Below are 72,089 nucleotides of genomic sequence, written 5' to 3'. Positions count from 1 at the left end.
CTGTGGATTGTGTCTTGGGTAATTGGAGCTTTTGGGCTAATATCCACTTATCAGTGAGTGCATACCATGTGTGGTTTTTTATGATTGGGTTACCTCACTCAGGGTGACATTTTCTAGTTCCATTTGCCTATGAATTTCATGAAGTCATTGTTTTTGATAGCTGAGTACTACTCCATTGTGTAAATGTACCACATTTTCTGTATTCATTCCTCTGTTGAAGGGCATCTGGGTTCTTTCCAGCTTCTGGCTATTATAAATAAGGCTGTTATGAACATAGTGGATCATGTGTCCTTGTTATATGTTGGAGCATCTTTTGGGTATACACCCAGGAGTGATATAGCTGGGTTTTCATGTAGTTCAATGTCCAATTTTCTGAGGAACCTCCAGACTATTTCTAGAGTGGTTGTACCAGCTTGCAGTCCCACCAACAATGGAGGAGTGTTCCTCTTTTTCCACATCCTTGCCAGCATCTGTTGTCACCTGAGTTTTTGATCTTAGAGGCTACACCTTCTTAAATGGCTTGCTTCTCTGGGCTTCTTATGGTACCAAGGCTCACCATCTGTCAATGATTCCTTTATGCCTTCATAACCAGCTCCTCCTGGGAAACTCTTCATCTGCCAGTACAGGGTACTGTTGTTGTGAGATTATAAAAAATGTGCCGTCTTTTACCCCCTCTAGATCCAGCACCACAGTGCCCCAAGATATCTGATAGATATCTTAACCTTAGCAAAGCCTCTCACCTGCTCTGCTCTATCTAGTTCCCAAGGCAGGCTTTACCATGCCAGAAATATTCATCCCAACTCTGTGGTGGCCCAGTGTCTCTGCCACTACACACTCTCCCAAATTCTCCACAAGAAAGAACACACAACACAATAACCTCTGATCCAATTGATAAGATATAATTGCCCCCCTAAACCTACAAAGCCCTGTACACATCCATCCCTTAAGAACATTCATAACAACCTGTAAATACACAGAGTGGAATCTTTACATCACCCTCCATGTTCTCTCGGTGGCACCTTCTCCTGCAGTCTTTTCCCGTCTCCAGTTCCAGTCTCCTCCTCTTCCCTCAAACTTTTCTCCCTCCCATCCTTCCTTCTCATTCAATGACAGGCCTCGCTCTAACCTGCTCCCGCCCTTACCTTTATGACATCCTACAGGGTACAGCCTTGGCCCCCTCAGGACCACAGATTCTATTCTCTGATCCTGAGAAATATTTTCAGATTTTGCCTCTAAGATGTTGTTCTATTCTTAATCACCACTTATTTCTTAGCTACAGCATTATTATATTATATTATTAAGTTTCCCTCATATTTTATTAAGTTCTGAACACTGAATGGCGTTTCTAACCCAAAGTACCAAAGTCTTTCCACAATCCTCCCTGAAACGTGGTCGGGTCTGTCATGTAACACTCTATTTCTGGTACCAATTTCTGTCGTAAGGTTTCTATTGCTCTGATAAAAGGTTATATCCAAAAACAACTTAGGGAGGTACAGGTTTATTTCAGCTTGCAACTCTCAGGTCATACACCATCACTGAAGGAAGTCAGGGCAAGAATCTAGAGGCAGACACAGAAGCAGAAACCATGAATGAATGTAGCTTATTGGCTTGCTTCTCCTGGATCACTCAATCTACTCTCTCTCATACCATCCAGGGCCATCTGCCCAGGTAGCACCACCCCTAGTAACCTAGGCCCATCTGCCACAATCATTAATCAAGAAAATGCTCACATAGGCCAATTTGGTGAGGTCATTTTCTCAATTGAGGGTCTTGCTTCCCAAATAATTCTAGCTAGTGTCAAACTGCGGGGAAAAAAGTAGCCAGAGTGCTTAACACATACTAATCAATAAGTGACATATACTACCGAACAAATGACAAATCATATGAACACTTAAAAGATGGAGAAAAATCATTTGATGAAATTTAACATTCTTTCATAATTGAAACTCTTGACAATTGGATCTAGAAGAACCGATTCTCAACACAACCAAGGCCATGACGAGCAAAACCACAGCTAACAGTACATCAATGGCGAGATGCTTGTAGACTTTCATTTGCAATCAGGATCAAATTAAATATGACCACAACCATGAGTTCAGTTCCACATAGTTCGGGGTGTCATAGCCAGAGCAACTAAATGAGAAAAAAAGAAATAACAGGGATTCCAAAAAGATAGGAAGAAGTCAAGTTGTCAATGGTTTTCTGGTTTGGTTTCATTTGGTTTTGTGGGTGTCATAATCTTATTTACTGAAGACCTTAAAGTCTCCAGTGAAACACTTAAAACTATTGCATAAATTCAGCAAAGTTGTATATCATGTATATAATGTATCAACACGTATATAATCAAATGTATATAAAAATCATTGGCATTATTGGTTATAAGTATGCAAAATAATAGCATTTTACACATGTATAAAATTGACCTTTCCACATATTTCATCTCTATGACCTGCTTTTAAAACACACACACACACACACACACACACACACACACACAGGTTCCCATCTGTCCCCAAGAGTATTCCTTTGCTTTTGTGCCATGTATCAATGCAAGTATGCATTTTATGAGTTTATGTGTTGTGTGTTCTGTATATGTGACAGACAATATGAAATTTGTCTTTTATTCACATATTAACCATGATTCTGTAAAGGAACAAATCCAACAGAATGACTGTCTATTACAAGGGGAGTTTATTAGATTGGACCAAACATTGTAAAAGTAGTGCCACAATGGTTGTCTGTACACTAGAGGCTGAGGACCCAGTGGGGCTGTCTGGGCTGGAGGCCTTACCAGTTCCAACCTGGTGGTGAATTCTGAAGGGTTCCTGTAAAGCTATTTCTCATCAGTCCATATTGGAGCTGAAGAAGCTGGTTTTTCAGGTCACAGAGTATGGCAGCAATAGCAGCAGAAAAGTAAAACCATTCACAAGGACAATGGAAAGGAAGAGAAGAGCAGCTCTGCTTTTCCCTCTTCACATCTGGTCATGTCAAGAAATCCAGCCCACTCTGAGGGAACGTCTTTCGCCACAGTTAATCATTTTCTCACAGGAAGTATGGAAGTATGTGTCTTAGTTGATCTTATATCCAATCAAGTTGAGTAGAGGTAAAGGGAATTGAATGAGATTGGCCCCCTATAGGCTCATATATTTGAATGTTTGTTCTGCAGCTAGCACACTGTTTAGGATTAGGAGGTATAGCCTTGTTGGAGAAAGTGTGCCGTCAAGGGTGAGATCTGAGGTTTCAGGGGCCATGTCATTCCAGTTAGGTCTTTGTCACCTGCCTGTGGATTAGATGAAAAGCTCTCAACTCCTGTTCAGCACCATGCCTGCCTGTTCCCTGCCATGATGATCGTGGACTAATCCTCTGAAAGTGTAATCAAGCCACCAGCTAAATACTCTGTTTCCTAAGTTTCTATAGTCATGGTGCTTTTTCACAGCAATAGAACAATAAAGAAGAGGATGTATATTATTAATTATTTATTAATTAAATATGTATATACACTTAAATACTTATTTCACACATAAGAGAAGTCATGCAAATAAGTAACATTCTATACCATCAAATTACTATCCCCTGAGAAAAAAGTTCCATCTATAATGGCACTAAAAATAAATTAACACTTAGAAATAATTAGGTACTTGACCAATGAGGTGAAAGATCCATATTCTGAACCGTAAAGCATATTAGTGAAGAAAAACAAGACACAAACCAAGAGAATGACATCCCACATTTACTGATTGTCTTAAGATGGTTAAAATGTCCATATTACCCAAACACTTCTCAAGATCCTATGCTATCAGAACCAAAATTTCAATAACAATTTTACAAAAATAGAACTCCGAAATGCTTCTGTGACTAGAAGAGATTCTGAACAGCTACAGCAACTTTAAAAAAACCCTCAACATTTCAGGCTGACACAGCTGGGCCCCTTCATCCATGTGTTCTACAAACAGACTCAACATTGGGGGAAATTTTCAGTTGTATGGAAGAATATAGATGAAATTTTATACTGTATTTAACAACACAGTATAAAATCTATGAGTGCAGCATTCATATTGTATTAGGTACTAGAAATAGCCTGGAGATCACTCAAAGCAGAGTTGCTTAAAACCTTTCACTTGTGACTCATTCGAGGCAAATTTTTTCTCCTTGTGTTTTATTAGCTCTTTGTATTTTGATCAATTTTCACTTTCTCTCCTCCTACTCCTCCCACCTTCAGACCCACTTCTCTAATCACCCCTCTTTGTGTTCTCATTTTTAAAAAATTAAATCAAATTTATGCTTCCCATGCACACCTGGTATTTAGCCACCACTGGGTTATAGTTTACAGACGAAGGGCCACACCTTCACAGAAAACTGGGAATTCCTCCCCCTGAAGCTGTTGAGTGCCAACAGCTTCTCAGCTGGGGTGAACTTTGTGCCCACCTCCTCTCTTCATACTGCGCTTTCCCTTGCCTGAGCTTGCACATGTCTTGTGCATGCTGTCACAACCTGTGGTTTCATATGTGCAGCTGCCTTTGTGATGCTGGTCTTTTCCTAATCACAGCTAATTATTCAGTCCCAGATGGCTACTGCCAATTGTCCTAACAAAGCAAAAAGTTCACTTTAGTGGCTCTAGTCTCTCATTAATCAGACGGTGCTTCAAGCCCGGATGACCAGAACCACAGATTCTTAATTTAAGATACCTCTCATATGACCCTATTAGAGTCTTTACTCCCCTCTGAGGTGTCCCAAGCTAGGCCTCCATCATCCATATTGCTCTCAACATTCTCCAGCTTTTTGCACTATTACAGATAGGACAGATACCTAAGAAGAAGCAGCTTAGGAGAAGTGCTCAGATCAGCTCACAGTCTCAGGGAGGGTTTCCTACTATTTAGGCAAAGAAGATTTATTGGTGCTCACAGTTTCAGGGTAGGAAGGATTCTAGCTGAATCCCCTTATTGCAGAATGTCATGGGTGAGAGGGAGCATAGAGAACTAAGTCTCCACTCCACTACCTCTGATGGTCAGGCCATGGTGCATAAAGGTGCCACAACCTTTCAAAACAGCGTCACCAGCCAGGGACCAAGTGCTTAAACACAGTGGTCTGTGGGTAACATTTTACATGCAGATGGTAGCGTATGTGAATAGGCATCCACGAAAGGAAAATAGAATGCCTGAAAGGTACAAGGAGAGTTGAAGATCAGCCTCAGTCATCAGAAAAGTCCAAATAAAGACACAAGGAGGTATCATGACAAACTTACTCCTAGAGTTATTTCCAAAAGACAAAGGGACTGCGTGTTAGCAAGGACGTAGGGAAGAGAACCTACGTGTGATATTGATGTGCAGCCCTCATTACGGTTCGCAGTCAGTGCCTCAAGTGTAGAATGGTCTTGTAACATAGCCACCTTCTGAACTTAGGTGCTGGCAATGGAGCAAGTGTGTCAAAGAGAACTGCATCTGTAGTCTCCTTGCTTAGCCCAGGTATGGAGAAAACCCAAGTGCTCATCAGAAAGTATATAGAACACATCATTTCTACTGAAAAACCTTTGCTTCTGAAAAGGTCATGGTTGCTAATATCTGTACTATACTTGCTATTACATTCATTTTAAATATACTGTCTATTTGAAAGCAATAAAAAGAAATCTTAGATTTAAGTACCAAAATGTATGGCTCTATGCTAACATGATGACGAATTTCCTATAAAATCCTTTTTAACAATGGCTTTCTGGACTTCAGAATAAGCCATAAAATAAGAATACAATTCTTTTAAAATAAATTAAGATATACGGCATGATGTTATAAGATACATATATAGTAAAATAGTTATTAAGGTAAAACAAATTAACATATCCATCATTTCATACAGCTGTGAAATTGTCCCCAATTTATGGTTAAAAAAGCAACTGAAACTACACATTTAGCACAGATCCTAAATATAAACCAGGCGTGGTAACACAAAATGGAATCCCAACATGTGGGAGGCTGAAGCAGGAGGATTAAGAATTGGGGCCTGCGGAGACAATAACCCTATTAAAAAATGGGGTTCAGAGCTAAACAAAGAATTCACAGCTGAGGAATGCCGAATGGCTGAGAAACACCTAAAGAAATGTTCAACATCTTTAGTCATAAGGGAAATGCAAATCAAAACAACCCTGAGATTTCACCTCACACCAGTGAGAATGGCTAAGATCAAAAACTCAGGGGACAGCAGATGCTGGGGAGGATGCAGAGAAAGAGGAACACTCCTCCATTGTTGGTGGGATTGCAGACTGATACAACCATTCTGGAAATCAGTCTGGAGGTTCCTCAGAAAATTGGACATTGAACTGCCTGAGGATCCAGCTATACCTCTCTTGGGCATATACCCAAAAGATGCCCCAACATATAAAAAAGACACGTGCTCCACTATGTTCATAGCAGCCTTATTTATAATAGCCAGAAGCTGGAAAGAACCCAGATGCCCTTCAACAGAGGAATGGATACAGACTACACAATGGAATATTACTCAGCTATCAAAAACAATGACTTTATGAAATTCATAGGCAAATGGTTGGAACTGGAAAATATCATCCTGAGTGAGCTAACCCAATCACAGAAAAATACACCTGGTGTGCACTCATTGATAAATGGCTATTAGCCCAAATGCTTGAATTACCCTAGATGCCTAGAACAAATGAAACTCAAGACGGATGATCAAAATGTGAATGCTTCACTCCTTCTTTAAAAGGGGAACAAGAATACCCTTGGCAGGGAATAGAGAGGAAAAGATTAAAACAGACACAGAAGGAACACCCATTCAGAGCCTGCCCCACATGTGGCCCATACATATACAGCCATCCAATTAGACAAGATGGATGAGGCAAAGAAGTGCAGGCCGACAGGAGCTGGATGCAGATAGCTCCTGAGAGACACAGCCAGAATACAGCAAATACAGAGGCGAATGCCAGCAGCAAACCACTGAACTGAGAATAGGACCCCGTTGAAGGAATCAGAGAAAGAACTCGAAGAGCTTGAAGGAGCTCGAGACCCCTTATGAACAACAATGCCAAGCAACCAGAGCTTCCAGGGACTAAGCCACTACCTAAAGACTATACATGGACTGACCCTGGACTCTGACCTCATAGGTAGCAATGAATATCCTAGTAAGATCACCAGTGGAAGGGGAAGCCCTTGGTCCTGCTAAGACTGAACCCCCAGTGAATGTGATTGTTGGGGGGAGGGCAGCAATGGGGGGAGGATGGGGAGGGAAACACCCATAAAGAAGGGGAGGGGGAGGGGTTAGAGGGATGTTTGCCCAGAAACCGGGAAAGGGAATAACACTCAAAATGTAAATAAGAAATACTCAAGTTAATAAAGAAAAAAAATAAAATAAATAAAAAATAAAAAAATAATTGGGGCCTGCCTGGGCTACACAGTGAGCTCAGAGTAGGCTCAGAGTAGTGAGACATAACATGACCTTGTCTTCAATGAAATCCTGAATATAATACACAATCATTAATGATTCCTTATCTTATTCTTAGGCCTTTCTAGGTGTCTTCATCACACCTCTCTGCTGCCATTCTGACTCTGATAGCTAATTAGTTTATTTTCATCTTTATATCTAGATATTTGGTTTCATCTTCTTCTTCCTCTTCTTTGTCTTCTTCCTCTTCCTCTTCTTCTTCCCCCCTCACCTCCCTCTCTCTCTCTCTCTCTCTCTCTCTCTCTCTCTCTCTCTCTCTCACACACACACACACACACACACACACACATGTGCCTGGATTATTTCACTTCAGATTTCACTTTCTTACTCCCACCCACTGAATTTACTCCTCAACATTATAAAGGGTGGGTGTTGGAACTAATTAAAACCTGGTAAAATCGGTCTTCTTATGTTCATTTTATTCTCTGGTCACCAAAGCAAGCTAATTTAGTAACTCTCTAGTACCAGAGACTCTCTTTGCTTTCTCATACAAGGACTAATAAATTCTCCAACTACATAAAAATCTTCCTTATTATAGTGAAGGCTATTTCGCAGGATGTCCTTCCTCAAGTTTATTCTCCCTGGCATAACTCTTCAGTATTCAGCTCTCCACTGTGCTTACAGGTACTATTGGCACTGGCTGAGCTGGACGGAGCCTCCATAGTGTCCCAGCCTCACTTAGCACACTTGACTTCTTAATCTAGAAGAAGTCTCGCAACTCCTAAACAACACCCTCCACTGCTTAAGCAACCTTTTCCCCACTTCTAACCTATTCTGTTGCTAATAGTCAACAACTTCACAACTTTACTGGAGCTCCCTTGGTTTCTTTTTTTTCCTCCTGATAAAGTGACAATTTAATAGCTGACTTATCCTAACTTGCCTAATGTTTTCTTAGAACCCTCAATGTATCCTTGGTTAATAATTCATGTCTTTAAGCCATATAATTGTTGTGCCACGTGCCTATTTTCTGTAAACCATCTTACAAAAGTTGGCATGACTTGAGGATTTATCATAGCAGTTTTGTTGTTGGGTCACCATGAGGCAGTGTCTAAGACAGAGTACTTTGTAAGGGATATTTATTGAGGTGTGCAATGGAGTACATCTGTAAAAGGAGAAAAATAAAGCAAGATTGTCGGAGTATGATACTGAACTGTGCCATGTCAGAAAACAGGACCTCAAACCAAACTGTGAGGAGCTCTGGAAGCTGGACTGGCCATTTCTCAATTCTCAAATTCTCAGTTCTTGGAGAATTGGGGCCCAGTTAGGTTCTGGGTATACGATTCCCAGGTGGGGGTGCAGAGGATGGCAAACTTTGGGCAAAAGAACTGGAGATGACTTTTAGAAGTACAGATAACCAGACACTGGATCCTTAATTCAGAAGGGAAATTCTGCATCCATATGGTTCTAAAGACAAAGCATACAAGCAAAGAGGTTGTCTACATTTTTAAAACTCTGTAATAAATTATGAAGAAAATGTAAATTTGATCTTATAACATGATAGAGGACTTTAAATAAGAAATGAATAAATTCCTTAAAGAAATACAGAAAATACAATCCAGCAGGTAAAGGCCTTAAAGAGGAAACAAACCTGTTAAAGAAATATAAGAAAATCCAATTAAACAGGTGAAGGATATAAATAAAACATTCCAAGACATGAAAGCAGAAATAGAAGCAACAAAGAAAGCACAAACCGAGGGAATCCTAGAGATGGAAAACCTAGGGAAGAGAACAGGAACAACAGATTCAAGCTTCACCAATAGAATACAAGATATGGAAGAGAAAACCTCAGGCATAGAAGATATAACAGAAGAAATTGATACATGAGTCAAAGAAAATGTTAGATCTAAAAAAAAATCCTGATACAAAACATCCAGGAAATCTGGGACAGCATGAAAAGACCAAACCTAAGAACAATAGGAATAAAAGATGGTGAAGAGTCCCAACTCCAAGGCCCAGAAAACATTTTTAACAAAATCAGAGGAAACATCCATAACTTAAAAGAAAGGTAGGGAAGGGCAGAGAGACAGGGAGACAGAGAGACAGGGAGACAGAGAGACAGGGAGACAGAGAGACAGGGAGACAGAGAGACAGGGAGACAGAGAGACAGGGAGACAGAGAGTCAGGGAGACAGAGAGACAGGGAGGCAGAGAGACAGGGAGGCAGAGAGAAATGAGATGCCTCTAAACATACAAGAAGATTATAAAACACCGGTTAGACTGGGAGTCAAGCTGCCTCTAGTTGGGGGTGGGATGGGGGGAGAATAAGAGCCCTAAGTCTGCTTCTGGCCACAGGATATGTTCCTGTCCAAACGAATGACAGGGACACAAAAAGGAACAGAGACTGAAGGAAAGGCCATCCCATTTGCAGACACTAAAAAAGTTTTCCAAGCAAACAGACCCAAGAAGCAAGGTCAGCTATGTTCATAAGAGCTTTCTTCATAACAGCCAGGAACTAGAAACCACTTAGATCTTCCTCAACTGAAGAATGGAATGGATAGAGAATATCTACACAATGGAATACCATTCAGCTATCAAAAATAAAGACATCGTGACATTCGCAAGCAAATGGATGGAACTTGAGAATATCATCCTGCATGAAGTAACACAGACGCAAAAGGACATGCATGGTATGTGCTCACTTATAAGTGGATATTAGCCATAAAATATAAGATACCCATGCTATATACCACAGATCCAAAGAAGCTAAACAAGGAGGAAGGTCCAAGTGAGGACACTTGATTCTCACTTAGAAGGGGAATAAAGTAGTCATGGGAGGCAGAGGGAGGGAAGGAGGGTATTGGATGGAAAAGAGGATGGGGAGGGGAACAGGGGTCAGAATCAGGTGTGGGGAGAGATAGGGGAGATGGCCAGAAGGCCATGAGAATGAATGGAATCTGCAGCTGGTGCAGGTGGGGGTGGGGTTTGGGGCATCTGGAGTTTGTGCCAGAGATCTACAATAGGGGAGGTTCCCAAGAATCAATGGGGGTGACCTTTGCTGATACTCACAGCAGTGGGGATATAGAATCCAAAGAGCCACCTTCTTAACCAGGCAAGAACCCCAGTGGAGCAATAGGAACACCAACCCACACACCAAATTTTCAACCCAAAATTTATCCTATCTATAAAAATGCAAGGACAGGGATGAAGCAGAGACTGAGGAAACGGCCAACCAACAAACTGCCCCACCAGGCACCCAGCCCCTGACAATATTAATAATACTCTTGTTATGCTTGCAGACAGGAGAGTAGCATAACTGCCCTCTGAGGGGCTCCTCCCAGCAGCTGACTCAGACTGATTCAGAGAACCACAGTCAAACACTGGATGAAGGTTGGAAACTCTTATGGAAGAAAGAGTTGGGTGAAGGATTAAAAGTCCTGAAGAGGACAGGAACTCCACAAAGACCAACAGAATCAACTGACCTAGACCCTTGGGCCTCTGAGAGATTGAAACCTCAACTAAAGAGCATACATGGGCTGGACCTAGGAACACCACACATATGTAGCAGATGTGCAGCTTGGTCTTCATCTGGGTCTTCATCCCAAACAATGGAAATGAAGTCAATCCATAAAGCTGTTGTCTGTCTGTGGAATCTGTTCCTGTAAGGCTGTCTTGTTTGGCCTCAGTGGGAGGAGAAGCTTCTAGCCCAACAGAGACTTGATGTGCCAGGATGGGGGGATATGGGAAGGGACTGGGGACACAGGGGACTGGGAGGTGGTACATCAATCAGGGTGTAAAGTGAATAAATAAATGTTTTTTTAAAGGATCTTACTGGATGAATATATGTCAGCACGGGAGATCTAAACATAAACTCGATTAAATACCTACAGAAGCAAGAAGTTGACAGAGATAAACAGCCAGGTGTTTAGCAGCCAACCTGTGGACTATGGATTTCTTATATGGCCCTTGTTCTTCTGAAAGCATTAAGCTCAGCACATCTAACTCATATACCGCAGGTGAATTCTAGCCTCACCCCAGAGTCACTAATATAATTTATTGATTAGGAGTCTCAAATGGAGCAGGATTCTGTCAGGGTACAGAAGGAAAAGGATGACTAATGCTGCAAGATGTGGTCACTGTATTCCCATCAATCAATCAGTTCAGAAGCATCACCTGATTCACTGGAGCTGACCTCGCTGCCTGTTCTTTGGAATTAGACCAAGATGCATTCAGTTAGCAACTGACACCAATGATGACCATCGTCACATTCTCTCAACACACACCCGAGCGATCACTTTTCCTGCATGATTAGATGTTCTTCTTAGGCTACTGTCATCAAAATGTGACCTATGCTTTGTCAAGATCACTCTGCCTTTGCAAGAATTGAAAATAAACCTTCTGTTTCTTGTATCTGGAGGAAGACTTGTGGTGATTTATCAGAAAGGATTCAAAATACCATATATCTTCTAGAATTCCTTCTTCGGACTGAAATATGTGGCCTACAATTTATTACAGACTATGACTAAAGACAAATAAAACAACCCAAGGTTTAGAAGTCCAGCCACATAAATGTATTGGTTAGGACAGTCTTACTTAATAAAATTGTCTCGGATTATTTATAGACCAGCAATACAATAACTAACACCTGTCTAAAAACTTCAAGGCAAGTAGAAACGTTAATTAGAAAGGGAAAAGTCACACGCTTATTCAAGGTTGGCCAGACTACTCTTTGCTCTCCTAGTTAGTTCTAGGTCAATTGAAAACTAGATACAAACTAGTATTACAAAGTATGTGTGTGTGTGTGTGTGTGTGTGTGTGTGTGTGTGTGTGTGTGTGTGTGTGTGTGTGTGTGTGTGTGTGTGTTTTGGACTGAGGGTTGAATTTAGAGTTTCATACTAGCTAAGGGCTCTAACATTGAACTATGCCCCTTAGTGTCTATTATAGTTTTTTGGTTCGTTTTGGTTTGGTTTTGTCTCTGTTCTTCTTTTTCTTTTTCTTTTTTTCTTTTTCTTTTTTTTTTTTTTTTGGTGTTTTGTAAGACAGGGTTTCTCTGTGTAGCCATGGCTCTCCTGAAAATCACTCTGAAGATCAGGCTGGCCTCAAACTCACAGGGACCTGCTTGCCTCTGCCTCCTGAGTGCTGGGCTTAAAGATACATGCCATCACCACCAGTGCATTTTTTGTATTAAAAGCTGTCACTAAGTTACCCAGGCTGGAGCTTGGTCTTCAATTTGCTTTCTAGCTCAGTCAGCTCTTGAACTTGGAAACCCTCCTGCAAGCCTCTCAAGTAGCTGAGATTGGAGGCTGCCACTGCCAGAGTCAGCTCAGATATGTCTTAATGTTCATGATTGCCCTCATACTTATTTTTCTACTAAAAATAAGATTCTGAAAATTGGTCCACTGCCATTATGCCATGCTGCCCACAACTTGGCCTCATTGTGCTGCTATAACAAGCATACTATAAACTGACTGTTCATGATCATTTAAAATTTGTTTACAACAGTTCTGAAAAGTAGGATTTTAAAGGCTATGTGCAGATTTCTAGCTGTAGCCTCACACATGAAGTAGCCAGGGAAATCTCCTGGGTCTCTTTTCAATCCCATTTACAAGAACCCTTTCTCATGACCCAGTCACTCTCTGGTGCTGTCATCTCCTAATTCTGTCATCGTGGGACTTGAGCACATGAATTTGAGATGTGTGTTAGCTTCATTATACAGACACTGCAAACATATTAAGACATCATGGCTCAACTTGCAAACTTTAACCCAAAAGGGACCAAAAATCATCATAATCCAGAAATAGTTGCCTTCAGAGAAGCCTAACAGCTTCTGATTCAACAACAGCCACATCTTGAAGTAATTCATTACTTTGAGCTGCTTCCAGTCATAATATTTTGCAGTAAACTCCCTGGTAAATGCCTCCACTCACATGTTTTAACTATCTTGCCCGTAAACAAAACTGCATTTTATCGTTCCTATGTCTGCAGTGAGTGCTGTGGTATAGTTCTTTCCTTGGTACCGTAACTGACCTTTGGTGCATGTGACTAAATCTTGCTGTGCTTTTAATTAAGACAATCCACCTGAGTCATTCTTTCATAAAATGATCTTGCATCTAAAACCTCAATGGTTGGCTCCCATTTATAGAAAGCCTTGGGACAAATTAAATGAGCATCACACTGGATGCAGACAGTCACATCCAAATTGTAAGAAGTTTCACTAAAACAATTAGCCTACTTTCTGTAATAAACAAATCTGGAAAAAGGAAAAGAGCTGTGTTACAGAATAAAATTATTTGAGATATGCCAAATGGGTGGTATTTGGATCTTAATTCAAAAAGGCTTCTATAGAATAACATTGTTGAGATAATCAGAAAATGGTGATTGTAGACTGGATATTAGATAGTATCAATAAATTATAATTTATTGATAAATTATAATTTATAGTTATTATATATAATCTATATGTTGTCATGTGTCATGGAGATCCTGAAGGACTGGTCCCTTCATGTGCTCCAGAAGTTTACAGATAGGGTAAATGTTGGGGTGGGGACAACTCAAAGCCCAGGATCTGTGCTCAGTTGGTAGATGAGTTGGTCAACCAGACAGCTCTCCCTCTCTCAGGCTATCAGGCCAGCTCTCCAGCAATATGCCAGTAAGGGATGGCTCTAACTTACTGGAGTGCCACCACTGGCAAAGGGTGGGGCCAGGTCAGCTGTGCCCCTGCCACCAGGACCAGCTCAACTGTGCTGCCTGGGTGAGGTACAGACTCCACTCTCATGAGTGTTGTAGCTGGCAAAGGGTGTGGCCAACTCTCACACACTGCCCAAGTTAGGGCTGGGGCTAGCTATCCTAGTGCTGCAGCCAGCTCTGCACAGCCCTTGGACATCAACATGACCCCAGGCAGCAGCCCAGACCAGGAACCTCTTCACAGCATTTGATGGTAACATCAAAAGAGACACATCCCCACCCACCCCTGATGCTGCAAGACCACAAACCTGACATGGTCCCTGGTGGCAAAATGGGACCTTACAATGATCTCAGGTGCAGCACAGGCTGTTCACATCAGGCTGTTCCTCACAACCCTTGCATCTCCACTGTGCACACAGCATTCCGCTCCTCTTTCTCTCCCACCCTCCACACTTACTTGCTCATTTAAGAGGCTGCTGGGAATCGAGGTGTCTCCTGCCCTACCCATGCCTTGTGGCTGTGGAAAGGAGTCATCTGGGTCACCTTGGCAACCGTTAAACTTTGCTGACACTGTGTTCTGCCCTTCTTCAGATCTGATCAAATAGACCATGATAAAATTGTAACTTTGATGTTTATATATTTTGATATAAATATTTGAGAGTTCACAGTTCTTGGAGTGTTCCTTCAGAAGAGAAACTTCCTTGTGCATTCTAAATAAAAAAAAACTCAACAACATATCTGATAAGACAGCAGCAATTCATTTTATGTTACAATAAGTGAGAAAATTGCACATCGCTCTGGTTTTGCTGAATAGAATCCTAAAAATTTTAGGAGTGGTTTCTCCACCTATAATTTATAATCAACCAACACACACTAAAAAAAATAGAAAATAGGGAAAGTTCTGCAAGATGTGAAAAGACAAGGAAGTTTAGATTAAGATTCTATGGTCATTCAAGATTCTGTTATTATTGAGTTGTTTTTTTTTTATCAAGAAGCTTTTCAAAATGCTACCTTTGTCTGCTAATGTGATTCTATTCTACAATAGACTAGGGAAGACAGGGCAGGGGAGTTCAGAAGGTCAAAGGATGAGTTAATAACAGACTCACAGGAAAATCTCTTTGGAAGCCAGTACTGTAGAACCCCTTTAGGGTTAGAGTTAAGGTCGTTTTTCTCTCTCAAGTTCTCCTTCCCCTCCTCTATGACACAGAGGAATTTTTAGGCAACTAATGACTAATGCCAGTTAAACCTCACCATGATCATAGAGTAGCTCAGCATTTTTATAACCATCACATTTGTGTCCTTACGCAAGGCTCATAAACTACAAAGCTGGGTGGAATCCCGAGGGAAACCTACTTCTTAGCTTAAATAATGGCCAACTAATATTCTCCCTCGGTTTTAAGCTGTAAAGAGACTCAAAAAGAGGAAGGAAATGTTGCAGCAATGGCTGCCAAGATGACAAATAATTTTTCAACATCACCAATTTAATGTAAAGATTAAGCTTCGTAGGTCTATACCAGTCCCTTATGATTAGAGCAAGTTCATCCCTAGAAGTTTAAATACAAAACCAGCAATAGGATTTGATAATTTCAGTAAGGCCCTTTGCCTCCGGGTGAATTATATTAATTACTAATATGCATAACCCTCACTGAGGCATAGAGTTTAAAAACCTTAGGTACAGAAAAGGAGATGTAAATTAACTAAACGTTCTTCAGATGATAACAGTTAATTTCTGAGGAAAACAATAAAATAGTGTTTATTCCTCATTTCAAAAATAGTGCTAATAACAACATGGAAAGGGTGTAAGCAAAAGCTGGAGAATGACTACACATGTTTCCTGGACACAACAGAGAAGTTGCATATATGAACTCACAGAGCAACTGCCAACACGCAGAGTACAAAAGCTCAGAGTAGACAAAAGTATCAGAGCAGAGAGAGGAGGTAGACATGGAGTCCCGCCCGAGGAGGAGAAGCTATTGGCAATTGATAGTCCTTGGAAAGGGAGTACCATTTTTCTTAGGGATATGGCTCCTGGCGGGTCAACCAAGGTTCAATGGTAGACAAACACCCAAGGGGTTATGAACATTACAATTGAACTTAATGAGTTAAGATATAAAGGGGGGGACAAAAAGTTGGGTGGGTAGGAAAGGAGTAGAGTGAGAGAAGTGGTAGAGTGGTGAATAGAATCAAAATACAATGTATTAAATTCTCAAAAAGCCATGAGAAGTATTATGAGAAAAATAATGCTACCATATTGAACCAAGAACACCAGACCTCTCTCCTTGAGTTGACACTCTTGTCAAATAAGTCATATTGTACATTTCCTTTTAAAGACACGCTTTTTATTCTCTTCTAATCTAGAAGGATATAAATATAGCAAAACAACAAAACTGGTAGCCAATTAACTAGTTTTCATGTGTTGTTTTGTAACTATAAAATATTCTAAATTTCTGAACACCCAGAAAAATATCTGTGGCTCTTTTCTTTCAGTTTCCCCTTGTAGTCACATAAGGTCAAATCAAAACAATTCAAGTGTAGCAATGACTTCTCATATCTTAATATCTCTTAGTAAGTACTATAGGATTCTTTCCCAGACATTTGATTTATTAATAGCAAGATCAGGTGGTCGTATTAGATCACTTCATCATCTACAGCAACTGTTTTTCTCCAGTTTGGAAGGAAACCAATCCCATTGGCCTCCTCTCAGAGACAATGTGCAATAGACTGATCTAGAAATTAAAAAGTGCCATTAATACAACTTTTAACTCCCCAACAGTTGGACTGAAGAGATGGCTCAGTGGTTAAAAGTACTGACTGCTCTTCCAGAGGTCCTGAATTCAATTCCCAGCAACCACATGGTGACCCACAACCATCTGTAATGGGATCTGATGCCCTCTTCTGATGAGTACAGCTACAGTGTACTCATACATAAGATAAATGAATCTTTTTTTTAAAAAGGAAATAAGGTAAATTTTAAAAGTGTTTAAATGTATTAGAAGCTGTAAACACAGTCACAAAACCTATAGTTAATTGTATATCTATGGTGATACAGGACACTTATATAGGATAACCTGCCAGTTCACCCAAATCCCTGTGTCACTGCACTTACTGTACAGTGGACTTTTGGGGTGCCCACTCTTTCCTCTGAGTGGTTACCAATAATCATGCAAGGCACTTGCTTTAGAAAGAGATGACTAGAATGAATGCATTCTGTTTTATAGTTACATGAGCCAAGAAATTCCACTTCATTTTCAGAGGCAATGTGAGGTTGTTTTGTTGTGTTTTTTTTTCTCTATTATTTGCAAGCAAGTGTGGCCTAATTGATTCAAAAGATAATCATCATCTTCCAAAGTTAATAGCATTTTATTTCAGGAAGAAGTCTATGTTTTCTTTATTTTATAGTTTTTAGGCAATGAAGAGCAGCTTAGCTAAGTTTGTAATATAAACATCATTAAATAAGTAGCTGTTGAATAGATGAACTAGCTGAAGAAGAAGGCGATGTACTGAATATGAATAATCTTCCGATTCCTGTTTTGCCATAATTTCCCAGAACAAGAAGCATGATAACACATTGCAGTGTCAAAAAAAATAAAAGGCATCAGTCAAGATAGATATGAATCTTTTAATCCATCTCACTCTCTTATCCAATCAACAATAACTCACTATCTGTTTTACAGTAATTTATACTAACCTATCCCCTCTTTGGAAAATCATACAGAGCTGTGGTGAAGTGGATGGAACTCCAAAAAAGCCACAATTGTTTTTAAAAGCCACTCATATGGTAGCTGCCCCTGCACACACTGACCTCCTTCTCACGTTCCTGTCTGTCAGGGAGGAATACTCACTAGAGAGTAAAAAATGAGGACAGTGGAAGTTGTGTTGCATTTTGTGCTCGCAAGTGCAACAGATCTCATTGAATCGCCAATTGTTGTTAAAGACATTCTGTCATTGTGTTTGAAGGACCGGTCCTCTGAGGAAGTTGAAGAATGTATTTGGATGACACAAGCCTGGGAAGAAGGGTGTGGTGAGGGAAGTATTAGTCACACAGGCGAGCTGAAGAGTCCTCATCTTGTGGCTACTAACTAGCCTACTGAGAAGGAAGAAAATCTCACATTTATACTGAGAAATGGCTTTTGGGAAGGAGAAAATGATCATTTATTTCCAAACCCTGCCATTTCCATACAGTACGCTATCTATATCATAGTCGTGGGCCTGTTCAATGACAGGAACAATAATTTCTCATCTTCCTGCTCAAGAAATAATTTTATTGATCTTCATTTTTTTTATTTTTCCCATGATTCAGCAGGTCAGGAATGCTCCCTTTTCAGTAGCTTCCTGCCGTTCAGCAAATCATCCAGAGTGTGAAAATGCCTTTACAAAGTAAAAAGGAAGTGCAAAGCCATTTCAGCACCACGGAGAGTGCCTCTGCTTTTTCTTCCACCACTGGCATTTGCACTTCGGACTGTGCAGGAAACAAAAAAGAAATTTTAAGGTGTAAATTAGTAGCTACCAAAAAACTTACCAATGGGCAAAATCTTAGTTTTAAAATTAGACAGTGTTTCATACATGTTCATGATTGAAACGATTTTTTTTTCATCTCTGAGATGGAATTATCTATTTCTAGCTATTTTTAATACCTCAACCACAATTCCTACATGAGTTTAGACTGATACAATGTTAGTACAGTAAAGTTCAGTCTTGTACATTAAAAGTCCTAGGACTTATACCCCTAAGGCTTTTTCTCCAGTGCAGTGCAGATGCAGTATATATATATATATATATATATATATATATATATATATATATATACAGTTGTGGCTTTTTTGGAGTTCCATCCACTTCACCACAGCTCTGTATGATTTTCCAAAGAGGGGATAGGTTAGTATAAATTACTGTAAAACAGATAGTGAGTTATTATTGATTGGATAAGAGAGTGAGATGGATTAAAAGATTCATATCTATCTTGACTGATGCCTTTTATTAATATATATTAATACATATATATGTATGAATTGAGAAAAAGTGGACATTTGCTAAATGTTTTTAAGTGAATGAATAAATGAATAAGTAAATGCCTTGTTTATAATTTGTTTCAAAGTTCGTTGCACTTCATACTGCTTAATCTGACTGTGAATGCAGGGAAACCATTCCTAGTCCAGGTTCTCCTGCTCTCTTGCATCATGTCCTTAGGTGGAATTTATATCCCTGTGCCCAAGTAGCCAACAGTTCTCTCCTCTATGCTAGAGAGGAAAGGCCAGGCCACCCCCCTCTACTAGGAAACTTTCCTGAGATTATGGACTATGGAGCCCAACTATGCAAGAAGGGAAAACGAGTAGCCCTGGCCATATCTGAGCTACTACCACAATCAGACGTGGGCTAGTTTGGGAATTCCATCACCTATTAGGAAGGTCAGGATCCACCAAGGGCAAGGCCAAAGGTGAAAGAGAAAACAAGAAACAGTAATAACATAAGCTTTAAACCACTTTTCCGACACTCGGCACACTGGGGTGAGTTTTCAGGCCCCTGGGCCTTCTCTTTGCCAATCTATGCAGTGACACATGTTTGAAGCAAAGTATAGCCTCCTGGGTACAGATAAGCACAGCCCAGTCCTTAGCTCCTAGGAGGCTTCCTGGCTAAGGCACCACTGCACTTGGACTGTACTATCGGGCTCCAAAATAGGGGGGAGCTTCCAGGCAAGAGCTGATTTCCATTTCAAACTGCATTCTGGTACTTTGTACTCCAGCACCATTGGCCGATCAATATTTAATGCTTGGAGATTCTGACTCTGCAGGAGTCATGTCAGGGGACCCTGAGAGCCAATCTGCTTGAGCTTCTGCGTGATAATTATTCATAGGCTCCTGCCTCTCGCTCTTTCTCTAGCACGGTCCCACTCTGCAGACTCAGTGCCTTACTCAGACTCCTCTCTCGCTCTCTCCGCGGCTACAGCTGGACCCTTCTCCTTCGCCTTTGCCACCGCTCCGAGCGTGCACATCCCTACAATGGCTAAAACAGCAATGGGTAAGAATCGCGCTTCGCTCCCCACAGGCTCTATCTGGAGCAATCTCTCCCTTTCTCTGAAGACATTAAAAGATATTTTATAAAGGGAAAGACATTCATGATACAGGAGCTGGGAAGGTCGGCGGGAGCTCTGAGAGTAGATAAGAGACCAAAGGGGAAGGGGGGTCTTTGAAAAACTAAAGCAAATGGTTTCTTTTTAAAAGATAGAAGCAGGTAAGTTTTCCTACGATGGGCAGAAATTTTATTCTGCTTCCATATTTAAAATTTAAGTGCCATAAGAAGGGAGGGGGCTACCTTAACGATCTGCCTTCAGTGAGGTGAAGGGACATTTCGGAAAGTGGTTTGGAACGCCCTATATTTATTCTGTAGTTTAAAGAGAAAATAGGAACGGGAGGGGTGATACTGGAATAAAAGAGAAAATGCAAAGTCAAAGCGGTCCCATCCGGGAGGTTTGAGAGATGGGTGGGAACGGGGGAGGGGAGTGGGCACATTTAATGGTATTGTCTCTCGGAAAAATCGCTAGTCTTGGGGCGCGGTGCAGGGAGGTAAGGCGGCCGGAGGGGTGGGGTAGGACCTTAGCTTCTTTGTTTTAGGAAAAGGGAGGGCAAACAGAAGGAGGGCGTGGAGGGCGCGGGTGGGCAGCTGCAGGGGCGGGGAAGCCTGCGCGGTGGGGAGGGGTAAAGGGACCTGGCTTCCCAAGGCGCCGGGGTGGGGTTTCTTTGTGTGTGAAGCTATGGTCGGGGGTGGGGGGGCACCTGCAGCGCTGGGCACACTATGCGGACCGCCCCACCCTGTGAGGAGTCAAGCGGTCCCCATCCCTACCCAGCTCTGCACCCTCAGTAAAGGGGGCGAATGGGTAGCCCAGAAAGACACTGAAGAACCCAACCCTGGGGAAACAGCGGAGTCCCGCCACGCCCCACTCACTCACTAGCAGTCTGCTTGCCAGAGACCTGACCACTAACCTCAGACGCTCCACCCTGGCCTCATTGTTCTTCATAGGACGAGAGGAGAGTGGGTTAACGTATTTTCTCAGAACCACGTTAAATAGGATGTTTAGACATAGTAGCAAAAGAAAAAAATCAGAAAAGAGAAAGAAGCGAGGTGGGGAGCTATTCTGAACTCCTTAGATCATTTCGGGGGGGAGGGAGGGAGGACGTTTAGGGAACTTAGAAGGGTATACAGAAAATAATACAGATAAAGAAGTGTAAGGATGATATAAAGCAAAAGAGGTCAAGGTCTTTAAGATGAACCACGTGCAATTTCAATTTTATGGGTCAGACGGAGCCAAATCTTTTGGGCTATGTAAAACCACTAGAGTCCAGTCCAGATCCAGGGCCTTCATTCGGAAAAGGTCCTGTGCTTCTCTCGTTGCCCTGGGGTGCACAGGCTGGAAGGGACCTGCACTGGGGAGGCGGCCGGAAGGCCCCCTCCCCTAGGCCGGGCTGTGGATGCACAGCAGGAAAAAAGATATGGACTGGCTCCACCCTGCCCTGCCCCACCCTGTCTGCGGAGCCCTGGAGACTTAGGTTCCAAGCTGGCTCCCACGAACTTGGGTGGGGCTGCAGAACAGTGCAGTCCTGGCACCCCTCTTTCTAGCCCCGCCTTTCAGAATAGCTTCGAACCCCTCAGGGTGTGCAGACACCTGGCCTGGCTCAGGGTCTCAGGGCCAAGCCCATCCCTGCCTGGCCACACAAAGACGCAGCCGCGCCCTGCCGGGCCCCTGGACCACAGAGGTGACCCCTTCCTTGTGGTTCGGGAAAGTGTCCTTGCCCATGCAGAACCCAAGGACCTTTTTCCAAGCCCACGGCCTACTGTGTTGCGGGATAGGGACCCCACCGAGGGTCCTCCAATGGGGCGTGGCTCGGCCGCACCCCTCGCTGCTAGAACCAAGGCTGTGAGCTTGGCGAGCACGCACGTGGCGATCGCGCGCGTGGACCCGGGCCAGCCCTGCAGTTCTCGCCTTCCTCTCGGAACTGGGTGCTCGCCCCCGCAGGAGTATCCCAGAGGAGGGTTCTGCGCAGTGTCCTGAGGTACTCTCAGTTGCCACAATTGGCTATCAATCCGCTTGTCCGCAAGGGTTCTGATGGGGGTTGGGGAGATTTTTCTGCTGTCTGTACTCCCACGGAGTGGTTTCAGCTGCAGAGGACTGGCTAGTTACTTCTCATCACCAGAATTGTGATTCCTTGGAAATCATCATGATTATTAGTTTAAAACTCACTTATCTCCTCTTAAGTCTCCTTTTTTTTTTTTTTTTTCCCAAAAAGGATACTGGTCCCTTTTGGTACGGATTAACCCCTTGCCACTAATCTCCCTGATCATCTTCACCAACCTCCACCCTCTCCCCATTCCCAACCCAAAGATAATTTTGTCTGTGGCTATTCATTTAAGTTTCTATAAAGCAAATACATTTTGACTTCCCGTCGCTGTTATGTATGTTCGTGTGACTGAAGTGTATGTGCTGCTGCTTGCTAAGGAGAGCCTGTGTACCAGATGATTGCTGGAAAATTCTCCACAGAGAATTGTTTTTTTGTTTCAATGGGCAAAAATTATATATACCTGAGATGTTATGCCCCTCCACAAAAGGAGATATATATTTAAATATAGATTTATGCACGCAATTTTTGTTTTCCCCCAAAACTCCTCTTCCAAGTGCTTTTTGATACAGTCTCAATTCTACCCAGAAACAAGTATCGTGAAATGGTAACCGCCAACCAATGAAACTCCCACCCCACCGATGACAGGTGTAAAAGTCCCTTCTGCCATAATTAGACTGTACTTGTGAACCTGAGAAGAGACATTACCTTCACAGTGAAAAGGGTGCCCTTTCGGGTGTTGGTTTTTTAAAGCATCCCACTGCAAAGAGTAATCAATTAATCTGCAAGGGAGGTTCTTTTTCCGGATTCATTAAACAATCCATGTGTCCAGCATGTTTGAGCTAAGTACGTATTGTATCGTCTATTATCTTCTCAAATGGGGGCACAGTATAAACTGAAGCATGAACAACTAGGAATAAAAAGCTGACGATTTTATTAGGATTTCAGGGAGGAAATTAAAGAAATGAATGGAGCTTGGTCCATCAATGACAAATATCTAAGTCATACTAGTTGGGTGGGGGCAGTAAGCAGGGCTATGCCCAGTGAAGTCGCTGGCACAGTGCTGTGTATCAGTGGATCTTTGGTGTTTGCCTGCATAAAAATCTATGAGAAAAGGCATGTTTTACAATGATCGTTAATGTTGAATGCTTTGTAGCTTAAGAAACTAAATAAATTCTAGACCAATGTTTCATCAAAATTCCTAATGGCTTTTCACTGACTTACAAACAAATCTGTGGTAAATGTTTCTATGCCAAGAGGAAGAAGATAAGTGTTTTTTTGTTTTTTTGGGGGGGTTGTTTGTTTGTTTGTTGTTTGGTTTTTTATGAGAGCTGTTGCTTCTTCATTAGAGTTTTTTGGTTTTGGGGTTTTTGTTTGTTTGTTTGTTTGGGGTTTTTTTGGGGTTTTTTTGGTTTTTTTTGCAGGATTTCACTTCTTACACTTAAAAGAGTTACCATTACTTTCTATATAAATTTCGATTGACATGGATTAATAGTGATTTGGAAAAATAAGCATTAGGTCATATGGAACGACAGATATACCTTCCATCAAATCTCTGATTGTCAGTAACAAAAAACAAGAAAAATGCTACAAGAAGTTCCATTGTGTGTAGATGCCCTCCAGGATGTCAGAAAGCCAGTTCACACAATAAAATAGTTTCCTTTTGTAATCTAGGATCAAAATATTTACTTATATCTGTAATTATTTGATATCTATCAAGCAAGGTTTTTTTCCATAAAACTCAAATGACTAAGTATAAAATGGAAGATGAAACCATATTGAATGTCTTTTCATTCATAAATAAAGCACATTTTTAGGGAAATTGCTGTTATTCTGTCCACTAGTGTTTTTATTCCCTTAACTAAGATGAGGTGTATGTTTCTGTCACTCTAGTTGCTAGTTGCTTGCAAAAGGCTGGATAAACCGGTCTCAAAGCATGTGAGACCTAACTGCACAAACCCAGACCTGGGTGTGGTCAGTCCCACATGGAGAGTTAATTCCCAGCTCTCACCAGTTTTCTTTTGTCTATGGAAAAACACACACTGTTGTTGCCATGCAATCTGCAACATTATGAATGAGCTGGTCCACAAGAAAACACTCAATAGTTAGTGACCCAAATGTTTCCAGAACCGAAGCCGAAGCTTTTTGCTTCCCGGTTCTTGCAACTGGGAGACCATGGAGTCTGCACTAACTTTTCACCCCACTAGAGGGCAATCAGTTTCTCTATGATTGATTTAAACGTGGCTTCAAACACTAACTGCTAGAGAAAAAAAAAAACTTTTCTTTTATTGGAATCATTCAATTGTTGATTTAATAGAATAATGCCATGCTTTGCTCTAGTGAATGAGAAGGGCATGCACATCTGTACAGTGGGATGAGCGATTGTAGTCTACAAGTTGGCAGAGCCCCGATAATTAGTCCCTCATGATCTTTCTTTCCAGTTTCATTACAGTATAATTATTATATCATTTATGTTACTTCTGGGGTTGTATGGTGCATAAATGGTAGAAAATGTCAGTAGTAATAGCAAAATTATTTAGGAACAGATGTTTTAATTTGTAAGTAAAGGCATAAATTAAAATTATTGTTTACTGGTTCATTTATTTAAATAAGCCCCATGCTAGGGACAGCTCTGATGTGAGGGGCTCCACCCTTAAAGGAAACTGCAAAAGAAAAAAATGTGAAAGAAGCAGGCAGAAAAACATGGTCCTAAGGAGGTGTGGCCAGACAAACAGTAACTGCTCCCACATATTCCTAAAGGACAGCTTTTCACCAAGTCTAATGGGATTTCCATCCAAGTTTTGTGCATGTTCAACAATTATGATTTACACACTATATATTTATAAATATATACAATTATATTTGATAATTGTTGAAATGACAAAAGTTAGTCTTAAAACCTTGGAACAGTTTTATTGGTCTAGTAAATAACTGATACCCATTTTAAAGAAGAAGAAACATATAAGTATAAATTAATTTTGATGATTATCAAAGAAAATAGTTTCAATGTTCAATAGAAGGGAAGTCTTCTTTATATTTTTAACTTATATATAGTATTTATATACATATATTTAATTTATACATATATATATCATTTACCCTAAAGGTATTTAATGCTATCATATCAATGTGTTTCTCTTCCCCCCCCCCCCCCGGAGCTGGGGACCGAACCCAGGGCCTTGCGCTTCCTAAGCAAGCGCTCTACCACTGAGCTAAATCCCCAACCCCGTCAATGTTTCTCAAACTTTGGTATTCATTGCAGTTTAGATTCTGCTGGGGTAGGACTGAGTGAAGGTGAGTCTCAACTCTGGCAACCTGCTGGCTGATACCAATTCCAACCGTCAACTCATCACTGTTAGAATACAGTTATGATGTGCATGTGCCTCTCATAGAAGTTCCAGGTTGTGACTTAAGATTTTTAAATCTGTAGCAACGGATTACAGAATATTTCACTCCCAAACTCATATGCATAGGGATTTAATTCCTCTGAGGATGCGTATTCTGTACCATCGCTCTCTTAATTAGATTGTTTAAAATATATTTATATTACAGGACTCAACAGAAGACCTTTGGGGAAAAATGTGGGAGAAATAAGACTGGCTCTGTCCATGTGTGTGGGTAGGTGGGTCCATGAAAGGAATACAGCTGTGGCTCAGTTAAGAAGGGATAATAAGTCATATGATATTACTGTTATTTACAAACGATACCCAGAACAGAAGTTAAAACCAGTAGGATAATGCACAATTTACTAGACAGTTATCTCCATATGGGAAAGAAAGTAAAACAGGTTAAAACCATACTGAAGTCAGTATATGTGCATAGATATTACTTACCAAGTTATTCCAACAGAGCATCTCATCCTGGATGTTGCATGAAAAAAAAAAAAAAGGATTCACTGGGTTATAAGGAATCCATTAGGTATAACCCCATTTTGAAAGGATTAAGAGATCACTGGGTTATAAGGAATCCATTAGGTATGGCCCCGTTTTGGAAGTATTGAGAGTTCACTGGGTTATAAGGAGTCCATTAGGTATGGCCCCGTTTTGGAAACAGCTTGGTTTGGTTTGGTGGTGGCTCATGCCTGTGAATCCCGTCACTCAGGACCTTAAGGTGAGAGGGTTTGAGGTTCAAGGCCAAACCGGGCTGTGCTGGGAGACCCTCATTTAAACCAAGTAAGTAAATAATTTTTTCTGCTTTCTTAAGTCAATAAAGAGCCTCCCCCATTTACTTTTACTCCCCTAAGAAAGATGGTCTAGACGAGAAATAAATAAGTCTTCAAGAAATATCATTTAAAAGATCATGTATCAGTTTCTCCATGCAGTGAGCGGCAGAGCAGAGACATACTACATTTCCGAAAATTCTGTACTGCAAAAATGGTACTAAATACACAACGTCTCAAAGACAGCATTTAAACCAAGATCCCAAATAGCAATTGTCCCAGGCAGCAGAACACAGGGACAGCCAGAACTGGAGTAAAGTTATCTTTCGTTTGTTACTGTTTTCAGTGGGTCATCCCAGGTCTTTCCAGGACTCTGGAAGCTGAAAAACTTCTCAACCTACCTAATGTTGCCACCCTCTAATACACTTCCTCACACTGTTATGATCCCCAACCATAAAATTATTTTGTTGCTACTCCATAAATGTAATTCTACTACTGTTGTGAATCATAATGCAAATATCTGATATGCAGGATATCCGATATGCCAACCCCCCCCAAAAGGGTCGTGACCCACACACAGGCTGAGAACCACTATTTTACATTGCTGTAGTTGCTAATAAGCTGTTGGATTTGGTTGTTGTTGCTGATGTTGCTGTCTTTCCATTTTTAAGGAAGGAATGCTAAGACAGCAGAGCAGACGTTGTGTGTGAGATAGCTAATCCTGGCAGTTTTAGAGATAACATTTGGATATGATAGACATTTAAACTGAACACATGAACAAGAAAATGTTAGTTCTGTAATAACAATTTTACTGCCGTGTTGCTTTAAGAATCACTTTTCTGGTACAGACAAACTGCATCTTTCAATCCTTGCACTGACCCCAGATATTTAATTTTAATCCTTAGCTTATGAAATAAATTTAAACTTAAAAGAAATACAACCTAGGCATCTACATTTAATGAAACTATGTACTATTTCAAGACTTTCTTACTAGTTCAAAAGCAAATGAGCTGGAGAGATCTGTGGGAAATCTCTGACTCCCTTGTGAGAACTTTTTAATTATCTTTAACAAAAAAAAAAAAAAAATGCCCTGTCATTTGTCAAGGAGACATTTGAGCAGCAAAGCCTGTGTTTATAATAACCCTTTTCATCAGTTATGATTAAAAACATTTTGTGTACATTTGTTCTGGAAAAACACATTTATGTCAATGTCAATGTAAAGGTTAATTAATGCGTCTTAGCACCCATCACACCAGTCACCTGGAGATACCATGTGTAGGATTTGTGCCTGAGAGAAGGCCCGTGTTATGTAAAACAGGACAAAACCTTGAGTAATTTTTTATTTACAATTTTGTTCCCCTTAGAGAAGTTATAAGTTCCAAAACCCTTCTTTTGATAAGAAGTAGATAATGAAGGCTCCGGTGTAGCACCCTGAGGCTGGTTTGTCTCAATGTTGCGTTATCTAGGACTGAGTCCCCGCTTTGCTGGGTCAGGAGCTCCCACTTAGCAACTGTCCTTCTGCAACAGTTTTCTCGGGGTCTTGGAATCTGTGCTGTTTTCTCTGCTGTCCAAGAACTTAGAAAACAACAGATTGTCAACACTGTGAGCCTGTCAGTCCCCTGAATGTTTTTATATCAAGATGAAGATAATTGAATTTAATTAAATCTTATCCCCAAAATACATTTTACAATAAATATTCTAAACTCTACACTAAATTGTGATTAGTAATCACAATTGCTTGCTCTAAAAAAAAAAGGGGGGGTTTCTCTATATTAACATCAGCCATAAAATTTAATTTCTATGGAAAAAAATGCTCGCAGTAAAGCTAATTGTTTTCCAGTTGCATTCCTTAGTAAAGAGAAACCTAACTTCTACAGATGGAAAAAACCAACTGAATATATATTGACTTAGAAAACTGAAAGCAGGAACCGCCACCTCTGATATCAGGGAGTACCAGACCTCCTGTGTAGGTGACTGATGGCCCCCAGGGACCGCCTCAGGACACAGTTCAACATTCAGCGATCTCTTCTATTCCCAACACTAATATTCTTGCCATTCTGTAGCTCTGACAGCAAGGTTCCAACTGACATGCCCTCCTGATAACCACAGCGCAAACGTGAAAATTACCGAAGTCACTTCAAGTCTCTGTGGCAGATCACAAGACCCACACTTCTGCCTCTTAAAAAATCGTCTCTCGGTTCTCCTTCAGTCAGAGCAAATTCTTTTATCATTTTTAGAAAAAAAAAAACAGATAAGCTCAGAAGATTGGAAATTGTTTGGGTTTTGTTTGTTGTGTTTGTTTTTAGCAGATGTCTCAGCTATTAAGAGCACTGGTTGCACTTCCCAGAACCTACATGAAGGCTAACAACTTCAGTCTCAGGGGATCCAATGTCCTCTTCTGGCCTCGGCAGGCAATAGACACACAGGTAGGACACAGACATGCATACAAACACCCATACCCAGAAACCAAATATCTTTTTTTTTAATTAGACAGTATAATCTGTCTACATGAGAAAACATTTCAAAAAAACATTCACTTGTTCCAAACTCCCTTTCTTTTTAAATCTTCATGTAATACCTGTGCTTTGGACATTGTATATAAGTCATTCCATTAAGGACTTAGAAGAACTTACTCAGTCAAGTGTAGAGCAAGAAAGACCAGGTACCCAAGGCAGATATAGATCCATTTCATATAGATTAGATGTGGATACAAAACTAATTACAGTTAGCACTTAGTCCTCTGTACTGAAATCAAACATGCATGAAGAGAAAAACTACATGCTAGGTGTATTTGTCTGCAGCTCAAAAGCACCGATAGCTAACGTCACCAAGAATGACATTTAGCAGCCCTTACGTTAAAAAGGACTTATTTTAAGTATGTGAATGCCAACTCTGTTCAGAAGCCTGAGGTCTGTATTCTAAGACTATAAATGAGTCTGCTCCTCACTCTTGGGTAATTTGCTATTTTGAAGATAACAAGATCTTCACATACTAACAAAAGAGAAAAACAATAGCAAGGGTTAAAGCTGCATAGAAGGCTTCTCACCTTTCACAGTTCTGTTATACCATCCAAACTATCTGACCAGCCCGTGTCTAATAATAACATCTCTTAGGAAGGACTGAGATCACCAAGTGCTGCAAGCAGGTTAGAACCCTTTGGTTAAAATGTTTCTCAGGTCTTCTTGACCACTGGAGTTTCTGTCCTGAGGGTCTGAAGCTGGTCCCACAAACTTTCATACCTAACAAGCTCCCTAATTATCTGCCTTGTTTGTATCAGAAAGTGATTGTAAGCTAATGGGAACCGTTGGTGTCTATCAAGTAACTGCATAAATGCAAGAGCTTGTGTCTTCTTATCATTAGATATAATAGCTTGTTCTGTGTGTGTCTGTCTCAGTCTCTCTCATTAAGTCTCTCTCTCTCTCTCTCTCTCTCTCTCTCTCTCGTGTGTGTGTGTGTGTGTGTGTGTGTGTGTGTGTGTGTGTGTGTGTGTGACAAAGTCCTCACTCTGTAGCCCACACTGGCTCAAATGGGACTGTCCTTCAAGCATCCATTTTCCAACTGTTGCGATTACATTTGTAGACGACCACACCTGGTTAAGGGTGTTAGGGGGTTTGGGGGTGCATGTCATAGGTAAATGCCAATGAGCACATATTTAAAATAAGTAAATAAGAAAAACAAGAAACACAGTCTGAATCTGAAGTCACTTACTTTCGAAAGATACATTCAAAATAATGAAAATTGAGCTAAAATGGTAATTGCATCCCTCAGGCAACCGTAGGTACTTCTTTGAGGGTGGGATATCAGAACCCTGCTGAGCAGCCTTGAGCCTGCTTCTGACAATTAGCACTGAACTCACCCAAAGGTCCGTCTGTGTCCTGTTCCACGTAACCTTCCCAAATCTAAGCTTCTTCAGTGGAAGGAAGGAGGTGGACAAGAGAGCGCTCACTCATCTCAGACAATCTCTGGGCCCAGAACAGGTACCCCCAAGAAACAGGCAGAAAACATGAAAGGGACGAAAAGAAACTGATCTCAGACCTCGACTGCTCAGCATTCTGTCTCATGGTTCTCCTGCAGGCGACATCTTGCTTTACCTCTGAGTCAGGCAGATCAAATCCTAACCAGGAAAAATACCCAGGCCCATACCCACATAGACCAAAAGCCTCCTTAAAAACTCCTTTCAATAGGGCTATTAGAAAGGCAAAACTCCATGTAGTCAGAGAGAACGGACAGGCACACCAGTCACCAAGCCCTGTGGAAACGGAAACGCAGCACTTCAGTTCCGCAAAAACGCTGCGCCCTGACGGCCGGCTCCTTGTGGGAAAGAGCTGCTGTGGGGCCGGTGCGCAGATACAGGGGTTGCACAAACTCAACTTAGACACACACACAGATACACACTCAGACACATAGACACACACACAGATACACACACACACACACACACACCTACAAAATCGCTATTGATCCATCGGTTTTCCCACACCCTAGCTCTCTTTCCTGCTGCTCAGTCATTCCACCCCCAATCTTCTTGCTGTTTACCATGCTTCTCCACTTCAATTTCCAGCATCCTTGCTATTTCTCCAAAAACTTGATGTTTAAAAACACATGGTATACAAACGAGGGATTGTACTTACGATGTAACTCTAGGTACACTGAGAATATCTGCAACCATACTTACGAGTCTGTTTCCGGTTAGATAGTCTTACACAATCTCTAAAGGCCAGATGACAAGATATACTCCTACTTTCTCCTAAGCAATGAGTCATTAAAAGGAGGAGTGCTATATGGAAGCACATCATGGTTCAAATCCTCACTAGGTCATAACTACTGCAAAAGAGCTCCCCGTCGATTTGAAAAGAAGTAGCCATTTTCCTCAGCTTGAAATCCTCAAAGAGAGTCTGAGGTGCTTCACGGGGTGCTTCATTGAATAGCAAAACATGTAAGGTAAAATCTGTATTTAAGATGAATTTATTTTTCTAGGTTGAGGGCTGCCATGGAGTCATTAAGCACCTTGGAAAAGACATGGATTACATTTGTTAAAAAAAACTAAGCAGCGTAGACAAGTGCAATCTGTGCTATCAGCTGCATTATAGCTTACCCAAGGCCAATTCACACACGCGCACACACACACACAAGCATGCACACACACATACACACATACATGAGCATGCACACACACACACAAGCATACACACACACATACATGAGCATGCACACACACACATACACAAGCATGCACAACATGCACACACACACATGAGCATGCACACACACACATACACAAGTATGCACACACGCACACCCATAGACAGGAGCATGCGCGCGCACACACACACACACACACACACACGAGCATGCACACGCACAGGCACATACTCACATGCATGTCTGCCTGTCACTTGAGAAAGAACACTGAGCTTTTGTATCTGGCTCTGATGGTGGCAAACATTTCAAACCCCCCCCCCATTTAATTAGATCACAAGTGGAGTCTGTTGCTCCTGAGGAACCACACAGCTCTGATGCTCTTCTGTCCAGATCCTTACATCACTTTTGATCAGTTTTATGACCATGAAGACACAGACTGAGCATCATCAGCTAACGTGTGAAAGATTTCTCACAGTCCCTCTAGCATCCTTGAACAGACTGTGGCAGCCCCTCTCTAGCCAGCTTTCCCTGATCTTTCCTTCCTGTAAACTCAAGCTCATCCTGTAACAAATTCAACATGAAGTCTCCTTATAGGTTTTTTTCGTCTTCCCTAACATTTCTTCTTCACCAGGAACAGCCTCTCCCCTGCCTTCTGGGCTCTGCATTGTGAAACGCTTTTCTTCTGTATGTCAGCATAACATACTTCTTTCTCTTGCTCCCCAGTCTGCCTGGGTCTCAGTAGGAGCCAGGCATGTTTCTCTACCGTATCTCACTACAGCAGGTATGTTCCTTGCAGAACTACTTAGGGCTAACATGCACGGAGGCTTGCTATGTTTATTACTGTGGCTGTACCAAGACCTTACAAGGAGCATCATCTGCATTCTAACAGGTGAGAAGAGGAGAAACGAAAGAGGGTAACTTCCGAATTTGGAATAAATCACATTGATCCAGAGCCCATTTAATGAACCCCAACCTACAGTCTCCTTTGTCAAAGCAGGAATTCTGGTTGTATTTGCTAGTTTTGTGGTAAAAGTGAAATGAGTAATAGAAGCATACAGTGCGCTACAAACAAAAGTTAGTTATGAAAATGGGGAGGGGTTGTTGGGAAGAAAAAGTAGTTCACTGAGTAGTTCAGTAAAAGGATAATGGGCAAGGAGATGATCAAAGTACACACACACACACACACACACACACACACAACTATTTAATAAAGTAGTGAAAGAATGTTTTTTAAAAAGAATGGGAATTGTAAGGATTAAATTTCCGCATAGTATCCTTTTTTCTATTGCTGTAATCAAACACCTTGATACAAACAATCTCGAGGAGGAAAGGGCTTGATTAGTTTCTTTTCAGCTCCAAATCACAGCTGACAATTGAGAGATGTCAGGAAAGGAACTTGGAAGCAGGAGCTGATGAAAGACCATGAAAGAGAGCTGCTCCCTGGCTTGTTCCTCATGGCTTGTTCAGCCGGCCTTCTTAGACCATTGGGAAGCACCCGCCTAGGGGTTCACCACCCCACGTGGATTATTAATCAGGAACATGCTGCCACAGGCTTGTCCACAAACCAATCTGATTGAGACATTTCCTCAATTGAGGTCCCCCCCCCCCAAATGACTAGCTTGTGGCAAGTGGACATAAAAACAGCCAGCACATTTAGCCCTAACTCTTTAAAGTGTCAAAAATAAAGATCAATTTGGTGATGATTAGTCTTTATTAGTAATATGTCAACAGTTCACTATCTCAACACACCATCTCATCCACTACAATAATATTTGATCCCCATTTGTAGACAAACTCATGTGCAGAAGGTATTTTGTGTCACCTAAGATTGACAAACTCATTTTTAGAAGGTATAATATGTCTCCTAAGATTGGTTAGATCCAGAACTGTCTTGAGTTCCAGTTCATATTCTCTTCATTACTCTGGAGGACTATTTGCTTACCTCTAGTTATTACCGAGAGCAGAAGCAAGAGAACATATAAATAAGAGAAGAAATATTTCTGTCTCTCCTTTTTCTTTGGCACCATCAGTTGTCTGCCTTAAGAGGAGGTCACAGCAAAGATTTCAGAAAGCCTGTCTTCCAGAGTGACTTGAAGCTAGTGAATTTCAAGGGGAGAAGCCAGCTCCGCCATGCTATTCATTACCTCTGGGCTGTGAACCTCCAACTAAACTCAGTTTCTAAGACAACTGACAAACTGCATCTGTTGCTCACTTGTGAACGGCAGCCCCTCCCTTCTCAGCAGGCAAAGGATAAAGCATGTGTAGACATCTGTTAACTGCTGAGTGCATGTTAGGAATCCATGCAAGGGAATACAGAACACACTAAGAGAGACACCCTCTCCACCCTCAAAAATGCAGGGTTGAGAAAAAAATTAGAGAGGAAAACAGGGCCACTTGTTGGGGAGCAAGCCAGGAAAGGGGCTCTTTCCTCAAAAAGCCAAAGATGCCAAAAAGGCTTTGCAATGTGAACCTTGAAGTTTGAGTGAGACACAGGCTTAGCTTTGGAAACTACATTACACTTACTTGATAGACCTTCTGTCCACTCAACTACTATAATAGGGCTGAATTTCAAAACTGTGAGCAATATTCCAATGAAAAGCCCTACTTTTGTGAAAAATATGTAGCACAAATAAATCCAGAATAAATAGAATTTAAAGAAGAACAAACATTGTTTCCTCAGATTTATGCATCACCAACTGGTGATATTTTTATAATAGCACATTACCATGCCAAATTTCAATTCACATGTATATATGCAAAGTGAATGCTTAATTCTATTTTTATTTTTTTAACCAATGAACAGAGTATTTGCTGCCACAAATAAAATAAAATCCACAGGCCACCCCAATCTCTCAATCTAGTTACACACTAGCATGGAATCTTCACCGTGTAAGAATGGCTACCAAAGAGAGTTCCAGATGGCATGCAAAAGGCTTATGTTTTATGTATCACTTGCTGCCTGTGAGGAAGAATATTTAAAGCCAAAAATAGACTTTCCGCGAAGCATTAGGAAGAGTGAAATTTGCTCTGAGAATTTAACAAGTTGAAATCAGAGACATGGGCTGCTTCCTTGAAACATTTGTTCCATTAGATAACATTCACACTATCTCACACACACAGCTATTTCACAACACAAAGATCCAGAAAGAAGAAAACATTACAAGCCAGAAATATGAAATAAAACTTAGGTTTTCTTCTGTATGAGGTGCCATAAGATAGTTTGTCTAACATAAGGTAGATAAAGGATGTTTTTACTTCAGAAAACATAAAGTGTATGTAATGGGGAAATTACTCCATTTTAAAATCTATTGAGTGTTTAAAAACCAGCTATTAGGACAGCCAGTAGTATCTAGAGAGGTGGTGTGATATGTTCCAGGTCTGCCGACCTTTAGATGTTGTCTAGTGGTAGAGAGCTTGATCCCATCCATACCAATAGTAACAGCATAATTTCACATGACAGAGTAGGAACGCATTCTACACATACGAAATCAAAGAAAAATGTCATTTTAAGGAAAGTTGTGTGACTGGAGCTGTGTGGAAATAGTAAGTGTGCATGAGCATGACCACGGGCAGACGCAGCATGAGCTGCTGGATCCATCGCTTCTGGACCCCCTCCTCCAGAGCTCATGTCAAGGAAGGTTCTCTCCTTCCCCTCAGCGATGCCTTTCACAGAGGGACAAACTGCCACAGGCGACTCCATTGAAAGTCTGCCCCAAGGTCCCTGAGGGTTATTGATTACAGGCATCTGCCCCTAAGAAGGGAAATCATTTTTATTATTCAACACCAAAAACATATAATCAAGTTTAAAAACAGGAGAGTCAAATCTCAAATAAGAACACAGGATACTTTTAAGGCTCACCATGGCTCTGTGCATTAAGTCCCGCCCATTTGTTCCCACCCTGTTCCTCCTGCCATCCTCACTGCCTGCCACCCCCAAAGGGAGAAAGCAGCAGATGGCACCAGGTCTGACTTCCTTATCTATGAGAGCATCATCAGGGAGTCTCCTCTGTTGCTTTGAAGTCTGAGGTGCTATGACTGGAGGTTCTTCTTATTTCCTCATGATGTTTTTATTGATTCTTGGTGAATTTCACATCATGCACCCAATCCCACTCCTTTCGCAGTCCTTCCATATCCACCATCCACCCTGTAACCTCCCGCAAGAGAAAACAGAAAATGAAAGTTAAAAGACATCTAGCCATGGAAGCTTTAGTGTGTCGTTGTATGTCACATAATAGACCATTTTGTCCCAACAGCTTTACTTGCAAATGTTCACTGCATGACTGAAGATTCTAACTGCATGAAACCAAGTGTCGAGTTGTCAAATAATCTGTGCTTCTCTACATAGTGCATTGAGAGTAACTCTTTGCCGGGAATACTTACCAACCGGATCCAACCAGTTCTCTAGAGAGAGAGAGAGAGAGAGAGAGAGAGAGAGAGAGAGAGAGAGAGAGAGAAATTAAAATGCAATCACCATAAAACTCCATACAACATGTTTCCCAGAGGCATGGAAAGAACCTGATCTTTCCGGAATCCTTATGGTTATCCTTAAGGTTAACTGCGCTGAGAAAACCACCTGCCAAAGGGCAGAGCTGCTCCTAAATCGTTTCAGTTCTCCTGCATTGCACAGCTGATAATCCAGTTCCCCACAGCACTGTCTCCTCTAAGGCACACGCATCATTTACAAACAAAGGCATGATCGGGAGGGTTAGCTGTTGAAGTCATAGCAATCTTATATTTATCACAGTATAAGCATTGGAAGCCTATCTGTGGGCAAATTTGGCCCTTTCTTTAGTTTTAAATTGTATTTTCTCAGCTTCACTAAGATATGATTAGAATACAGATACAGAATGTATGTGTAAATGTGTGATTTACTGTGGTGATTTAATGTATTTGGAAACTGTGAAATGGTAAAAAACAACAACAACAACAAAAGACTAATCAACATTTCTCCCAGCCCATGCTTCCCTTCTAAGGATACACTTAGAACATTTACAATCTACCCCAGATTGCCAAATATATAATACCTCATAATAAAAATTCCTAAAATCGCTTTTAAAACAAGACAGTCCTAATCTTTGACCGAATCCATGTTCTCTGCTTGCCTTTGCTCTTGTGTGCATCCACTGAGTTCTCTTGAGACACAAAAGAACAATGAAGTGCAAATGTAACTGTAGCTCACAGGACTCTTCCCTTCAGAGAACTCTTCCCTGGCTGCTGCTTTAACCCTCCCTGTCTGCATAAGCGTAGCATACATGCATACACACTTAATGCACACTTCCTCAATGGCTGACTCGCACTGACTCTAATGAGTGTGACTCGGAAATCCAGCTGCCGGGACAATACTGAGGAGGTCTGTGTGCAGGGCACTTTACGCAGTGTCAATGGAGACTTTAATTTTTCTCTTATGTTTTGGAGAAACAAGGGAAATATGGCTCCCTCATGAAGCTGCTGTGACTCACGCGAGAGATGGTTTTACCTTCTGCTAATGACTAGGAAGTAACCTGCTGTGCTTACAACTTAAATACAGACGAGAATTCTATTTGGTGCAAAGTTATCACATATTCTTTGGCAGTAATACCAAATTAAAATACTTTTTATTCACAGTTGATATTAATATCAAGTAATACCCACAGCATGGATCTTTTTTTGCTGTTGAGACAGATATCACTATGCTGCCCATGCTGACTTGGAACTCTCAACAAAGACCAGACTGGCCTCGAACTCACTAAAGTCTACCTGCCTCTGCCTCCAAGCACTAGGATTAAAGAGCTGCACCGCCATTCCTAGATACAGCATGGATTTTTTTTCTAAATAAGGTTTTCAAACTAAAACACATAAAAATCTGTGTATTAAATACTGAAACCTGAAGAAAATAGTCACTAAGTGATTTCTTTCTATTAGGTAAATAACCGGATGAGTGCTGGTCTCCCTTCATCAGATCTGCTTCTCTCTATCTTTCTCTTAGTGACTCGAGCACTAAGAACGAGGCATTGACCTTTGAGGAAGTTCTCAGAATGATAGAGGAGACAGTGGCATGGGACTGCAGATGCTCACAGTGGAGGCTGCTGTAGAGCCTTCCTTAACCTGACTGTGTTTCTTTCCAATGTTCTATCTCCATTTATCTAGGGGTTAAGGAGGAAAAACCCTTCAGTGCTCACAATAAGGCTTGGTGATAAAATCTTGACACACAAGAAAAATAGAGTGCTTCTAAGATTTCTTTAAATCATAGTGCATCTTGGCCGCCGTGGACTTTAACGTCTTTCACTGGGGGAGTTTTAAAGGACAACTCCCCTTGCCCCCAGCCTCATACAAGTTTTTCATTAAACATTGCCAGAGCTGCAAAAAGTCAAGACAAATCTGAGTTTCCCAAGTGATATAATTTACCGCTACTGCAATGTGGATCGGAACCCACCCACAGCAGCCCGTTCATTTCCCTAGTGGCTATTACTAGAGCCAAGAATCCACTAAATTGACATTGAAGGCTTCAGATAATTTTGCAACACCCAGTAATGGGATATACTGCTTTGACTCTCTTAAAAGTCCCTTTGCTTGATGTGAGAGTTTTAACCTACAGAGAATACTGGAATGTGTTCACTGGTCAAAATGTGACTCTTTCAAAGCCTCTCTGGCTTTGGGGACCATAATCTCTGTGAGTAGAGATAGATAGGATGAAAGTAGGCTAATTTTACACTAAGCTAATTAACATTACGTCATTCTAGCAGAAATATCTAGAAACATTACCTCATATCAGCGGTTTTCAAAGATACTAAAATAGGCCCTTAAATTTGGGGTTATTTGGTTTCCTTTTTTGGTGATAAATGTTCAGTTACATATTCATCAACAAAATATTTTAATTCTCTCAATTTAAATTAATGTTTCATGTAGAAAGTATTTAAGCAAATTTATACCAGCCTTTTTCTTTGTGTGTGTGGCTTTGTATGGTACATATACCTGTTAGAGTGGTTACTGCACCTGTGCATGTAGGTGTGCATGCACATGTGTGCACATGCATGTGGAGGCCAGCAGTCGATGTCAAGTATCTTTCCTTGATCGATTTCCACACTTGTTTCTGAGACAGCCTCTCCGTGAAGCTGCAGCCCCTCCGTGAAGCTGAGCATCTAGGCTCAGCCTCCTGGCTAAGTCGGCATCCGTCCTGCATCCACAAGGCTCTGTCCCTCACCTCCCAACACCCCTCCACAAGTAAGAGCTGAGGGTCTAACTAGGGTCCTCTCGCTTGCATAGCAGGTGCTGGAGTTGGTGGAGCAGCCTCAAGCCCTGTCTCCTTTATTTTAAAATACAACGGGGAGTTTCTAAATCCTCTTAAATAAGTGACCGCGCCTGTATCTCAACAGTAACAGACCTTACCTGCCCCAAACAAAGCTGTGGATTGGATCCCCAATGCCACAAACACCGTATATGGTGGCACATGCCCATCCTGGCATTTGAAAGACAGAAGCAGGGGGATAAAAGGCTCCACATTGCCATTGGCTACAAAGCCAGTTCAAGGGATGCTTCAGATGCATGAGGCCGTGCCTTAAAAAATAAATAATAAACAAATAATAAATAATGAGTTCTTAGATGAAGTGGCACATACAAGTGAAGAGTAAATAAATTGACCTTAAATAATATGAAGAGTGGACCACTGTGCAAAGTGCTCATGCATACACAGCATGTCAGAGTGTAGTTAAAATAAGCAGTGGGAGTCAAAATATGCAAAATGTAAACATTTTAAAGAGTCAGAAAATGACTGCCACGTAGCTGATTCCTACCTATGAGAAGACCTGAGTGTGAGGACGGGAACAGGCTGGTAAGGCAGGTGCATGGCCTTTCTTCGTCCTTGGGGCTGTTAGGCTCTGATCTTTCCAGAACCAGCTAGCAAAGGCAGTGCTTGTCACGTTGTCTGCTGTCCTGAGTGCACACACCTTTAATCCTGGAACTCTGGAGGCAGAGGCAGGTGGAGCTCTGAGACAAGCTTGATCTTCATAACGATTTCAGGCCAGCCAGCTTTACATAGTGAGACCTCCCCTCAAAGAGGTGAGAAAAATAGTAAAATAAAATATCTTTGGAACAAGCTACAAATACTATGGGAAAACAGGGTTCCTAGTTAAACACTAAAACTTCTTTTGCCAGGAAATGACAGAGTCCTTCTTTTTGAAAAACAGTGTTTATCACTGTTTACACTAACTGTAAATCTTGGTCAAAGAATTTTTTTCTTTCATTAGAAGAAACCAGGACATCCATTTGCTATAAAACCATGTGCAAGAGACCTTGATTTTGTATTCTGTAGTCCCTTGTTTTGTCCTCCATCCCCAGAGACCTTCCTAAAGAAGTGCAGGTTGACTCCACAGGGGCTGTTTAGGACTGGTCAGGAAACTCTCCTGCAGGAGGAACAGCCAGGAAATAGGCAGGCTGATCCCAGGTTGGCCCCAGGCTGACTCAGGATACTCTCCAGCCAGTCTAGAGCCAAGGCCAGCCAGCCCTCTGTGGGACTGTCAGCAAGGACAAAGTAAAGATCAGGAACTTCAGGTTCTGGTCTCTGACTCTCCCTAACTCAAAGTTCAGTTTCCTTTCTGGATCTCACTTCAAACCCTTAAAGATAAGAGCAAATCACACTTTCCTCTCTGTCTATACTTGTGATAGAGGAAAAGGTTGTTATCAAGCTCTTTGAGCTGTTATTAGATGACCCGATAGTTATTATGGTTTTGTGAACTGAATTCTTACATGGCAAGTCGCCATTAAACATAAAATGCTGGCCACCCATGTACTGAAGCTGGTGGCATCTGTATGTTCCATAGTCATTGCAAAATAATTTATCAATAAAATGGTAGTTACAGGGTAGGGAATGAATACCAGTGTACCAGAATACAAACAAGGATCCCAAACAGCAAAAGCAAATGAACATTATCCTCATTTGTTGTTGAAAATATTTAATCTCAACAGTGGATATGTATAGACATATGTGTGGGAGATATATATATAAGATATATATATGTGTATATATATATATATATATATATATATATATATATCCTCTGAAAACACCCCTGAGTGTTAAAGTTACAGGTGTAAGAGCATTTAAGAGGAAATATTTTGTTTGCTAAGAATAATATTTTAAAGGAGATAGTCTCTACTAAAGTAGTATGTTCACATGTGACATTTCCAGAACATTCTGTACTGTCCTTCACACATTAGCGGGAAGTGAAACACATATTACTCCTTTTCATGTTGAATATTAGCTAAAAGTAAGAACTAAGATACATTTTTGCCCAGGATGACTAACCAGAAGGAATTTCTACAAGGCTGCCAATTTCAAATTAAATAACAACAAAATGAGATATATGAAATGTCATATTAATGGTTACTCCCACATAAGCCAAATGAAGTGGAAAATTGAAAATTTTTAAGCCATTTACATCTAATTGTTTGGGTCTTTAAAAATAATGGAGTATAACATCATGAATAATGTATATTATTTTCTACTTAAAGCAAGACACATACACAGTCAAGACTTTATATTTGAAAGCTTGAGGAAAGCTCAGAGTCTGTGGCGTATATGTAGATGAATGGGAGACACCTTCACGTGCTCATGTTCTGTTTTCTAAAGTAAACTAATCTCCATGATGATTTAATCTAAAATAAAATCTTAATTGATTATTAAATCCATATATTCTTTTGAGAAATGGTTCCTGAAGTTTCAACTGTTTCTGTATCAGAATTTATTATCCAGAGACAATTCACAAATCAAAAAGTATATTTTCTTTCTGCAAAAACATCCATCGTCCCTCTGATTTGGCATCCGTAGATTCGATCACAAATTTAAAATATCCAAAAAGTCTTTATATTAAACATGTGCACACTTACTTCATATGGATATTCCCTGGACAGTGGCACATAACAAATATTAACTAATATATTGTAATTGTTAAACATGTAATAATTGAGACATGGTTTCAAGTATATAAAAACACACATACACATAAGTAACAGCATATATGTACATATATGCATGCAATAATGATTAGTGAAAAAGATGCATTTGAAAGATATCAAGGCCAGTTATGTGGGAGGGATTGCAGGGAAGAGAAGGAATAGAGAAATGTCATCCTATTATGAACTCAAAAACAAGGTAACCTTTAGAACTTACCCAGGAGGAAGACGTGCAAATAAATGAAGCTTAACACAGGTAATTGGCAAACACTACACCCTTTCTTCAAGGAATTTGAGAATCCATAGATTCTGATGTCTGCAGAAGGTTTGAAAGCTTGTCCCCCATGCATACTAAGGGATGACTATATTTGTAGCTGTGTAATCAATGGCTCGTGTGGGAGAAGTAAGGGAGGAAATGCCAAAGACCAACAGTTTATGAGTTTTACTTTATTAGTTTCTTGTTGGAAACCTGTGGACAGCAAAATTAGAGCAAATCACATAACAATTTGCTGGAAAGGTGACTGGGAGTGAAAGTGGGTGGTGAAGTTCTTGCCTTGCATGCACAAAATTGGTTCATCTCCAGCAGCACGGGGTGAGGGGTGGAGAGAGAGAGAGAGAGAGAGAGAGAGAGAGAGAGAGAGAGAGAGAGAGAGAGAGAGAGAGCACACTGGGGAAACAAGGAGGTGAAACAGCATTAAAGCATCAACCAGCATTGTAGGATGAGAGTCAGACAGACCTATATGAAAACTAAGTATCACACTCTAGAAACCATCAAAAAAGTGTAGAGCATATCCCACATCTCTGAGCCTCTTCTTTCCCTATAAACTTGGACCTTTCTCAGCACTGTTGAGATGTTAAACAGGAAGATGTCTACTAATGCCTTACCTCATTGTTTGTGCTCAACAGAGAGCAGCTAGCACCATTATTCACAGTTTATTGTGGCCATTTGGAAAAAATGAAAAAAAAAGTTCAATTAGTGTTTATACATCATTAGGTTAAGAGACTATTACTATATAATTATTATACTCTGTGTGGGCTGAATTTTAAATGAACTCACTAGACAAATGCACATACTTGTAAACATTAGTATTTAATAGCAAAGTCAACCAACCCACCGCTGTAAAGGAACATAAGAAATTACCTATTAACTCCCACATTCTTACAAAGATGTATTCAATTCTACCTGGTCTTGGGATATAGTAAAAATATTAACATACATTGATGGCAAAATGCAAGAAAAGACATGATTGTCAGTGGATATAATACCACAGAAAATAAGCACATTTCTCATGATACTTCATATTCTCTGGGAAGTCCTTTGTTGCTACTTTAAAAACCATTCAAATTATTTGTATTCTAGTACATCAACCCACACCTAATTCTCCAATTAATCCCACCCTAGGAGCCTCAGCTTGGTTACATTTTACATAGAAAGTCTCCTTTTTAAAGCCCTATTTAGAAAGGCCTTTTACCTTTCCTTCTGGGTTATTGGAAACATTTGACCCAAACCCAGTTATTTTCTAGCAATTCTTTCATAAATTTTTGTGTACTTTCTTTGTTGCCTTTGTACTACACACTTCCTAAGCCATGCCACACCCCATCACCTCCTGAACTTCCAGTATCTGCTTCTTGATGTCTTCTTCACAAAAGAACAATAAGGAAGTATTGGCAGGGACAGTCCTAGAGAAATGACTTACTACGTAAAAGTGTTTGTTGTGCAAGTTCAAGGACCTGAGTTCAAATCCCCATAGTCCCTAGTAGCATACATCTATAATCCCAGTTCTCCTGTGGAGCAATAGGAGATTGACAGGAGTCTCACAGAAACTCAGTCCGGCTCTCCTGGCATCATCAGTGGGAAAATAACTAAGAAATCCTGTCTCAAACAAGCTGGAAGATGAGGACCAACACAAGAGACTGTCTTCTGACCTCCATGTCTGCATCTTGATATGCAAACTGGCATTCACACAAAACAAGAACACAAGAGAGGAAGGAAGGAAGGAAGGAAGGAAGGAAGGAAGGAAGGAAGGAAGGAAGGAAGGGAGGGAGGGAGGGAGGGAGGGAGGGAGGGAGGGAGGGAGGAAGGGAGGGAGGAAAGAAGGGAGGGAGGAAAGTGAGGGAGGGAGAAAAGTAAGAGTGGGGAAAGAAGGGAGGGAGAGAGGGGGAGTTACAAAATAACTTCATTCAGTGTATTTAGTGGCTCCCTACTCCTAAGTTGATAATGAAGACTAACCTGGGAGGTTTGTAACACTGTAAAGGGCCCTTACCAATGGGCATAAACTGGAGTTGTGGAGGCAAACCAGGACATATGGCCAACAGATACATTGTCACCCTACACACTTCTCTAACTCTTTCCCAGGGGCTGAAGTTGGCTTAGTGATTAAGAATGCTCACTGATCTTTTCAGGACCCACATCAGGGGGCTCACAGCTATCTAGAACTCCAGGGGATCTGATACCTCTGGCCTCCTCAGCCACCAGCACTCACATGTACATGCCTACGAGAGGATGCACATTCTATACATAATTTAAAATAATTATTTTAAAATCTGCCACAGAAGATTCCTAAAGATAACCTGAAGACTCAATTCCCAGGCTTAAATGTACCTGCTTATTCATGATATTTTGGTGCTCTGACACAGTACTATAATGTTCTTCACATAAGCAAAATTCATGAAGGGAGCAAAAGTCCAAATATCTGAACCAAAGTCTATAAGCAAAATTAACACCTGGAAGACCTACTCTCAGAAGTCTTAAGGCCTGATTGAGTCTACCTACAAAAAGACCGACCCTAGAGTTCAGAGAATGCCATTCAAAGTGCAAGAGGAGAGAGTATGTCAGTTCTCACATAGTCCTACACATAAATGTTTCCATGTTGTCTCTTTAGAAGCAATTCCCACATTGACAAAAAGAAACACATCCTCTCTGCTTTGTTCTCTTAAACACTACAGTCATTTTTCAGCAGGAAGGGGAGATGGTTGAGATCAGGTGTCGCAGGTTGGCCCCAAACACATGGCAATCCTCCTGCATCAGGCACCTGAGAGCTAAGATATGGGCATGAGCAAGCACAGCTGATTAGCACATTCAACCTTTGCAGACCATGGTCATTGTTTCTGGTCACCTATGGAATCCAAGACACACACTGAAAGTGGAATTTCAGGAAAACATACGGTGCACACACTGGGTGATGCCTTGTTTGAACCTGAACTGAGTGGCCTGAGTTTTTAATGTCCAAAGTGTGGCAATCCCATGATTCCCCCCGCTGTCACAGGCCATTGGTCTTTCAGAGCTTCTCTAAATCATGTCTCTAAACCATGTGATGCTTCCTGTTTCCGCCTGTCTTAGTCTGCTTGCTATCCACACCCTGCCTCCCTGACTGAGAAACAACAATGTTCTCTTGTATTTGTGTACTTCTATAATACCTCACAGAAACACCATGTACTTGTAATGGAGTTGAGACAACTACGGTTTATTGAGCAACCACTTTATGTTCTCTCCAGAACTATTCTGCAAATTATTTCATTTGATGAGCAAACTATTCTGCAAATTATTTCATTCGATGAGCAAGATATAGTGCCCTCAAAGAATGCATAGTTTAATAATTATATATATATATATATATATATATAGAGAGAGAGAGAGAGAGAGAGAGAGAGAGTTTCAAAGACTCCAAGCAGTATGTAGGTGAGCTAGCGTAAACCCACTGAGATCAATAAGAAACAGTGTAAGAGAGGGGGTACTTAGGAGAGGGGATATGAATTAAGACTAACTTTAGAGAGAATGTAAGTGAGCAAATAGAATTTGCAGGTACCTGGTAGAAAATGAGGCACAATCACTGTAGAATGGGGGCCTTCAATACAAGTGTATATTTACTACAAGGAGACAGTCAGAATTCACCTGGTGTTTGCAGCTTGTTCTTTGGAGTTCCCTGGGATTCAAAGAACCTGCATCAGCAATCAACACAATGGCTGCCCACCAGCCAGAGTCCTTGATAAAATGAGTACTGAAACCGGCTATGTTGGAACATGTCTTTAATCCCAGCATATGGAGGCCAGGGCATGTGGATCTACACGATCCAGGCCAGCATACTCTACACAGTGAGTTACAAGCTATCCAAAGCTACATGGTGAGACCTAGCCTTAAAAAATATTAGTGTACTGGAAAGTAGGGATACCATTAAAGAAATCACACACAGAGCTCAACTACTTTCCCCCCCAGATCAACTACTTCAGCATAGAACTGATATTTCTTCCAGGTGGTGTTTTATCTTTGACTGATTTAACAGATTATGTCATAAAATTCTGAGGACTAGAGTCTGTGAGCTGGGTGGCACATGTTGGGACTCTGATAGGGGTTGTCTTCCAAGGATCAGACAATGTTGGGTTGTTTTCTGTTTGTTCATTTGTTTGTTTGTTTTGTTTTGTATTTTCACAGTGGAAAGAGATGAACCCAGTTCTCTCACTCCTTACAAGGACACTAGACCCACTCATGAAGACTTGGATTTTATTCCCTGATACCCGAAGGCTTCATGCCTAAATATCACCAAATTAAGAGTAAAAGTTCCCCTCTGAGTTTTGGGACAGAGGATAAAAAATGTTCTGTTATTAGCATAAGTCACTGCTCAGCCTCAGGCAATCTGCATGCCCTTCCCTTCGCTAGCTGGGAAACCTTACTGAAAATTATTAAAGTCCACTACCAAGTCACGAGTGACAGATATGAAGAGAGGTCAGCAGAAATCTATGTTCTCCTTCCTATAGCTGGAACTTTGTTTCTTTATGAGTTATGAGATCTTATCCTTGTGTGTTTAGACTACTTCTTAGTAAACTTTTAATCTACAATGTTTGTATGGTGTGTAGTCATCCTTCAGTGTGCAGGGAAATTGCTTCCATGGTCTCCTGGGAATATGAAATTTGCATATGTTCAAGTCCCATATTTTAAAGGATATGTAGTATTTGCTTATAACCTATGTATGCCCTGTCCTATACCGGAAGTCACCTATTGATTACCCAAGACAATGCAAACCATGTAAATGCCCATTATACTATATCTTTAAGAAATAAGAAAAATTTTGCAAAAAAAGCAATTTTGAATAATACTGGTCTAATATTGATTCCATGGAGGATATGTGCCATTGCAGAAGTCATTTTTATTTCAAATATGTTTGATCTGGGGTTTGTTGGATTCATGGACTTAGAACCTGAAGATGTGGAGAGGTAGCTGTGTATATCATTTAACAAAATGTGTGGGGTATCATACTGTACTTGCTTACCAAAAAAGTTAACAGTCCTAACACTCAAAGCCTTCTTGTATTGTTGTCAGTTTGTGGAATTCGATGTATTAAGCCATCAAATACACTATTTTCTGACAGAAATTATGATCCACACTGAAAATATATGTGAAAACTTTCTTAGCTACATGTAAGTTACTAGTCCAGTAAAGAAACAAGGCAAAGGAAAAAGGTTTGGCCTTCTAAAATTGGAAAATTAATAAAATTTCTCAGAACGAGCATTTGTCAAAAATGTCTGTGGCCCAGAAAAGACACTGTGCTTTTCATTTTTGGGGAAATAAGCAAACATTTCTTCAGCAGATCATCTAGACGTGCTAAGCTGATCTGTGTGAAATTGGCAATACTGATCTTTGCCACTGGACTGGATGGAACGACCCTTGGCACCTTTGATATAGATTGTCTTTTTTACCCAGAGCCCTCATCTTCGTCATCAGTCTATGTGACTTTTGCCTCTGTGAGACTCGGTTTCCTTGCTTCTAAAATTAGTAATTGAGTAGGTTTTCCCTGGGTTTTAAAATCTCTTAGAAACGTCTTGGTTCAGCATTCCTTGTCAACCTCTTGACATTATGGCAAGTCACCTGCAAAAGTCAGCCTTGGGGAACACACAGTTGAGTTATAAGAAAAGATATAAATCTCATGCAGTTTTAAATACATTTACAATTTTGTGCTGGGCCACATTCATAGTTACCCTGCTAACCAACAACAACAAAAAAAAAAATCTGTCAATAATGTCCAAATTCGTCTTCTAGGAATTTCCTCTTTTCCCAAGGTCTAAACACTGTCCCCTGGGTTACAGTGATGATTCAGATCCTGCCAACACACAGGTGTTACATTTCTAGGCCATAGATGTGTTTCCTTATCACAAATTACTATATAACATACTCATCACTTTCTTCAATTTTCTTTAATTAATCCCACTAATTAAATGGCCAACAAACGTGAAAGTGTCCCACCCTCTCTTCCCAATCCTATGGTCTGGAGACACTTGTCCTGGTGACAGCCGTGAGATGCTCACCAGGTCTGCCTGGGCAGGCATATTAGAAGAGGAAAGGGAACATGCAGAAAAGAGGAGGAGGAAAGGGTTGGAACCAGCACAGTCCGATCTGCAGCTTCTCTGTGAGGCTGGTTACTCACGCTATGTGTCAGAGAGAGGGAGATCCCGATTAGCTCTCCAGTCTTAGAGCAGTGTGTGTGGGAAGACGACAAGATAGGAAAATGCACTGGGGATTAAGGGAAAACAGCAACAAAGTTCCCTAGAGGGGACAGCTGCTTAACAACCCTCCTGATGAGCTCTGCAACTATCCCCAAATGAATGGTGGTGATGCATGGCGTACCCCTGAGAATCTTAACTTATGCGCAGACGACTCACAGGAACAGTAATTACAATGCGCATGCGCCTGCTTCTGCAACTATTGTCTGTATCCTTTTTCACTGTTTTCCCCTTCCTTCCTGCTGGATCTCAGGGCCTTTTCTCTTTAATTTAACTCACGTTCACTTTACCTATCCTATGCCGTTCTCTTCCCCCTGTAGGCATGAATATATGCACCAGAGTTGTTTACTTCTCTCATTCATTGGGAAAGCAAGCCAAGAAGCCAGCCTTCTCCTGAAGGCTATAATTATTGTTCGAATTAGCATAGGCATTAAAGAGGAAATTCTGAAAACGAAGCACCCTAATTTTGAATCTTCCCTTTCAGCCTACAAGGAAAAAATGAAGGAGCTGTCTATGCTGTCACTGATCTGCTCCTGCTTCTACCCGGAGCCTCGCAACATCAACATCTACACCTACGATGGTGAGTCAGCACAGAGACCGTCGGCTGCATAATCTGCAGAAATTGGATTTATGTGCTTTCCTCTCAGAGCCCCTAATGTAACTAGATCAGTGTTCTCTAGATCTCAGTGCTGGTAGGCTGTGTCCAGCCATTAGGTCTTACTGATCGCCTATTGTTCCTAACAGTTTGAGGTCGGTGCTAACAGCAGCACATTAATGTCTTGTGAGAACCATGCTGGCTTGTTATCAGCATCCTCATCCGAAGGCCACAATCCATAGGCTGTCTAAGGTTTTTCTTTTCAAATGATGAGACACACTGAACTATTACACTAGATTCTAATTTGCATGAAATTATTTTTCTACCTAGAGCACTCAAGGAAGGGAAAATCGCCTATCGCTATTTGTCTTGGTACATTTTGTGTACCACATTTGTCCCACATTTTGTGGGTATATATAAGCAAGCTAATAATAATCAAATTCATAAATAAAATTGGCTTATGACTGAGGTCACGAGCAAAGAGGGATTAAGAAGACAATAACAATACTGCCCATGATGGTTCAGACTTAAAATTCCAGCACTCGGAAGACTGCAAGTTCAAGGTTAACCGAGAGAACTTAAGACCTTGTTGAAGAGAGCTAACACTCTGCAGTTGGCACAGTAGATTTTATTTGCTGTTTTTGTTTTGTTTGCTGTTCTTTTTGTTGTTGCTGTTTTGTTTTGTTTTTAAGACAGGGTCTCTCTATAAAGTCCTGAAGCTCACTGTATATAACAGGCTGGCCTCAAATTCAAGAGAACCTCAGGCCTTTGCCTCCCAAGTGCTAGGATTAAGGCACCACTGTGCCAGGCTGCCAGCTGACTTTACTGAAATGCTGGGTTTTAGGTTTGCTTTATCCCAATTGTGGTAACTAGGTGAATTTGGTTTGGTTTCTGGATCTTCCCTTGTGTCTGGGGCCTCAAGCAAGAGGATACATAGGCTCCTAGAACATCATGTACCCTTTTCTCCTAGTGATGTTGTAGAGAGAGTAGTACATGTCTTAGCCTGATGCCTAAGAGGTGCCCAGTTATTCCTCTGTCCTTATTCATATCAACTTCACCTAATTCAGTCAATATAATCAAAATAGAGCCACTATCTGTACCAACCCTACCTGAGGCATTTTAATGCATGATAGGCTCAGTTATTCTGCCTTCCCATATAGGTAAAGAACCTGTAAAAGGCAGTAAAGAGCAAGCTCCTAACCTTAAGTGCCTTAAAGTCTGCTTGAGAACTCACATCCACTCTTCCTCCAGCTCTGTCCTCATGGACACCATAGCTATGTGTACAGGTAACCAATCTTTCTGCAACCAAACTTCCACTGCAATGCACGCCCACTTCCTGGAAGCCAGCGAATCAACCACATAGCTCCTCACTGTCTGTCAGATGTTGCTGTTAGCAGGAGTCCGGCTGTTTCTTAAGAGACTCTAAAATCTGCTGTCACAAGACCCACTGATGAATTCACCATGGTCCTTGCCTTCCTGGGACTCAGAGCTCTGTAGATGAGTCTTAAACCGCAAATGATCCCCAGGGAGAACACCAAATGCCTAGGACAGGAAGGATGGAATGGCTTCTGATGCTTTGGGACTAAGGGGCAGAAAAGCAAATCCGTGTGAGATGTTTGAAGAGACAACTCCATATCACTCATCCACCACGTCTAAAAACTCAGTAGAATGTGTCTACAGATTTCAAAGTGTTCATTTGGCATTGTATTTCTGTCTGAACAGTAATTATCTAAGCAATGTAGGAACAATGAAATGGGCTCTTTCTGGAGCTCAAATAAAAGAACATCGCCATGTATTCCGGTAAGAGATTTGGCCACTGCACATTTGGGAATCCCCTGGGGATCTTGGAACCACCCTGGAGGGTACCAGGAGACACCTATACTATATAAGGGACATGAGCAGTGACTTAATCCCAAGAAGTTTCTGGTTGCAACAAAGATCAGAGGGCTATAGCATGAGGCTCAAACCAAAGCACTCAGCTATAACTGAAGACTGACCAATGGAGTTTTAAAGAATTCAGTGCCTTTTCCTACATATGAGCCATGAAGTTATAAATGACCTTGAAGTTACTACCTACCTATTACTTTTTATTTTATAAATTATTTTAGATTACAAATGATAGCACAGGATTAAAATATGAAAGTCTGACAATCAGCTTATTAATGATACTATTATATATGATTAAAATGTGAAGGTCTGGTGATCTACTTGTTAGGACATAAGCCAATGATAACCATAGCTAACGATTTTCTGGGTTTTGTTTAATTGACAATTAGAGTGGAATGTGTCTACAAAATGCATGTTGAAATACAATATGCATTGATAATGGCTAAGTCAAGTTAGCTAACACACGCTTACCCCATTTGTTGTCCTGTATTGGTGGCAAGAGTCCAATCAGAGAAAGTAGATTAAAAATGCTTCGACTACTAATAAAAATGGAGTTTTAGTTTACATTTTAAAAAAAACTGTCATTTGGAAGAAAGGATGGAACTGAAGATCATTTTACTAGCAAGGTAAATCCAATTCAGAGACACATATATCTCATCTTCTCTCACATGTTTTCATATATACTTAAGTGCATAAATATTATATGCATATATGTGATGGGAAAGCAAGAGGAGGAACATTTGGGAAGGAGGAGACTTGGAGGATGGCGCAGAGAAAGACAAGGGAGGGAAGTGGAGTATAAAAGCAAAGCAGTAGCTAGGAAAGTTGGAAAATGTCATAACCACACCCAACACTTTGTACAATGAGTGTATGTTAATAACTTTTTTTTTTGGTTCTTTTTTTTTTTTTTCGGAGCTGGGGACCGAACCCAGGGCCTTGCGCTTCCTAGGCAAGCGCTCTACCACTGAGCTAAATCCCCAACCCCAATAACTTTTAAACAAACATATCATCATGTGTTAAAACTTTTTAACAAACATATCATCAAACAAAAAATCATCAAACATATCATAAAAACATATCATAAAAACATATCATCAAACAAAACAAAACATCAAACAAAATCATCAAACATATCATCAAACCAAACAAACATATCATCATTTGCTAAAAATTTTTAAACAAACATAGCATCACTATAGATCACATTGAACTAGCTGGATGTTTTTGGTCAGTTTGACACAAATCTGGGAAGAAGGAGCCTCAGTTGGAGGTTGACTCCTCCGCATTGGCATGTGCACTTGTCTATAGGCATTCTCTTGACTGATGTGGGAGGCTCCATCCAACTGTGTGTGGTGCTACCCCTGGCCTTGGATTGTATGAGCAAACTGGACAAGGCACAGAAAGGAAGCAGTGTGCCTCCGGGGTCTCTGCTTCAGTTTCAGCCTCCTGGCTTCTGCTGACGTCTGTGCCCTGGCTTCCCTCAGTGACTGACTGTGATGTGGAAGTGGAAGCCAAATACACCCTTTCCTCCCAAGTTGTTTTTTGTCACAGTGACAGAAAGCAAACTAGGAGACTTGCTAACGTATTTTAATTGTCCAGAAGAAATTTTGTACTACCTAAGTCAGCATCTGCCCAGAATCCATCAGCCTTGGGAGCCACACTACACTCTGCACTTACGAGGACGGGAAATCTGTCTTTCTGCCCCTGACTTTCTCTTACTACAATACACTCCAGGTTTATCTACATAGCCAGCCACAAATGACAATTTCCTAATTTTATGAGCATTTATGCAATTGCTGGTCTCCAAGGCATTGAAGCAGTTGAATGGTCCAGCTACCTACCTAATGCTTTCTGCTGTTCCTTCCACAGACATGGAGGTGAAGCAGATCAACAAGCGTGCTTCCGGCCAGGCTTTCGAGCTGATCTTAAAGCCCCCGTCTCCCATCTCGGAAGCTCCACGAACTCTAGCTTCTCCAAAGAAGAAAGACCTGTCTCTGGAGGAGATCCAGAAAAAGCTGGAGGCTGCAGAGGGGCGAAGGAAGGTAACTTTCTCCACAGACTTTTTTGTCCTGGTTCTTCTTGTTGTTCTGGTTTGGTTTGGTTTGGTTTGGTTTGGTTTGGTTTGGTTTGGTTTGGTTTGGTTTGGTTTGGTTTGGCTTGGTTTGGTTTGGTTTGGTTTGGTTTGGTTTGGTTTGGTTTGGTTTGACTTCTTTTGTTCCCTTGAGACAGGGTTCCTCTGTGTAGCATTGGCTGTCGCGGAACTTGCTCTGTAGACCAGGCTGGCCTCAAAATTCACAGAGGTTTTTAAGGCTTCTCCTTCCTTTCTTCCTTCTTTCCCTCTGCTCCCTTCCACTTTTTTACACACACACACACACACACACACACACACACACACACACACACACACATGAGAGAGAGAGAGAGGGAGAGAGAGAGAGAGAGAGAGAGAGAGAGAGAGAGAGAGAGAGAGTCAATCAGAGACAATGATACCTGAATGAACTGCACTATCTGAGCACCTTTAATTTTCCACAGTAGGGGGCTGGAGAGATGGCTCAGTGGTTAAGAGCACCGAGTGCTCTTCCAGAGGTCCTGAGTTCAAATCCCAGCAACCACATGGTGGCTCACAACCAACTGTCATGGGGATCTGATGCCCTCTTCTGGTGTCTGAAGACAGTGACAATGTACCCACATACATGAAATAAATAAATCTTTTTTTAAAAAAAGAAATTTTCTACGGTAGTATACTAAGAAAACTGTGGACATTAAGACTGGAGAGCAGGGGCTGAAGAGCTCAGTAGTTAAGAGCATTTAAATATTTGAAGACTTTGAGAGCAGTAAGAGAAGATATGGTGGCAAATCTATGAATTAAAGATGTTCTGTCTAGAAGTACCTGCCCCAACACGCTGCGTTTCCCTGTCAAGCACCTTTTACATAACCCATCTTTGCACTGCAGTTCCTATTTGCTTTATCATGAGTATTTTAGAGTCATGTGGTCACTACAAGTATCCTGTACACACAGTTCTATTATGTGAATTATATAAATTTTATAATTTTATGATATGAATTATATAAATATGAATTATGTTTATTACATGAGTGAAACTCCTGTTTTAATACTTTTCATGTTGCCTACAAAAAATCTGCCAATATATTAAACACTATAATCTATTAACATTGTTATAAATTTAGATTTAAGATGGAGAAACTGAGCTATCAACCCAGGTAAATGCACAAGATGTAACTTTTTTGCTGCCTCTTGTGGTGTTACTTATACACATAATCAACTGTCTTGTCTAAAGCCCCTCAGTACCTATTGCATCCTGGGCAATTTAAGTTCTCACCGACTAGGCAGAGGTACCTTGTATAAAAAGGGCATGGCGCAGCCCAGGAAGATCTACACATGGACCAAACACACATGCACACGCACACATGCACACGCACACATGCACACGCACACATGCACACACACACACACACACACGCACACACACACAGATACACATACATGTACAAACATGTGCAAACTTGACACGGAGCTTAGAATACAAACCAGTGACTGGTCCAAAATTAAAATTCAAAAAGCAGAGTTTAGCTTCAAGGATTGTACACTGATGGTATTTCCAACTACGGTACTTAATTAACAGAAAATGGCCAAAGAAAAAGGAACACGGAGATAATAAAAATTAACTGGGTGTTAATTTATAAATCTTATAAAACTCCCTGAGGCAACTAATTAATGGTTCTTGTAAAACTCCTACATCCTGACAGCACTAAACTATTAACAGTTATTTAAACAATTAAAGCAAACTAGAAATCGACTGTAGCTAATGGACACTGACCAAAGGAAGCAGCTGACATTTTGATACTCAGAAAAAAATATTTTTGGGACCTTTTTTTAAAATGGCGTATCTCATTAAATTAATTGTGCAATTGGGAAATTTTTTGGTGAAGAAATCACCATGTGGACTATGCTTTGGCAGTAGAGTTTTAATTAGGAGAAAGGACAGCTAATTAAGATAGAGTACCAACTTAAACACTCGGCCATTGATTTTGGTTTTCTATTGAATTGTACTGACTTAATTAGCACTCATGTGAAAACTGTCCATTGTCCTTAAAGCGTCTTCAGCAGGTGTATATATCCCAGAGAATATCAGGCAAGGACATGCAGATAACCCTCATGCAGCTTCTGCGGCCAGTAGCCACTCAAGCGAAGAGCCCCACGGGCTGCTAGATTGAACAACTTCTATAGGGAATGGAAAACCTTGACATCTGCTTCAGAATCGATACCGAATGATTTCTCAGACTCAACATTCTGAAATCTATCCCCTCTAGAAGTTACCTCTGCATAGGAGTTTAGGAAGTAGAGACTGACCCTTGCAGTGATCATCACTGTGTTATCAGGGCCAGCACAGGACACATTTAGGACCTATGGCCCCCACACTCTCTTCCTGTAGTCTCTGCTCACATACTGTCCCTGTGACTTACCAGGTGTGCCCTCTCTTACTCTCTGCTCTATTTGCAGTGCCTAGTTCTCCCTTCCCAGAACTTGGCAACTTAGTAAGAATATATTTATTTGCACTACTCCTTATTTAACCATCGCCTCCATTAAACTTCATGTTAACTGTGTTAACAGTACCTGGCTATATCACTACAAATTTTACTTTTTGGGGTGAATAAAAAAATTAAATTTAAGCAATTAAAATTCCCAATATGTAAGCTATATTGACATTGTAATCCATTCTACCATCCCAAAGAAACATTATAGGCAGTAAGTTGGCAAATGACATCTGCTGAATTGAAATCACACAATTGACAGATATTATCGAGGACCTGCTACTCACCCTAAGGCTTCCTCTCGCTAAGGGACCAACCGCCTGTCATAAGCGTACTGTGGCATATAACACCGAAGCGAGCATGAGCGAGGGAACACCACATGAGGGTAGAATGCTCGGAGTAGGAAGAGCAGCTGGTGCGGAAGCGCTGGGCTGGGAGGTTCTGGTGTGTTGAAAAACACCACGAAGGCCAGGGAGGCGGAAGCGGTGAGCTCAGGAAGCCAGGGAAGCTAAGGATGTCTGCGGCAGAGCAGTAAAGGACCTCGGCTTTGAGTTCAAGTCAAAGGACAACAGAGGAAAAAATAAAACTGCGGCAATTCTTGACATGACCCAGAGCACAGTTTTGAAGAGAACTCTAATTTTATATTTTTGGTTGTGAGCCTAGCCTTTAACGGCTGAGCCATCTCTCCAGCCCGAGAACTCTAATTTTAAAGAGGTAAATTAGAGCCAGGCAGTGATGGCGCACGCCTTTAGTCACAGCACTCGGTAGGCAGAGGCAGGAGGGTCTCTGAGTTTGAGGCCAGCCTGGTGTACAAAGAAAGTTCCAGGACAGTCAGGACTACATAGGACTACATGGTTTTTCCCTGTCTGGAAAAAAACAAGCAAACAAACATAAAAGGTAAACTAGAAAAAGTGGTGTTAGATAAATAGGGATAGACTGAAAAAAAATCAATGGTTTCAGAACTAAGGATACTCAGAAGCAAACATACGGAACGTGTGTTTTGAAGGCTGTGGTTTCAAACTAGTGGACAGGCAATGGGAGGGAATGCCAGGCCAGACTCTACTATGTAAGGCACAAAAAGATAGTAAATTTTTTTGCATAGAATAAATGCTTCTAGACCTTAAAAATAAATAAATGATGGTTCTTAAAAGCTGCTGAAAACTGAGAAACAGGATTCAGCCGTAGTCACAGTCATTGCCTTGGGCCTATTTCCTTTCCCATACATTACAAAATTTTAAAGACTCTGCCCAGAAGCCATACAACATTTACATGTGTGTTAATAATACTTTGCCATTGTTATAAACAAAGTCAGCTGTTACTGCCAACCAATATCCCTGGTTATCTTAAAGTAGTAAGCATTCTCTCACTAAATTGCCACAATCCTAACTCCAAGTAAGTACAGAGGTAGACTTGGGCAGGGGTGTAACACGTAATTTTTGTTAGGACTTTGTAAACACAAACCCACTTATTAGGGTGTTTAAGGCCTGTCTCTGGGAATTCAAAAGCTCTCTGTGGGCCTGGGGTCCATGTTGTGCAGGCTCTCTGAAGTCAGGGCTGGAAGGCTGCTGAACAAGTATTTCCACAGGGGATCAAATATGCTGTGTCTTAAATATCCTGGCAGTTCCCCAATGTCCCCAGGCCACTTGTGCACACCGCCATAGCACTGACCATCTGGTGATGAGCTTGGATGGCACTCCGCAGGCTCCTTCCAGCCAGAACTAACGCCCCATAGTTTAGCTGATAAAAACGCACATTCTAAAAGGAATGTAACATTTCCTGGCCTTTTCTCCTTAATTAAAGTACCTCTGGTCATCAGTGTCTATTATTTGAAATTAAGCTCTTCATATTGCAACTGACCGCATTTGGGAAATGACATTAACACGTTGGCCAGCCAGGCACCGTGCCCATTCATTCATCATCCGCACAGCAGGAGGCTTGCGCACATCCCCAGTGCGCTTGCGCACATCCCCAGTGCGTACCTCCAATGCTCCGCTGCGCCAACCTCATTACTAATGGTTTCTCTTTCCCTCATGTCCAGTGCAGACAACCTGTGGTCTCATTATCTGCAGCAGACTACCGAGTTTAAAGGAATCTTTCAAATCATCCCAAGAACACGTGATTATTAGTGTGTCTGCAGTTGAACCTATCTCTCCACTTACTAACTAATGCCTTTGGGCAAGTCATCGAAACTCCATCTTCTCGTACCCATTATCCTAGGCCCCCACATCTCCCATGGCTGTGACAAATGCCATGACCAAAAGCAACTTGGGAAGGAAAGAGCCCATTTGACTTCTACTTCCAGGTAACAATGCATCTCTGAGAGAAGACAGGTCAGGAACTCACGGTGGAACCTGCAGCACAGACTAAGGACTATCACCTACAGACTTGTTTAGTCTTCTTCCTTCGCAGCCCAGGCCCATCTGCCCCAGGGTGGCGCCACCCACAGTGGGCGGGCCCTTCTACATCAATCATTAGTCCAGAAAAGGCCCACAAATATGCTCACTGCCAATCGGATGGGAGCAATTCCTCTACTGAGATCTCCTCTTCCCAAGCTGACAAAAAAACAAACCAGCACACTCACCTATAGAAAGGACTTGTAAAACACATCCTCTGTCACACAAGCACTGTGAGAAGGGGACATTACTCCCTGCAGACTGATAAAGAGCAGCATAAAAGGTTGGCTATCCCTGGCCTAAAATGCACCCAGCTCTGGCCTGCAAGGACTGGGGTCCAACAAATGATTTTACAAAGGAAAGCAGTTCTGTTAACAGTGCTGCCACATAGTACATTTCATCCATATTGGAAATGTAAATTAGTCTATCATAATACATAGAATAAGCAGACTGATGAATAATAGATGTACAAGTAGGTTGGGTCAACTAAAACTGGATTTAATACATTAATATTATGAAAAACGATGTAAATTTAAGCTTGATAAAACTACACACTACAATTGATTAAATTAAAAGGCTCCCCACTCAACCCGTCCACCAGGACTTAATTGATGTATTAACATCGCTGCACAGTGGGTTCTGATGACCTATGACCCTCTCTGAAAGAGAAGTGAGCTCCTTGCTCTAAATGAAATGCTGTGAAAGGGACTCTTTACCAGCCACTGGTTGCCTCGACGTCTCCATTTGACCTCTAAAACTCTAACACGGCCACCCTCCTTCCCCTGAAGAAGTTGTGCATTTGTCAAGCCATGGCTCCTGTGGGGTCAGAACTGGGTGCAGCTTACTCAGTCACCAACCTTTTCATGGTGCTGGCTCTCAGTCTTTATGGGGAGGACCCTCTACTTCCTACAAGAGCTCTAGGATACCTGACCTTCTCTCCCAGTGACATGTTGTAGCCACACGAAAGTACAAGTCTCTCCTCAAAGCAGAAGTAATGATCATTTAATCTTGAGTCAACTGTGAGCAACTATGATACCAGGTCAAAATACAGTAACAGTTTTATTACAATTTATATTGACAGAACAAAAGGAATCGTAAACCAAGACACTCTTTAAATACACTGGTGGAAACATACAATAGGCAGGTCACAGCAAAGCAGAGAAACCTCTGTTACAGGCTTCGCTGCTGCGTGAGGCGACTGCTCTACCTCAAAGCGTTAAGTGATGCTCTCTAGGACAGCAGGTCGCACACAGAGAAGGATAATGACTGTTCAAAGGCCCAAACTAGCCTGAGACAACTTGTAATCAGGTTCAGGCTCTGTAATACTCCAATGTTTCACACTGACGTTCCTCCAATCATCGGCCTATTCAAACGGTCAGGCAAGTTTGTATTCTTTTGTCATTGGCAGCTGGCATCATAACTTAGAAATGGCACTTGAGATGGAATATAGGAGAATGGGGGTCCTTTTTAAATAGTCACAGTTTAGTATTCAGAAAGCCGACGTGCTGCATGGTCATAAAATCTCCCTATTGGTGGTCTTCTAAGCAAGGAAGATCACCTGACTCTCTTACAAGGGGACCTCAGCAAACCCATCCGAGACTTAGTGCGAGAAGGGCTCCTTATGAAAACTCCATGGGTTTCTTCCCTGTCTCTTTCTGTGCTCCTGGCTTTTCGACATGAAATAAGTGCTTCATGTTGTCTCACACAGCTACACTTTACTGTCCTGTTCCACCATGATTCTGTGCCTTCACCGGAACAACAATGCTTTCAGCATTAACAAACAGCCCGATGCTCACAGAGGCAGCATCCAGCCTAGTCGTAGAAAGACATTCTGGAACTAAGGGATTTGGTGGTTGATGAATAGTTCTGGGTATGAAGTAATATACCCCCCAAATGATGAGTGGGGACAAGATAAAGCAGCAAGAGAATGTGTACTTCAAACGTCATGGAAAACCGGTGCCTCCAAAGTGTAGTCTTAAATCTCTTACGTGTGTATAAAGGAAGTGAGTTTTATAGACCAGTTAACTCAGATTTATCGTCCAATTCATTTGTGCAGTAATTAAACTCTTAGACTCAGTGGCATAAGAGATGCTAATTAACCTCTTTGCAAAATGTTCAAGCATTCCTACATGGACAATAACTCTTCTCCCTGTCTCGTCACTGTGCCCTCGTGGGCCCCTCACAGAGTCATTCCAGTGATCCTTAGTTCTTTATGAGGATGTTCACAGGACGGTCCGCCAGCAATCTGCCTCAATTTCTCACAGTCAGCGAGAGTGACATCTCCCCACGGGATGCCACATTCGAGTGACTCTTTCTTCCTTAACTTACTTCTGCATCCTATCAACTGACCACTGTCTTGCCCGAGTCTCCATTTCAATTCTCGGAGACCTTCTGTGTCAGAAACACACTCTCCGCCATGCTCCTCGGGGCCAAACACTCTCCTTGAACAGTTCATATGCAATATGCAATAAGGCAATAAGGCTGACTTTCAGAACTAGCCAAATTAGGGAGAGCTCCAGAGCCCCAAGCTAAGTTCTAGTGAAGAATTTGTCTAAACACTGAGTCCCAAGGCTGGGAAGATTGCCAGTGAGTAAGATGCTTATTGTGCAAGTCTGATTACTTGACTTCAAATAACCAGCATCCATGTAAATATTTAGGCACTTATAGATCTCCCAATCACTCTGGGGTCAGAGACAGGTGGGTGGATCCTGGGGCTGACTGGCCAGCTAGTCTACAAAATGGCAAGCTCTGAGTTCAACAAGAGGCCACATCTCAACAATAAATGAGTAAATAAAACGGAAACAGTGTTGTGTTACATTCTAACTCCAACCTCTGACCTCAACATACGCCTGCAAAGGGAAGTGCACTTACACACACACACACACACACACACACACACACACACACACACACACACACGAGAGAGAGAGAGACAGACAGACAGACACAGACAGAGAGAGACAGAGAGTTTAATACTGCAGGTATGGTGGCTCATTCTTTTGCTCCTGGCAGGAAGACAGCCAGTGTGTCTTGCACAGAGTAGACTGTGGCCTACCAGCAATAGTATCTCTGGGTTGCTAATCAAAAGTATAGATTCCTTGGCCTCACTAAAGAACTTTGGAAATCGATCTCAGCAGGTAGGTACTGGAATTTCTGCCATTATCAAGCCCCTAGTGATGACAGTTGAGGACAACCATACATCTTGCTGAGGCTAAGAGAGAGCATGCACAGGAAACTACAATGTCTCTGTTCTCACTCCTGAAGAACCACAGTGAGGAGGACAGCCACAACCAGGGCTTTCTTCCTTTTTGTCCAAGTGGTCATTGCATTTGTGTAAATGTTTTCAACTCGCTACAGAGAATTTATTTTATGTGTGGGGTGCTTTGCCTGGATGTCCGACTGTGCACTGTGTGCCTGCCTGGCATCCAAGGATTTCCTAGAACTGGAGTGGAACACAGTTGTATGCTGCCGTGTGGGTGCTGGGTATCAAACCTTTGTTCCTTCAGAAGCAGCAAGTGCCTTTACCAGAGCCATATCTCCAGCTCGAGAGAATTTATTTATTATAGCTCCTGAGAAAGGGGAAGGACAGGTGTGTTAGAAAAAAAAAAGTGAATTTGATGAGCAAAGTTGAGTGGTTCCTATACGGCCCACCCTGCACTTAGAAACAGTGGGGCAGATAAAAGGGCAGAGGGGAAAGAAAACGCAGGCCTCAGGCCTTCCCCATTTTTTTCAGGCTCCCACAGAAAGCTGTGGTCCACTGTATCATTCTAAGACTGCATGTTGCATAACTTCTTAGCAAGATCTTATTTAAAAAAAAAAAACTGAAAGGAAAGACTGGCCAGATAGTCTACAAAATGGATCCTAGATGAGAACTAATATTATTTCTAAGATACTCTGTCCAAAACCTTCACAGCCAAAATTTCAGGGAGCCATGTCTCCGCCGACATGTTCTGTTGGAGGTGCTGAGGTCTACGGACTGCATGAGGCGGAGAGCACAGCTCACAGTTGCAGCCCCAGGTCTAGCACTCAGCGAAGTAGGTGTCCAGATAAGTGTAAGTGTTGTGTTTCCTCCCCAGTCTCAGGAGGCCCAGGTGCTGAAGCAGTTGGCAGAGAAGAGGGAGCACGAGCGAGAAGTCCTCCAGAAGGCTTTGGAGGAGAATAACAACTTCAGCAAGATGGCGGAGGAGAAGCTGATCCTGAAAATGGAACAAATTAAGGAAAACCGTGAGGCTAATCTAGCTGCTATCATTGAACGTCTGCAGGAAAAGGTAAGAGCAGCAGAGGGCAGAGCAGGGGATGTTATCAGCGCTGGAACCCTTGTCAAACACTCCACCACACGGTGGACTTAGGAAGGCTAGTTTCAAATGTGTATGTCACCTGTACAAATCGTTGTGTTGGAAAAGTAGAAACCCGTACATATTTAATATTTGCCTGATTATATTAATACTATAACACAATACTTAATATAAAATTAACAAATATTATTTCTTTAAAGAAGTATGTATTTAATACAGAAACTAAATTTAAAATATATATTTATCAGAAGCCCATTCTCTATGGAACAAAATCTACAAGGAAATCTGGAGCATGGGAAGCATAGCTGAGAAACTATTGTTTCGCCATGTTCTGAAGTCCTCAGGTCTTTCTCATTAACTCTGTACGTGTGTGTGTGTGTGTGTGTGTGTGTGTGTGTTTGTGTGTGTGTTTGTGTGTGTGTTTGTGTGTGTGTGTTTGTGTGTGTGTTTGTGTGTGTGTTTGTGTGTGTGTGTTTGTGTGTGTGTGTTTGTGTGTGTGTGTGTTTGTGTGTGTGTGTGTGTGTGTGAATGCACGCGCCTGCCTTTGAAAAAAATCACATCGCAGCTATGAGTAGTTTTGCTTTGTCCATCTCCAGAAATTGGATTAAGCTTGAAAACTAGGAACTCTGAAAAGATGCATCTGTACATCTCATATACATCTCACCATCCCTGCCTGCTCTCATGGCTCTTTTACCTCAGGCACTGCAGGCTCGAAAGACACTGCCATCGTCTCCTAAGTACTGAGAGTTTACACTCAAACTCATAATCCTCCTGCCTCAGACTCAGAGCTCAGATCGCAGGCGTAAACCACAGTTCCCAGCTACAGTCTTTTAAAAATAGTATTTCCCAGAGGTCCTTTAGACGGAATGTGTTCTTCCTGAGTTTTTTGAGATCTCTACCCAGAAAATGCTGTAGGCTCCAATACAGAAAGTAAAACACTGAGGCCCTCAAAGATGTGGGAACACATCCTAGGGATTTGGGCTTTAGATTAACTTTTTAAACTTTATAAGCAGGTGTGCCCTTGCTCCTCAGAACAACACCCTGTTTCTCCACAGCTCACATGTGGTGGCACAAAAGCAGGTGCTTCCCTGAGATCCAGGACACCCAAGTTCCCTTTGACATTATCTCCTCTCATCTTCCTTGGTTTACAAGTCCTTTCTGGGAGCTCCTAGCCTTCAGCTTGCATCACAGACCCTGAAAATATCCAGTGCAGTTGCCAGGCATGCACTGTGCTGATCCCAAGCTAAGCCACCCTCACCTTGAGTATCCACACCATCACTGGCCATCCAGGAGAGCCACGGGTTTTGAAGTACACGGGCAAACCTGCAGCTTGTCCCTCTTGATGTTATTTGTAAACTAGTTCATAAAATTTGCACACCTCATAATAGCAAAACAAAAATCAAAGGAGTGTCCAGCAAAGCTCACACAACTGGGTTTACCTCACCAACTAGAAGTATAGAACTTAGGAAGGAAGAGAACTGACATCTGCATAGTGAGCAATTTTGTGTCTAATAACCCAACAGACATCAAGTAGGTGCACCGTAGCCATTACTTTAGTGACAACAGCGGCATACTACATTATTTAATATGATTTAATTTCAAGTGAAAATATTTTCCTTAAGAGAACAAGATTCTTTTCCTATGAGGCAGTCTCGATAATCTATAAGCATAGATTTAATCGTTATGAAGTCACATGTGTTGTTACCTTACATTCTTCTCTTCTGACTTATATTCATTTTCTTGTTCTGATTCACAAGTGCCATTGGTGTGACCAGTTACTACTGAATGTGTCTGGTGAATAAATAATGAAAGGGGAAGGGATTAAACCCAGCCATTATTGATTACTCAACGAAGGCCAGGCACTTTTGCATGCATTATCACATTTAATCCAATCAGCGAGGCTACCAAAAACATATTGTTATTCCATTCCACATCTAAAGAACCTGTTCCTTAGAAAGCCTACTGCCTTGGCCAAGATTATAGAGCAAGTGGAATGAAGGTTGTAGATGTTGATGCAAGTCTTTCCCAGACCAAAGTGTGTTCTGAGCTGAATTTGATATTCTTTTTCAGTCACTGAATATGGCATCATAAGCACTAGAAGCAATACTCCATGCTTCCCTTGATCCCATGACCACCAGCATCTTGATGTATAGCAGCAGGACTTTTATGAGCTCCCCAACTCATTTCTGACCTTTCTTTTGTACCATTGACTCATAACCATTAATAAGAAGAAAAGAAGCTGACAATGCTGACGTCACCTTGCATTTTAATTAACTTAGAAAATGTGATTTCATAAAATTATTACCACAGGTCATTTAATTCCTATCCTTATTATATTTGATATATACAGCCATTAAAAGATGCATTAAGAGATAAAGGAAGGAAAAGAAATTACCTCACACTTCTTGGCTTCCAATAAGAAATATCTAAGTCCCATATTTCAGAGGACCAGATTTCCTAAAGCCATCTTTCAAAGATATCTTCTTTTAAAAGTGCTGTTTACAGTGTCAGAATGCTACTACATTTCCCTTGAGAAAGAATGGCAGTAAAAAGTTGAAGAGAGTCTTGTGTAAATTTAAATATGCATGGGCCTACTACAGATTCAGGGCCTCTAAGTATACCTGAAAAATTAAGTGTGAGATCTATAATGAAAAAGACATTACTAAAGAAGCAACTTTAGTAACTAGAGCACTTCATGGATATTGTCTCTAGTGGATTTCATTGACATCATTCTTAGTGAACTCCATAGACAACGTCCTTAGTGAACTCCGTAGATAACATCCTTAGTGAACTCCATAGACAATGTCCTTAGTGAACTTCACAGATGATGTCCTTCATGAACTCCATAGACAACATCCTTAGTGAACTTCATAGACAATGTCCTTAGTGAACTCCATAGTGAACTTAATGGACTTCATAGTCAAAGACTTGCAACTACCTTTGAAGCTCTCAGCTGAACTTTTCTGGTCATTTAGCAATTCTCTGACCAGGACCACAACCTGGTAACATTACTGTGCAGGCCGACTCTAGCTTCTCCAACACTTTCATTTAAAGTCACATCAACACATCAAGAGTATACATTTCACACTGTGGATGTAAAGTGTCCAAATAGCAGATCAACCAAATTTCCTGGAAAGGCTTTCTTAGAAACTCAGAAGGCTTACCCGAATTTCCTTTTAAAGTTACCTCCATCTCAGATGAAGTCTTTGATTGCCTTTTGCAAGACCGTAGCTTTACCAATTTGAGTTAGAAGTAAAGTCCGAAGTAGACTGACAGTGCCAATTTTCGTGCTCAGTCTGGCGGAGTTGCTGTTCCTACTTGAAGCTCCGTTGTCTTCCAGTGCAGGGAAGGTGTTGGCATCCTCCCAGTTTTCATACAAGTCCAGCTCTCACTAATGACTCTCTATCTGCAGAAAGGGACGCCACTACAGCTTTGCCTTGCAATGACTGAACAAAAGAAAACTCAGCAGCATCTGTTCTGATTTCCTCACATTTCCAAACACAGCTTGATTTCTCTACATACGCCTTGCTTCCTTGTCCTCGTGCTGTTTCAGTGTGTGTGGAAGGCTCATTTAAACCAATTAAATTACATTACCTCAAAAATCTTTCCCTAGGGGTTGGGGATTTAGCTCAGTGGTAGAGCCCTTGCCTAGGAAGCGCAAGGCCCTGGGTTCTGTCCCCAGCTCCGAAAAAGAGAACCAAAAAAAAAAAAAAAAAAAAAATCTTTCCCTAGAGTCAACTTCCTGCTTCCTCAAATTTTTTAGCTTGGAGGAAGTACAGAGTATGTAACAATTTTTCCCACTCCTACCCCCTAAACCTGAGAGGCGGGAAGCCTTTTCACATTCATATGTAACCAATGTGGAATCTGACCACCTGCTAGCTGTATAAACTTGGAAAAGTTCCTCAGCCTTCCTATGCCTTGGTTTCTTCCTCTGTAAAATGGGTATAACAGAATCTCTACTACAATACTGTAAGTATGAAAGAAATTCATCTAATAAAAATCTATGTGGGTATAGGTGTGTTAAACATTAGGTGACAAATACATGCTCAGTAATATAGTATAAAGACCCTTGGAAGCACAGGCACCTTAGCCTTCATAGATCTTAATGATAAGATTTACTTTATAGCTGGCCAAAATCATTAAGAATGAATAAAAAAAAAACTACCTGAGGAGAAAAGCAATTTTAAAATGTTCTAAATAGAAAATAAATAATATTACTAATAATTAGCATTTCAAAATCCAGTTCAACAGCCATTTAGCACCTTTATGCAAAGCTATGTGCCTATGATCATCCAATGTAGAAGAATAAACAAACACCAGATCCACTTTTTCTCCACCTTCTCTTACCTTTGGTAGACACCACCCTGGGTTATTTCGGGCCAACATGTCCAGCAATGGCTAGGGTAGCTCTCTGAACTCTTGGGACCATGTGGACTAACCCCTCTGCCCTCGCTGTTTCCAGGAGAGGCATGCTGCCGAGGTGCGCAGGAACAAGGAACTGCAGGTTGAACTGTCTGGCTGAAGCAATGGCGGGTATGGCACGCCCCTCCCATAGTAAATCCCCCTGCCTATATTATAATGGATCATGCGATATCAGTATGGGAAAATGTATGACATGGTTTAAAAAGAACTCATTATGAAAAAAAAACAGAATCAAAAATAAAATAAATCAATGCGGTCTCTTTGCAGAATGTTTTGCTTGATGTTTAAAAAAGTACCTTGGATCTTATTTTGTAAATATTTACATTTTTGTTAAAAAATACAAGTATTGCATTATGCAAGTTATTTCATAATCTTACATGTCCTGTAACAGGCATTCGATGTTGTGTCTTCCCACTCAAATGAATTTGCTAGCTCTATTCTTTTGGAAGCTCCCCCATGTTGAACTCAGTCCCTGCCCTTTTCATTCCACCCAAAAATGAGGTCAGTAGACAGTCTATGGTGCTAGAAACCCACCATTGCCTAGTGACCTAGATGACTCCATACTCTCCGAGCTTGGCCAAGACCACACCTAGATCGTGGGGACCGTGTGCCCATGTGAACCTCCACATTTCTCTGCTCATAATCTGCTTCCTGCCTAGAAACCACAAAGCCAGGCTAAGGAAATCCACCAGTCCTAGCACTGACCTCTGCTTCTCGTGGAGTGTGTGCTTCACTCGTGTTTGGGTTTTAGAAAGAGATGAATGGGAAGACAGAGCTGTGCTCAATGAGGGTAGAAGGGCGAGGCTGAACCTTCTAATGGGCCGAACACAAACACAAAGCTAGAGGGTTCGAGCGGCCATGACGTTGTTCTTCATGAAGTGGGCTTTCTTCTCTTATTTCGGTTATTTTGATGGAATGACTTAATCAACATGTCGATGGCTTATCTGTGGGTGCCATGGGTGACGATGTTCGTTTTAAGCTTTTGCCTGTAGTACAAGCACATGATGCTACTAAATATTTTTCCACTTGGAGACTGTGAGCTGGTTGTTGCATTAAACACACAAACGAAATCACAAACACTGTGGACTTTTACTCAAGCTGGTCTTTCATTCCCAGTGTAGGGCAATCCTGCCTATAAACAAGACCAAATCACTCCATCTGTGACGCTGCCGCAGTTAAGGGGGCTAGGCAGGGCATTTGTGCCACTGTAAGAATCAGCAGAGACCCAGCATACGTACCTTTTGCAGTTTTGAAGTTGTCTTTCCCCAACTCCCAACTCCTGAAGGTTGCTGCCTGCATACTTACTTCTCGTCAGTGCTATCTTCTTGTATGTCATTGTGAGCAAACTGTGATGAATAAAGAATTGGAGTTCTGTGAACTAATAACGCTTTGGTCTGGTCTCTCAGCCCTGTGTGCTCAGACCCTGGTGTTGAGATTGTAGTAGGAGAGCTGTTGGATTGGGCAGTCGTGGGAGCAAAGAGGCAGTAATGAGTTTGGAGGAAACCAATGGCCTGCTGGTTGACTTCCCTTGTGAAGCAGCAGGACCTCCCCAAACCCACCCCCGCTTCCTTGGACAGGCTGACCCAGTGGGGAAGGCCTTCCACCTGTTCCCCTTAGCAACAGGCACAGTGAAGGAGAAACTGAAGGTCCCAGCTACCAGTCCTGAGCAATCAAGCCTCATTCTGGGCATTGTGGGATTCCTGGCACCACCTCAAGTTCTCTCATGCTGCCCACAGGACACCCCCAGCCTGCGCCTTCTGTTAAAATGTGACTTCCCTACCACGCTGCCAAACCATGTCTTGCCAACAAGCACACTGTACACATGGACCCAGCAGGGTCCTGCCAGGGACCCAGATGGGTATTACACGGCCAGACAAACAGCGTCCACTTTGAGCAGAAAGTCAGAAATAATTGGAACAATGCAGATTTATGAATAAGTAAATTGGGCTGTCACTCACGAGGTCACTGGCTAAGTTTAAGCCAGTGAGACAGTGTCTCCTATGTAGCTTGGATGAGACTAGAACTCTCTGTGTAGACCAGGTTGGCCTTAAACTCGTTATCTGTCTCTGCCTCCCAAATACTGGGATTACAAGGCTACATAGTGAGAACCTGTCTTTACATTTTTAATTAAAAAGATATATACAAATGTTTTTTAAAAATTTTAGATTCTCGGGGTTGGGGATTTAGCTCAGTGGTAGAGCACTTGCCTAGCAAGCGCAAGGTCCTGGGTTCAGTCCCCAGCTCTGAAAAAAGAAAAAAGAAAAAAAATGTAGATTCTCTTATCATCATCATCATCATCATCATCATCATCATCATCATCATCATCTAGATTTGGTCTGTTGAGTACTATTGTGTATATGGATGTTTTGCCTACCCATATGTATGCAGTGCCTGAGGAGGTCAGCAGAGGGCATCAGATCTCCTGGGAGTTAAGAGATGATTGTGCACCATGAACTCAATGCTCAGGAAGAGCAGCTAGTGTTAGTAAGTGGTGGGGATCTCCCCACCCCACACTGGCAGTCCTAACCAGTATAGGGCGAGCTCTATTCTCACACTAGTCTACATAGGTCAGTAGGAAAAGGTGACCATGAGTGACCACAAGCCCAAAACTTATTTGACCCTAATACCGTAAATGATGTTAGTTCATTAAGCATGCTAAAAGGAAACATCATTCCTGTGAGGCTTCCTGAGTATTAAAATGGCTGACACTGCCTCACACTATAGTGTGCCCCTCCCTAAGCAGGAACTACAGCCCAGTCCCACTGCCTAATGTTAAAAACAAAAGAAAAAAGAAAGAGAAAACTCTGGCCTAGAGAGGTGAGTGACTCAGCCCAGTCCGGTGCCTGCCTCCTACAGCTTACCTCAGTGCTAGTTATTCTTCAGTTAACGCCTGCCAAGTCCCGCTCTCTGATGAAGACAGATGATGTCTATGAAGTTACCCTGACCAGCAGTTCTCCAAGTGTCTTGAGGGCTTGTTAGCAGCTGATTGCCCACTTGCCTGGCATACATTAGGCCCTGTGTTTGATCTTCGGCCCTGGGAAATAAAGGGAAACAGAAGCAAGATCGCTGACCCTGAATTTATCCCTGAGCTTGAAGCCAAGATGTTCATCGCTGCCTTCTCCCCCAAGCCTCACTATGAGCACGCTGCTCCAGCTGTGCGGAACAGCCCCAGCGGTTGCTCCACAGAGGGAATCTGATTCAGTTGTGGTACGTCCCGTGAAGATCAGGGGATGAAGGAATCCTCTTCAAATGGTGGGTGTAGGGTGGAAAGGAAGCCAAGGAGGAGGAAACAAAGTCCTGCTTGCTGGGCAATGAAAGTGTAGGGGAAAGGGCTGCCTAGACAGAGCATGGTGAGAGGCAGGGGACGCCATGGACAAAGCCTTGGCATCTCATGCTGTGCATTGTTTCAGAAAGGCTTAAACCCCTGGAGTTCCCCCCAGCCCCCTCACAAATAAACTAGGAGATCTTTGTGGGAGTGACGTCAGTTCATGAAGCACCCTGTGCATAGTCTGAATCCACTTATAGATTTTCTCTAACGTGCTCTTGGTCTGGTGAGTGTCATGTTTAAATTGTGTAAATGCCGCTGAAATGTTCTGTGAAGGGGCAGGGGATTTAGCTCAGTGGTAGAGTGCTTGCCTAGGAAGCACAAGGCCCTGGGTTCGGTCCCCAGCTCCGAAAAAAAGAACCAAAAAAAAAAATCCCATTGATCTGATGAGTCACTCCTCTCTCCTTGGTCTTCTACATCCAAAAATGTACAGAACAAGCACACATCAGCAAATACTGCTCTCCCCTCCAGAGCCTGATGTGACAGAAAAGCTACCAGAAAACTGCACAAACACCTAGGACAGTTCAGAAAGAGGTTTTACCTCATGGTCTTGAAGATTTCAGCCCATGATTGTTCGATTCCTTTATGCTAGGGCCCATGGAAAAATAGCATATACTAGCAGCGGTGTAAGGCAGAACAGGATTGCTCACCTAGGGAGGGAGGGATGAGGGAGGGAGAGAGGGAGAGAGAGAGAAGGAGGGGAGAGGAAGAGGAGATCTCACCAGGCCCAATTTGTGTTAGGACCAAGTTTTTACCACAAGGAACCTTGGGAACAGTACAGACTCAAACTTAAATATCTGCCTATGGGCTCTTCACAACAGTCTTCACCTCAGCAGAGAAAACAGTGTAAAATGCACCAACAGGAACGACTGCGCCATCTGCTTGCTGCTCTGCTGAGGAAGACAACGTGGAGTCCTTGGCTTGAATAACCAGCACGTCCCAGACCATTTGCTGGAAAATGCAAGACAGATGCGGAACAAACTTGGGCAAACCTCAGAGCTACCTTGGACTCCTTTCTGTGCCCATTAACATTTCCAAGTGATCAAGCAAGTAACATCAGTTAGCGGTCACATCATCCCTCCTCCTGTCTCCTCTTACTTGTGTAACTACAACCCCTGTCCTCTTAGACTCTTCCTGCCACCTCCGCACACCAATTCTGATCTTCACTCCCTTTCCTTCATGTACAGGATGACACTGAAGTATTCCATGAGCCCCTCTTTCCTTCAGAACGCCACCCCCTTGCACACTACTATGCCCTTAACACATGGGATGGAGCCTTTCAGGCCCACAAGCCCATGCCATGGTCTGCATAGAACATGTTCACTACAACTCAAGCCATGATGAAAGTCTAGGACAGGCTATGATCTTACAATGTTTTTTTTTTTACCACAGTGAATTAAAACCAGAATATTTTATTTGCTACTCCTGTGACATACCTAGCATGGGTTGCTGTGGACTGACTTACATCTGTGCCATTTCTTACTCTGGAGTCAAAAGCAAACAGAGCTGACTTCACTGGTCACTGTAGAGAAGGGAAATTGCAAGCATGACTTGTCCAGCGCTGCCTATTCTAAAGCTTCCAGTCTGAAGTAGGACAGACCACACCAAAGCAAGTGGTCTGAGCCTCTCAACATCAAGTAGCCAAGAAGGCTCACCCCATCACAATCTCAGGAAGAAAACGCAGAATGTTCAGTGAGCTGCATCAGTGACCACCACCCTGCTGGTCACCAAATGTTCAGCTCATCATTGACACAGATGTCAACTAGATAACCACCAAGTCCCATTTAGTCATGCATCAAACTCAGTGTGGAGACCTCACAGCCCCACCCCTTCCTACCTCTATTGATACATGAGTCCTAGTGGCAGCCTGCCTTCATTTTCAGTTCGACTGCATTTGGAATGACCTAAGAAACACACTTTTGGGTGTGTCTGTGAGGTTGTCTCCAGAGATGCTTGACCCAGTCTAAATATAGGCAATGCCATCACATGGGCCTGGCCTCCCAGACAAAACAAATGTGGGGAAAGGAGAAAAGAGACTGAGTGTTCTGCCTGCTTCCTGATTGCAGGTGCAAGATGACCAAAAGCCCCTGTCCCTGGCCTTTCCCCGTGAAGACTGCACCCTTCCTTCTTTGGCTTAGTTTGGCTTAGTTTTGCCACACCAATGAGAAAAGTGACTCTTAACCACACATTAGACTCGATGGCTGAGTGGGTGAAACTGAACCAGACACTCCCACAGCCATGCTCGCTCTAAAGGGAAGACACGCAGAGCATCTGATCATTGCAGAGATCCTGCCATCACCACTGGCCAGACTTGGGAGGGTTGGAATAGGAAACAATTTTGATTCTGTTCCTACCTTATTCCCAGGGCAGAGAGATCTACATGTGGGTACATGTTCCTATGTGTGCATACCGACACCTGAATTGTCATGTATGAATAGTGTATATATGTAGGTCACAGGAAAATCTCACAAGTCTGTGTTCCTTTCATTTGTTGGAAGTAGGGTCTCTTGTTAACTAGGCTAACTGACCCCTGAACTTACAGAGATTCCCCTGCCTCCTCCCCTTATGTTGCCATCAAGATGTTGGGATTACAGGTGGTAGGTACATTCTAAGGATCTGAACTCCAGGCTTCATGCTTGCATAGCAAGCACCTTATCCATTGAGCTGTCTCCCCAGCTCCCTGCTCCACCCTCTTAACTACTCTCCCTGGCCCTCCACTCCCCGTGG

The 72,089-nt window shown here is 41.8% G+C and overlaps 1 protein-coding gene across 1 annotated transcript; it reads left to right on the top strand.

Moving 5' to 3' along the window:
- The first annotated feature begins 20,033 nt into the window (after positions 1 to 20,033).
- On the top strand, positions 20,034 to 67,419 carry Stmn2 (stathmin 2). Its single transcript, NM_053440.2, is given in 5 exon segments — positions 20,034 to 20,078; positions 48,376 to 48,471; positions 52,243 to 52,415; positions 61,397 to 61,588; positions 66,078 to 67,419. Coding segments are annotated over 5 exon segments (540 nt in total). The 5' UTR covers positions 20,034 to 20,059; the 3' UTR covers positions 66,138 to 67,419.
- Positions 67,420 to 72,089: the final 4,670 nt, after the last annotated feature.

Source organism: Rattus norvegicus, chromosome 2 (genome assembly GCF_021556685.1).
Source record: "Rattus norvegicus strain SHRSP/BbbUtx chromosome 2, alternate assembly SHRSP_T2T, whole genome shotgun sequence".
In the NCBI taxonomy this organism is placed as follows: Eukaryota; Metazoa; Chordata; class Mammalia; order Rodentia; family Muridae; genus Rattus; species Rattus norvegicus.
Note: the sequence above shows the minus strand (reverse complement) of the source record. Positions and strands in the feature narration are given on the sequence as shown.